The sequence below is a fragment of the Phocoena sinus genome, chromosome X, assembly GCF_008692025.1.
Source record: "Phocoena sinus isolate mPhoSin1 chromosome X, mPhoSin1.pri, whole genome shotgun sequence".
Taxonomy (NCBI): Eukaryota; Metazoa; Chordata; class Mammalia; order Artiodactyla; family Phocoenidae; genus Phocoena; species Phocoena sinus.
Genome location: NC_045784.1, coordinates 1885640 through 1957728, shown reverse-complemented (window position 1 = coordinate 1957728; position 72089 = coordinate 1885640). Strand labels below are relative to the sequence as shown.

The following is a 72089-nucleotide window of genomic DNA, read 5'->3' as shown; positions in this document are numbered from 1 at the left end:
TAAAAAAAAAAAAAAAAACTTATCACTGCCTAATCTTTGCAAAAGGGAAGAAATAGTTTACTTTATGGTCATTTGAACTGCAACCCTACCAGCCGTCTGTATACAGAATATGTGCTGACATTGCTGTGTGGTTTTGTGGATGATTAAACAACTGTATAAATTAACAAGAAACATTTGCACATTTCTCTTCTCTCTTTATTCCGGAAACAACCCGTCCACAATTGAAAAAGTATTTTGTGTCACAGGCCCACGGGATCTTTTTTGTTCAAACTGTGTCCACGAGAGGGCAGCTGATGCCACTTCAGGAGTCTTTCCCCTGGGATTTGAGAGGTATTTTTATTCGTCCAGTGGATTTCTGTCACTCGGCTTTAAAAGTCACTTCCTTCTGGCGAGCCAGGACCCTGATACACAGCTGGGTGACTCGGAAGGAGCAGATCGGTCTCAACCAACCTCATCTTCCAAGAGAAGACAGTTCACACCGAGGTCTACACCCTCTACATCGATCATCTGCACTCATCAAATCATTCATGCTTCGACGGCTGGCGCAGGGTAGGGAGTTCTGCATTTTAAACCCCAATAGACATTGGAAACACATCAGCCACTCCTGTTAACAGTGGCCGATGCAAAGCAGCTTTGCTTTGAGGCCCCCTGGCGGGCACCAGCCCCGCAGTCCGCAAGCCTGGCTCAGCCTCTAAGACCACGTTCTCCAAGGCTACACCTGGGCTCAGGTCCCCGCGGAGACAGTCACCTACTGAGCGGTGCTGTCCCACCCTGCCAGGTATGTAGGTGGCACCAGAATCTCCCTTCACATGCCGTTCTTACCTCTTAACTCGTAGGCTGAGCCCTGTAAACATTTCCAAACATGCCTCATCCCACCATTTTCTCTCTCAGAAGACAGGCTTACCACCTGTGTCTTGATGCACATTTCAGGCTGTCGGGACCAGGCGCTGCTTCCCCATGTGTCCCTGAGAGACACACGTATCCGCATCTTTCATCCCCATGCCCCGTCTCCCTTGGGATCCTACTGCATCTGTCAGTTCCCTCTGGTCCGAATCCCTACAGGACTCCTTGAATGATTGTAAAACTGTAAACGTGCGCGCATCATTCTCTTCAGTAAAATCCTTTCCATCGCTCCACGTCGTTCAGAGCAGGGATCGGCATATTTTAACTTTTTTTTTGGAACTGGTCGGGGAGTAATTGTATCTCAGGCTTTGCAGGGTATCTGGCTTCCATGGCAGCTCCTCGACTCTGCCGCTTTATTGCAAAAGCAGCCATAGAAAATATGTCAAGGAACCGGCGTAGCTCTGTGCCAATAAAACTTTTTCACGAGAAACAGATGGTGGCCCAGATTCGGCCCATGCGCTATAGTGGGTCGGCCTCTGATCTAGAGGATAAATCACAACGGTCAGGCGTCGCATGGAAAGTTCTTCATGACCTGAGCTTGCTGACCTGAACTGTCCCCTCTTTCCTGCCGTGTTGTCTGAAGCCCGTGGATGGTGCCTGCATCCCCGTGCTCCATAAAAAGATGCTGAGCAAAAACCAGTGACATACAGAGACTGTTGGCGGCACCAAGCACTTTGTCGGGACACTGTTATGGGCTAATTGTGCCCCATCAAGATCCACATGTTGAAGTTCTCACCCCCAGGACCTTGGAAGGGGGCTGTATTTGGAAACAGGGTCTTTAAAGACGTGAGGAAGGTAAAATGAGGTCATTGGGGTGGGTCCCGATCCCACAGGACTGGTGTCCTTACAAGAAGAGGAGTTCAGGACACAGACGCGCAGAGAGGGGCGACCCCGTGAGGACACAGGGAGGAGACGGCCGTCTACACGCCCAGGAGAGAGGCCTCGGGAGGGACCAGCCCTGCCCACACCTGGATCTCAGACTCCAGCCTCCAGGGCGGGGAGAAATGAATGTTGATGTTATTTAAGCCTCCTTTTCTGTGCTACTTTATTACGGCAGCTCTAGCAACTTATCTAGGCACCGTCTCAGTGCCCCAGAAACGATACTGCTTTTTGGCTTCTCAACTTACTTGGCTGTAAAGCCGTGCTTGAAATAATGTCTTTCAGGGATTTGGTGCTGTTGAGTTGGAAAGGCCCAACCTGTGGGAGATTCAGAGGTAGTCAGTCACCTCATTGCAGCTCAAACGAGGGCCAGAATTTGACACTCCTCGGAAATCTGAACTCCCACCTCCAACCCCTGGCCCGTTTCCTTTGCATTTGGGCATCACCTTAGGAGCACGGCTTGGTTCTGGTTTTTCCATTCTGCCTTAGTTCATGAGATGCTACAACGGATGGATGTATTTTTCTTGGTGCAAAAACCTTCACGGTTTTTTTTTTTTTTTTTTTTTTTAATGCAGTTTCTAGTCTGGCTGAGGAAAGTGGAAAATTTTAGGCAGTGGTCCCAGGGTTTCAGACCGTCTCCAAACTCTTGCTGTTGAATACAAATATCGTAAGTTCCTCTTTTCTGTGATCCACCCAGACTGGCTTTCTCTGTTCCTCACGTTCTCTGGGTTCTTTCTTCCATCTGTGCTGCGTTTTGCTACCTTTAAAACATATTCTCAGTGTGTTTATGTTAAATGGCATTTTACAGGCCTTTTGAGGAATCGCCGTGTCTGCATTTGCATGTTACACGTTCTCGGAAGGGTAAAGGTGTTTGCACCTGCCTGCTTCTTCTCACACCTGACGCGTGCTTGTGTTGGCTGAGGTGCACAGACCTTACCGCGACACGACGGCACAGTTTCGCCCAATTCTTTAAAAGCCACCCGTGTGTAGATTGCAGATGAGCGGTTTAAGATGCCTCGTCCAATCTCATTAAATACGAGAGAGGCGGAGAGAGCCATCCAGAGTGTGTAAGAGCATTGCTATGTTACCGCAAAAACGGGATACTCTTAAATCAGAAGGACTGTGCTCAGTTTGTTTTTCTCTAGCCCCAGTCTTACAGTATTTTCCTTCCGAGAACTTCATAACATCGGTTGCAATAAACACATCTTACTTTATTTGCTGCTCAGATGTGGCTCTTCATACCCACAGGCCATGTTCATCAAAGATACACACAGTCCGATGGAAATTCCACTGATAATTTAAACGCTGGACAATGAAAGTCGCTATCAAGGAACAGAAAAATCCCTGTTCCCCGCAGTCTGTGGGATTGTTAATAAGTTCCCCGCAGTCTGTGGGATTGTTAATAATAATTGTCCCACTGTCTTTGCCATATTATAGACCCCGTTCTTCTAAGGATGTCTCCACTTACTGCTTGTGGAAACTTGGCCTCGTTCCCCAATTTCTCTGGGCTTCTGTTCCCTTAGGCGTGAGTTGGAGATGAAAACGGTGCCCATCCCAGGACGCTGGTGACTTCACGGGTTCCCCTGTCTCTCAAGAGCTTAGGGATGTGTCTTTAAATATTAGGAAGAGCCAATGCCCGCTGTCTGTCTTTCTCTCTCATCGTTCTGCGTTTCAATGCCGTTATCTTGTTCATGTAAGAAAGCGAGATTTGGTCAAAATCCATACTAAAGTCATTTCATTTTTTAAAATTTTATTGGAGTATAGTTGGTTTACAATGTTGTTTTAGTTTCAGGTGTACAGCAAAGTGATTCAGTTATACATACATTCATTCCTTTTCAGATTGTTTTCCCATATGGGTTATTACAGAGTATTGAGTACTGAGTAGGGTTCCCTGTGCTATACAGTAGGTCCTCGCTGTTTACCTATTTTATATATAGTAGTGTGTGTATGTTAATCCCAAGCTCCTAATTTATCCCTGCCCCCCGCTTCCCCCTTTGGTAACCATAAGTTTGTTTTCAAAATCTGTGAGTCTGTTTCTGTTTTGTAAATAAGTTCATTTATAGCATTTTAAAAAAATCAGATTCCACGTATGAGTGATATCATATGATATTTGTCTTTGTCTGACTTACTTCAGTTGGTACGATAATCTCTAGGTCCATCTATGTTGCTGCAAATGGCATTATGTCATTCTTTTCCATGGCTGAGTAATATTCCATTACACACACACACACACACACACACACACACACACACACACACACCCCACATCTATTTTTCATGTTAAAAGTAATTTTTTACATCTTTATTGGAGTATAATTGCTTTACAATGGTGTGTTAGTTTCTGCTGTATAACAAAGTGAATCAGCTATACGTATACATATATCCCCATATCCCCTCCCTCTTGCGTCTCCCTCCCACCCTCCCTATCCCACCCCTCTAGGTGGTCACAAAGCACCGAGCTGATCTCCCTGTGCTATGTGGCTGCTTCCCACTAGCTATCTGTTTTACGTTTGGTAGTGTATGCATGTCCATGCCACTCTCTCACTTCGTCCCAGTTTACCCTTGCCCCTCCCCGTGTCCTCAAGTCCATTCTCTAGTAGGTCTGTGTCTTTATTCCTGTCCTGCCCCTAGGTTCTTCAGAACCATTTTTTTTTAGATTCCGTATGTATGTGTTAGCATACGGTATTTGTTTTTCTCTTTCTGACTTACTTCACTCTGTATGACAGACTCTAGGTCCATCCACCTCACTACAAATAACTGTTTCGTTCCTTTTTATGGCTGAGTAATATTCCATTGTATATACGTGCCACATCTTCTTTATCCATTCATCTGTCGATGGACACTTAGGTTGCTTCTGTGTCCTGGCTATTGTAAATAGTGCTGCAGTGAACATTGGGGCGCATGTGTCTTTTTGAGTTACGGTTTTCTCAGGGTATATGCCCAGGAGTGGGATTGCTGGATCGTATGGGAGCTCTATTTTTCGTTTTTTTGTTTGTTTTTTGGGTTTTTTTGCGGTACGCGTGCCTCTCGCTGCTGTGGCCTCTCCCGTTGCGGAGCACAGGCTCTGGACGCGCAGGCTCAGCGGCCATGGCTCACGGGCCCAGCCGCTCCGCGGCATGTGGGATCTTCCCGGACTGGGGCACGAACCCGTGTCCCCTGCATCGGCAGGTGGACTCTCAACCACTGCGCCACCAGGGAAGCCCTATTTTTCGTGTTTGAAGGAACCTCCATCCTGTTCTCCATAGTGGCTGCACTAGTTGACATTCCCACCAGCAGTGTAGGAGGTTCCCTGAGAAAAGTCTTTTTAGACTGAGCGGATGTCAGGTATTTGCTGAGACCAGGCGTCAGAGTTCGCAGGGTAGGCTGTGAAGTTCACAAAAGTTTCCTCTCTACGAAGTGCCCTCAATTTGAGCTCACGTGGACTCCCCAGATCAGCCGCCTTGCATCCTGCATCCTGCCTTGTCCACCCTCTGCAAGGCCCCCGTCTTAGTCTGTTCAGGCTGCCGTCACAGAATATCACAGACTGGGGGTCTCACAAACAGCAGACATTTCTTTCTCACAGTTCTGGAAGCTGAACATCCAAGATCCCGGTGAGGCAGGTTCTGTGTCTGGTGAGGACGCAGTTCCTGGTTCCTGGACGGCGTCTTCTCACTGTGTCCTCACCTGGAAAAGGGGCGAGGGCGCTCCCTGCATAGTTATCTTGCCAATTCGATCTGTATTAACGTAATGATCTATATCATGAGTGAAATAACTCGTTGCTGCGTTCATTACCGTGAATTTTAACCACAATCTAAGAGTCAGCCTGATACTTTCCGTACGCACAAGCTTTCTCAACTTCTGCTGTACTCAGCACCCATTTATGTCAAAAACAAATCTTCTCCGCTTGACTTTCTCTTTGAAGTGAAATGCAACTCAATCGTCAAACACGTGCCCTTGTGGAGGGTAAATAACGATTTTGATTTTTGCAGCGTGTGTTCACACGGTATCCTAAATCTTGATGCGAACGTGTGACGGCGGTGAATTCTTTGAACACGCAGCACGTTGAAACACTGTCCCGTGAATGTGTTCCCACATGTGATGGTGTCAAACGGAGGACAAGCCTAATGCTGTGAAATATCACGATGCTTTAAAATCCATCCGCTGAAACACTCAGGTAACAGTCACCAGAACAGCTGGTATCTCTTGGAAACAGCTGTTCTACTTCTGTTATTTTATTCAGAATCCTAAAGTGGGTGTGGTTGGCTGAATCAAGCCCCCATCTCCCCAGATGTCCGTTCTCGAATGCTCGGAACTCATGAGTATGTTAGCTTATGTGGCAAAAGGGACATTGCGGGAGTGATTAAGGGTCTTGAGATGGGGAACTGACCCTGGGGTACTCAGGTGGTCCCTGTATGTCTTGACAAGGGTCCTAGTAAGAGGCAAGCAGGAGGGTGGAGTTAGAGAAGGAGATGGGGGGAGAGATTGAGAGACAGAGAGACAGAGACAGAGAGAGATCGGAAGAGTGTGTGCTCCTGGTTTTGAAGATGGACAAAGGGGCCATGAGCCTGAACCAAGCCACGGAGGTGGCCCCTAAGAGTTGGAGGAGACAGGAGGACAGACTCTCCCCTGGAGCTTCCAGGGAAGCACCACCCTGCCCACCCATTTCAGAGTCTAACCTCCGGCGGACACGGGTCGCAGGGGTGTACTGTGTCATGACAAGGGAGAAGTGGCCAGGACCCCAAAGTGCAGAGCGAGCGCTTGGCTTGTTTGGGGCTACGAGTGGAGGGGAGCATGTTGGTCTTCCAGAAGCTGGCATTTGGGGCTCATAAATCTCAGTTGGCCCCATCTCTAACCTGCCCTGACGTGAGTTATTTTGTGACATTCTGAGCAGAAACCGCTGGTTGATAACTGAAGCCCATTCTCAGTTGAGCTCACGGTTTTTTGCCTTTTGAAGAGGGTGATAATGTCCCCAGATTAGTGTACAAATTACGTCTGCTAGCCTCTCATTCAACTAGGTGTGGCCATGTGACTGAGTTCATAGGATTTTAGGTAGGAGCATTGTGGGACATTTAGGAAGGCTGCTGAGAATATTGAGTTGGGAGGTAGGCCCTTTGGGCGTTGTTTTGTTTGGTTCGGTTTGTTTTTAATTTTTGGCAGGGCTGCACGGCACACAGCATCTTAGTTCCCTGACCAGGGATCGAACCCTGGCCCCCTGCCGTGGAAGTGCAGAGTCTTAACCACTGGGCAGCCAAGGAAGTCCCAGAAGGTAGGCCCTTTGATTCCACACTGCTCCCTCATTTCTGCTTCCAGGGATGTAGACACAATGGCTGGAGCTTCAGCATCCATCTTGAGCCACGTGGCAAGCTTGAGGATGGAAGTCAACATGTTGGAGTGTTAGAGCAGAAAGATCAAAGAAGTCCAGATTCCTGAGCATCTTGGAGTCACCACTGGGATCCTTATCCTTATTCCAAGTTGCCTGTAGTTTTCAGGTTTATTGTTTTTACTTTTGTCCTCTCTGAGCCTGATGCTCACCTGCTACTAATTCTCTTAAGATTAAGTACCTGGTGCATCTCACAGAGACATCTGGCTGTCGCCAAGCATCGTCCACTTTCACAACATCTTATTCCGTGGTGATTTCAATTTTAAACCCGCTCTGCATCTCTAGCTGATTTGCTCTAGATGTGAAGCTGCTGGTGAAGACTAATTATTTGAAGCAACCAAATGCTCCTATAGTTTAACCCAGAACGGGATTATGTAATTGTCAGTTTATTATGCCCCGTGGTCAGACTGGGAGCTGAAGACTACAAGTCGACCCTGGGAAGGTGAGAAATCTGTGTGTGTGCACATTTCAGGTGAACTTCTCTGGGGAGTGAAAGGAGAGAGACCCTCCTTTTCTCCCCAGAGCACCGCCCCCTCCTTCAAGGGGTACGTACTGAGCCCAGAGTGTGAGAAAATGAGCAGCCTTCCAGCTGACTCGAGAACGTACACTTGCCACATCCCTACTGGGGTCTTCATAGAGTGAGGTTCCCACGCCGTGAAAAGCATAAAGCACCCGGTCTGTTACCACTACAGATGCCTGCTTCACGACATCTGCTTTATGACATTCATTCTTTGATGACCGACCTTCACCTTTGGGGGTGGTGAAGGGTCAGAAAATGAGCTGCGAAAACCTGGAAAGCCCATTAAGGAAACCTCTTAAGGTCACAGCGACCACGGGTCGTCAGGCTGAGCTGTGCTTTTCGGCAAGAAACACCCCTGGAGGTGTCTCTGTACTTTGGATGCAAGCCTCCTAATGTGCGTGGAGGTCAAGGAAAGTGACGCTTCCTATTTGAGGAACGGCAATGGTCTTCAATTAGGAAACTTTGGCCAAATGAAAAAGGTGGAAGCGACAGGGAACATTTGGCCCATTTTATCAGTCAGGCTTTCCTTTCTTCCTGAATTTCACTGACCCACGCACCTTTTTGCACGATGGTGGCGTGTGAGGCTGGGATTAAAACGGACAGAAGTGAACACCGAATTGAGTTGTAAGCCACAGGTCCCTGAGGAAGGAAAGGATTTAGGCAGGCACCTGTCAGAGGCTGGTGGAGGTGTCCCACCCAGGTGTCCCAGAGGATGAGATTTAACGCAGGACCAGTTACAGAGCGTGGACTCAACACACGACACAGGAGGTCTGGGGACATTTCTCCAGGACACAGTTTCTAACTTTGGGCTGAAGGGCACAGGGAGGAGAAGAAAGTCGCTGGAGGCTTTTGAGATACAGGATTGTGGAGCGAGCTTGGAGGGACATGAAGGACCCCGTTAATTTGGGGGCATATGTAGGGACCACCGTGAGCTTCTCGTCGACGAGGTCCAGAACCACCTGTAGCCCTCGGGTGTCTGTCTGTCCTACCGAAGCCAGGGATCCGTGGACAGTGATTCTGAAGACATCCCTGTTTCAGAACACTGACCAAGGCTCACAAGGGAAGAGACAGGAGTTCGGACACACAATCAGTCAAGAAGCTCTGTCCATCACACACACACACACACACACACACACACACAGACACACACACACACAGGCACAGAGCAACTCAGGATGACAGACGGAAAAGCAACCCGTCCAAGTGCCGGCAAACAAAGGTGACCCAGCATCTCTCCGGACCCGCTGCGGACTTTCAGGGCAGAGTCTCAAGATGTCAGTCTACCTCTGCCAGAGCCCGACACGGACTCCCTTTGCATCCCGCTTGCCATTTTCCTCCTCCTGGAGCCTTGCTTCTGCTGCCACAGGTCGACGCCGGCACCAGAGCCTTCGTCTCCCGGATGCAGGGGAGGGTGTTTTCTCTTCCAGAGGTGGGTGCCCTGGGTGTTCTGTCTTGCAGTCACCTCTTCAGAGCTCCCTGACCTTCGGACCAACTCCGTTATTTAGCCTAGTCGGTGTCATAGCTTCTTGTAGCTGAACCGCTCAGGCGAGGCGGACTGCCTTCAGGGTGGGGGTGTGAGTTACCCCACCAGGACCATGGGGTCCCTCTTTTCTCTACGGGGTGGCTGGCTGTGCGGGGTAACTGCCTTATCCGTCCTTCTGCACATGCAGTGTGCTCTTCTCTCCCTTCTTTTTTAATCTTCAACTTGGTGTCTCTGGGTCCTCACCCACTTGGAGTTCCATGTGCTCTACCTCTGTTTTATTTCATCTCTGAATGCATGTTTTTAGGGGGCCTGGGTCGACGACTTTTCAGAGGTGTTAGAATTCTATTGTAAAGTGATAAACCTTGGTCACAGACTCAGATCTGAGATGCCCCGTGGATATGAACACAGGAAAGATGAGGGCGGGGTGACTGGACGCCTTTCCTTGGAGTCCAGCGTTTAACCTGGTGTTCATTTCAGAGGCTTTTCTTAATGTAATTTCAAACACTGTATATATAGACCACATCTTCTTTATCCATTCCTCTGTCGATGGACATTTAGGTTGCTTCCACGTCCTGGCTCTTGTAAATAGTGCTGCTATGAATATTGGGGTGCACGTATCTTTTCAAATTAGACTTTTCCCCGGATATGTGCCCAGGAGTGGGATTACTGGATCATATAGCAAAGGAGTTGCTGTCTTGAAGCCAGGAGAAAGGGATGACGTTTACAAGCTTGGGTCGTTTTCACCTTGGGTTTCCTAACTCTTTGGTGAGTATAATCTCATCGTAGAAGCACCATAGAACTTACGTTTGCTGCAAAAGCGCATCGGCAAGCTTGATACATTCATCCCGGTTGTACATACAGAGAACACCAAGACTGTTTCTCTTCAACCTTCTGGAACTGAGATGACCTCTTTAAAACCCCAAACAAGTTGACTGACAGCAAAATCAAACCATGTGAAGTACCACTTAAGGAACAGAACACATCTGCCACGGGGTAGTTCAGGTTGCTAAGGCAACAGGTTTTTAATTCACAGGTGAATAAACCCCACAGCTATCTTCCCTTCTAGATCTGAGGTTTCTAGAAACTAAAGTCTGCTTAAAAACACACATGGAGAAAGTAAACATTTCGTTATCTGTTAACAAAATCACACATAGTAAATTCTGATCAGCTGTAATTATCCGGATGTTTTAAACAAAACCCTCTTCTTTCTTTCAAAACAACCCAACCTCGTAAAAGCCAAGCATGCTCTATCCTCAGATGATCTCAGAATATCCCTAGTTTCCCACTTGACTGGTACTGTTTGAAGTGAATTACTCATACATAAAATGCTGGGTTTGGGATTTATCTTTCCAAGAGGTTTTTTTTTTTTTCCTCGCCTACCTCAGTGTGTTTGCATTTGCTTCTTGAAATATCGCATAGTCTATAATTTGTTAAAAGGAAATATTTAAAAATGAGTTGTAAATCTGAGTGCGTGAGCTGGGCCAAGGTTTTGCATGACATAGAAAACAGCCCAGCTCCCCTTAGCCGGTCACGCAGAGTTTCCTCCAAATGGATACCAACTCATGGTCCAAGCATCCCATGGTCAGTTTCCAAGGGTCAGAGCAAGGGCTGTCCAGCTCTGTGTGAAAATTTCCAGAATCACTTATTTCCAAGGCAGCCCATCTGATGTGATGATACAGCTGGTGAGACATTCTACTCTGGGCTTGGACTACGCTTGGGTTTGTTGTGAAGTTCACGTTTTGTAGACTTTGTTATAAATTCAGCTCCGTCCTAAAGAGCAGTCCAGACGAAGGTGGACTTCCCTGTCCCTAGAATGTGCTTCCTGTCTCTCTCTGGAGTTGTTTGGGTCACACTCTTTAGAGCACAACTTGGATTTTCTTGATAGCGATGGTCACTGTTTACATGGCACACTCTGGGCTCTCAACATCCCGTGTCAGGGCCACGCGACGGAACAGAGCCCTCCCCTAGATTCTGAACATCTGAGAGCATAAGGTGACAAAGCGTCCTTCCTTTCATGACTCTTATCTTTCTAGCAACATTGCTTCTGGTTATATTCGCTTGATAGCCTCCTGGTTAGGAATTGATCAGATGAGCCGTATGGGATTTAAGGATGGTTAGACCCTCTTGGGTTGGTTGGATCTAACCTTTTCTGTGTTTCTTCAGTTCGGGGGAGATTTTCAACTGTTAGTTGTCCAAATATTCTTTCTCCTTCTCTTCCATTCTTTCTCTTCTTTCTGTCTGGGGCAATCATTGGAGTTTTGCTGGACTTCTGTGATCTTCTAGATGCCTTTTGAAAGGCTTCTTGGAGGAGCGTCTTCTCAGTTGTATTATTAGTTCAACAATTCCCTAAGTAAAGAACACTGTATAGTTACCTCACATGTTGACTTATTTATCACAATTTTTAATTTATTTTTATTTATTTATTTATTTATTTTGCGGTACGCGGGCCTCTCACCGCTGTGGCCTCTCCCGCTGCGGAGCACAGGCTCCGGACGCGCAGGCTCAGCGGCCACGGCTCACGGGCCCAGCCGCTCCGCGGCATGTGGGATCTTCCCGGGCCGGGGCACGAACCCGCGTCCCCTGCGTCGGCAGGCGGACTCTCAACCACTGCGCCACCAGGGAAGCCCTGTCACAAGGTTTAAAATTTTCCACAAGCTGGGACCGTGGCAAAGGATGGTAGAAGTTATAATGTCCAGTTTCCAAATTCGGGTTTTCTTTCCCTTTCTTCCTCTTTTTGGCTTGTTAACCTCTCATGAACCCACATGTTAGGAGAGTGGTCTCCGTCTCCACCTGGATTTAGCTGTGTTGAAGAAATTCATGGGGGACTTACGTTACAGGGATATTGTGATATTTGTATTGACCGCCGTTGCGTTTGCAGGAGGACTCCCGGCAGTCATCGTGGCGGCATCCTGTACAGAACGACCTTCCCAAATTGGGTTCGGATCTCACTGTCTGCCATCCACTTGCAAGAGGGAGCCCTGATATCTGGAGAACTCAGAGTCCTTCTTCCCCACACCTCTGCCACACCAGACTCCCCCAGCAGCAATCCATGTGTCTCTTCCAGGACTTGACGCTTTATTTTTAAATCTCGCAACAAATACTGGTGACAGGTCTTATCTCCATTTTATAGAGGAAGAGGGAACGTTTTGAAAAGGCTTAATTAATGTACTCCAGAACCAACGGCAGAGCTGCAGTTTGCATGTTAGTCCGCACGCATAGCTGTGTACTGTGGTCTCCCCCGTGCACCAGTGTCTCTCCATGCACTCATGCACACGCCACATACATTTACACACGCACGCACACGTACACAACCACTGGCTCCTTCTGCTTCTCTGCTCTGGACACAGAAACGAGCTATTCCCAGTGTGCAAAGTAGGAACGGTTAAGTGGGAAACTTAACTTCCTGCTTAAGTTTCAGTCTCTCCCGAGGGTTTTTATTTATTTAAAAAATTTTTCTTGTCTGCATTGCTCAGCTTGCGGGATCTTGGTTTCCTGAGCACGGTTGGAACCTGAGCCTCGGCAGTGAAAGCCCAGAATCCTAACCTCTGGGCCACCAGGGAACTCCCCTCCCAAGGGCTTTTAAAAAGAATAAGGAGTAAAGAGAATGAGACAAAGCTGAAGGGAGATCTCCCGGTAGCATCTTAGGGTGTGAGGCGATCTTGCACGGAGGGGTCAGTCTGGGAAGAATGGAAGCACCCATGTTTTGTTTTGTTGTTTTTTTTTTTAGTGTATGTGCTGCCGAAGCGAGCACTGTTTTGTTGTTTTTTTTAAGGTTTAACTTTATTTATTTATGTTTGGCTGCATCGGGTCTTTGTTGCTGCGCGCAGGCTTTCTCTAGTTGCGGCGAGCGGGGGCTACTCCTGGTTGCAGTGCGCGGGCCTCTCATTGCGGTGGCTTCTCTTGTTGCAGAGCACGGGCTCTAGGCACGCGGGCTTCAGTAGTTGTGACACGTGGGCTCAGTAGTTGTGGCTCGCGGGCTCTAGAGCGCAGGCTCAGTAGTTGTGGCGCACGGGCTTAGTTGCTCCGCGGCGTGTGGGATCCTCCCAGACCAGGTCTCGAACCCGTGTCCCCCGCATCGGCAGACGGACTGTCAACCACCGCGCCACCAGGGAAGTCCCGTGACTTGTCATTTGATGCTGCTTCACCCATGACTGCCAACCGGACACCCAGGCATCGGTAGACATCAATGAAATAGATTGAAATGCGTGAATTGTCATCCATAGACAGCATGCAGAGTAGATGCTGGAGGCCCCAGAGCTCCCTGAAGCTGCGTCCCAAGACTTACCAAATGCTCTCACATCCTGTTTTCACAAACCACAGAGGAGCCAGTGTAATTTCCACCCAGTAGAGATAGTGCCGCTTAGATCAGCTGCAAGCAAGCCGCAGCCTCCCACTCCAGCTTCTACAAGAGTTGGCTGGGAGGACAGTTAAATGGTCCCAACCCGCTAATGGATATACAAAATGAAATTATCCTTTTTTCTGCTTGTCCATTGCTCCCCAGATGTGTCCTTTTCTCATTCACGGACTTGTTAGCCACGGTCAAGTGGAAATCTATGTTTTTGTTTAATTTTTAAAAAATGTTTAGCGGGATATATTTGTTTTACAATGTTGTACTAGTTTCCGGTGTACAGTAAAATAATTCACTTATACACATATATATTACATAGCTTCTTTTTTTACGTTCTCTTCTTCTTTCCATTGTGTCTTTTTAGGTCTTCTGCCCGTTTTTGGATTGGGTGGTTTGTTTTTTTGATATTGAGCTGCATGAGCTCTTTATATATTTTGGAGATTAATCCCTTATCAGTTGCTTCATTTGCAAATAACTGACATACACACACTACTACATATAAAACAGGTAACTAATGAGAGCCTACTGTAGAGCACAGGGAACTCTACTCAATACTCTGTAATGACCTATACGGGAAAAGAATCTGAAAAAGAATGAATATATGTGTATGTATAACTGATTCGCTTTGCTGTACCCCTGAAACTAACACAACATTGTAAATCAACTCTACTCCAATAAAAATTAACTTGAAAAGTCCATTTAAACTGTATTCTGAAGCACAGGAAACCCCATCACCGTGAAAAAAAAAAAAAAATGATACTGGTGAGGTTTGAGCTCTTACCCGTAGGGGAATATGGAGGAGAGGAAATTATCCAAAATGATGACTGATGAAGCGCCGTGAGAGAGGTACGGAGAGCAGAAGAGGATATGGTGTTGTGGAGATCAGAGAGGAATGGTTTCTGGGGAGAAACAGCAGTGAACAGCTCCAAGAAGATGGGTTCTTGAAAATGGGTTCTTGGGTTGGAAAGGAGGTCGTGCCGTATTTCCCGGGGCAGCATCACAGCAGTGGTGGCTTGGGCTGAGCAGTCAATGTTACGGGAGAGAAATGAGTGTGGTCCATGTTCGAGAACATTCGGTGGGGACAGGAAGGGGAAAGATGGGGACAGTAGCTTCAGGGAAGGAGGAGGGAGGTCTCGGGAATGTCTGAGGACGCCTGCCAGTTCTTTTTTCCTTTGAAAAATGCCCAGCCCCACCTGACATCTGGCATTTTTATGTCACGTTGGTGGAAGCAAAGGAGAAGAAAGGGCAGAAGAGAATGTCAGGAAAATGCCTCACGCAGAGAGGAGTGGGTGGACAGCTGTGGTGGGAGAGGCAGGAGATGTCTGCGGTGAAGACATGAGTTACGAAGGGGCCAGATGGGGAGACTGGAAAGAGTGGAGAGGATGGAGTTTGGGAGGGACAACTGGACACTCACGCTGGAGGTGCCGCTTCTCGTGAAGATACGCCACCAGCGCTGCATCTAAGATGGACGGAGTGCGCCTTGAGTGAAGCTGCTGGCATAAAGATGACAACGTCCCTGAAAGCTGTCCCCATTCTTATTGGCATTTCTTCACGTCCCTTGATAGAATGACAGGACATTCTCACTGATGGCTTTCTACCCTCTTCCATGCATTTCCCTTGGTGTGAAACGCAGTGCTGAGTAAGCTGTACGGCTTCTTCTCTTTTCTTTCTTTTTTTTTTTTTTTTAACTTCACAGAACTCCCGATGTCCCATCTTTTTACAGGCGTCAGATTGATGTCATCTAAACCTCAGCATATGCTTTTCGTTAATGATGGAAAGTTTCTTTCTCATCACCAAAGGAGTTTACGAGAGACCTAAGGGTATAAGTGAAACACTTTCTTACTAAAAAAAAAAAAAAAAAAAGAAAGAAAGAAAATTACCTGTGTCTTTGGGAAAATTATCTGGAGATATGAAAACATATAGGAAAGTTAATAAAAAGGGATTCTGCACTGTTTCCATTAAATGTTCCATCCTCTGTAATGTAATGTCTTTTGTCAAGTTACGAGAGCAAAGCATATGACGCTTAATCACAGCATCTTGAATTCATACGGAGAGGCTGCATGTGTGTCCAAATATGCTAACTGGACAGATTCTGGAAGTTCCCGATGTGAAAATTTAAAAAAAAAGAAAATGCAGTTCATCCCCTGAAGTTCTGTCAGAATCCCTTAGGACTTGTTCATATTTCTTACTTTAGTATGAATGTTTACTAACACTACTACGGGAGTAATACTACTTTGGGAGAAGCTAGTTATCTTGAAGGCATCTCCACCGCCGTGTTTCAGTGGCCGTGAAAGATTTTCTCTTCTTTCTGCGAGAGTTGATATTTGTTTGGCTTTTCTGACCAACTCACATTTTGGACCCATGCGCTTGTCCCAAGGTCCCTTTCATCTTGCCTTCCAGGAGAGAGCAGAGCGGAACAGAAATGGAAGAGGATGGATGCGCCAGGGCTCAGGATAATGTAGGCGAATCGTCCACTGTAAAAGATAACTTCATTTTCTCTTGGAGAGGCACCATGAATGGGGGAAACGTTGGCTGGGCGTCTGGCCCCAGTTTGTCCCTCTAACCTCTTGGGACCTCTCTGAGATATCTATAAACTCTGAAAGGGAAAACTCCCAAGGTTCGTTTTCATTCTAGCAAACACTGCTTGTTTCCTTTCCAGCAAAGAAATGGCATTCACCGGGTGGTCACGATGCATCCACATTCCCACTCTTCCAGAGTAGTCATTAAAAAAACGTCACCCCTCAAAATCGTAACAACTTCTTCCTGTCGTAGCCTGAATCAGTGTCTCCAGAGATAGCAGGTCTCTGTCTCTAGAACTGGGGAATGTGACCTGATTTGGAGAAGAAATCTTCGCAGACTGTCACCTTCAGAACTCAGCCTTGTCTGAAAATCCATCCAGTCAAGGTTAGATTTTTTTTTTTTTTTGCTTTTATTTATTTATTATTTAATTTTTTTATTGAGGTATAGTTGATTTACAATATCATATTCATTTTGGGTGCACGGCACAGTCATTCACTATTTTAAAGGTTTGTAGTTATTTTAGAATATTGGCTGTATTCCCCATGTTCTACAATATATCCTCATGGCTTATCTGTTGTATACATAGTAGTTTGTACCTCTTAATCCCCTACCCCTCTATTGCCCCTCCTCCCATTCTCTCTCTGCACTGGGAACCACTAGTTTGTTCTCCGTATCTGTGAGTCTGCTTCTGTTTTGTTATAGTCATTCATTTGTTTTATTTTCTTTTTAGATTCCACATGTAAGTGGTAACATGGAATATTTGTCTTTCTGTGTCTGACTTATTTCACCTAGTATGATCATCTCTGGGTCCATCCATGTTGCTGCAAATGGCATGATTTCATTCCTTTTCATGACTGAGTAATATTCCATTGTATATATGCACCACATCTTCTTTATCCGTTCCTCTGTCGATGGACCCTTAGCTTGCTTCCAAATCTTGGCTACTGTAAATAGCGCTGCTGTGAACATGGGGGTGCATGGATCTTTTTGAATTAGTGTTTTCATTTTCTTCAGATACACAGCAGGTTTGAAGAGGGGGGACGAAGGTCCACAGCAGAGCATGAAGCGGGAAATCCTTTCCTAACACGTGCTGGGGGTAGAGCCCTGAGGTTGCCCCTGGGGTTCCCGAATCCTGGCCATCCAGGCAATGCTTGCCTATCCGGACCCCCGCCCTGCCTGGACCCTGCCTCGGAACCAGAAAGCTCTAAAAAGCCTGAGAGATCGAAGCAGGTCACCAGCAGAAACTGGAAACAAATGCTCCATCTTTAGATGTAGGTCACTGCTTCTCCCCGTGGTGGAAAGCACACCGTTCATCATCCATCTGGCGTATCAGTTGAGCAATGACTGGCACCTAACCACAGCCTCCGCCAAAGCTGTCAGCCGTGGGGGAGGTCAGCCTTGAAAATAATTTTCCAAACACGTTGGACCTCCAGATGCTTTCAGTGTGGAAAGCTGGAGTTCATTTATTAACAGCCTAAGTGCATTTCCCCTGAAGAGCAAATGAGAAGAACGTGGTCATCTGCTCTAGGCAAGCGCGACGCAAAAGGAGGTGGAATGAAGTACCCTCTCGCAGAGGGGCTGTGGGTTCCTTGCAAAGGTGTTGTTACTATTTATGGGGAAGGTCATCAGTTTTTCTGAAGTGAGTGTGCTAGCAAACCGAGAATTTTTAAAGAATAAGGTTTTCTTAATTTGATATATGACACTTACATGTAGAAATTGCAATTTTTCTTTAATTGATTGATTTATTTTTGGCTGCGTTGGGTCTTCATTGCTGCACGCGGGCTTTCTCTAGTTGCGGCAAGCGGGGGCTACTCTTCGTTGCGGTGTGCGGGCTTCTCATTGCGGTGGCTTCTTTTGTTGCGGAACGTGGGCTGTAGGCACGCGGGCTTCAGTAGTTGTGGCGCACGGGCTCAGTAGTTGTGGCTCGCGGGCTCTAGAGCGCAGGCTCAGTAGTTGTGGCTCACGGGCTCAGTAGTTGTGGCTCGCGGGCCTAGTTGCTGCGCGGCATGTGGGATCTTCCCGGACCAGGGCTCGAACCCGTGTCCCCTGCGTTGGCAGGCGGATTCTTAACCACCGTGCCACCAGGGAAGCCCAGAAATTGCAATTTTTAACTCACTTGAAATGGCTATCCTCTAATTGCTGGGTTACTCTACATGAGAAATTCAACTGCATGGGTGTGGGTATCAGCGTAAATTCATATAATATGTAATACATATTATTGTAGCTATCTATCATCTACCAGTGTTTCCTATCTATCAATCATCTATCTACTGTCATCTATCAAATCTATCAATCTTTCCTCTATCCATATCTATGTATCTGTTATCTGTCCATCCACCAGTCATTTATCTGTTCTATCATCTATCTACCATCTATCGAATCTGTAAATCTTTCATCTGTTCATATCTATCGCTCCACCTATCACCTGTCATTTATCTGATGTATCTATCTTTCCATCCATCCATCCATGTATCTGTCTATGTATCTATCTATCCATCCATCCTCTATTTGTCTGTCTCTCTCTCCATCCATCCTTCTGTCTGTTTATCTATCCATCCATCCATGTATCTATCCATCCATCCTTCTGTATGTCTGATTGTCTGTCTGTCTGTCTACCTATCTATCCAACCATCCTCTATATGTCTGTGTCTGTCTGTCTACCTATCTATCCATCCATCCTTCTATATGTCTGTCTGTCTGTCTACCTACCTATCTCTCTATCCATCCTTCTATATGTCTGTCTATCTTTCTATCTGTCTATCATCTCCCCAGTAAATCATTCACACATAATACCCTCAATGATTCTGCCATTATTCTCATTCTTCAGGTGAAAAAGCACCTGTTGGAGTCACCATTTACCTGAGGAAGGGGGACACAGCCATAGGAGATGGAGCTGAGATGTGGCCTCACCTACCCTTCTCATTAAAGGTGTGTGATTTGCAATCACACTTACATTTGACCTGCTCCAGGGTCATGGTTACCCGTATTCATTTGTGTACACAACTATATTCAATTTTGTTATTGTTCTGTAGACTATCTTGCAGGAATTCAGTCAGCATTATAAATACCCACTGGGTATTTAATTTTATCCCACCTTACTATTACTGTTCAGAGTCCCTGGAATACATCTTTTAACCCAGTTTTTTGAGTTTGTGAAAGAGTTCTCTCTGATAGGGGACAGAAGGTGAATTTCACTCGTGTGAGCTTCTCAATCACAAGGATTCAAAGGGAGTGGGAATTTACAATACAGTCGGCTTCTAGAGAAGCCCATGGGAGCCCATGTAAGTGCCCTGCTACCTTTGACCAGCGCTTATGGTCATGGCTAAATTTGGTTCTTTGTTTTACTGTTGATGTAATAGTCAGTTACTATCTGATTACTATGAAGCTATCTGACCTATTCCGGATGTAGTTTAAAAACATCTCACTTAATGTTCTCACCCCGCCCCCAGGAGATAGAACTCAAAGGGATCAGTTTTACCGTGGGAAGCAGCCCAGGCACCAGAGCCCTGTTTCCACGGCAGGTAGAGGTAAGTAAGGAAGTGCCATACAGCGGTTCTCATTGCTTCAAATTATCTTTGCATGAAATACGTCTTGATACTTCACAAAGAGAGTGCATTGCTCAAATCCAGATGTTTTATGCGAGAGTGATGGAAATATTTGTATGGCTGAATTCTAAGTCTGAATTTGAAGCATTTCCTTCGCTCAAATGTTTGAGGACTTCTTAAAATTGAACTTTATTATTTTATTGAAGTGTAGTTAATGTACAATATTATATAAGTTACAGGTTGTACAATGTAGTCATTCACCATTTTTCAAGGTTATACTCCATTTATAGTTATTGTAGAATAGTGGGTATATTCCCTGTGCCGTACGATATATCCCTGTAGCTTATTTTCTACATCATAGTTTGTACCTCTTAATCCCCTCCCCCTATCCTGCCCCTCCCCTCTTCCCTCTCCCCACTGGGAACCACTAGTTCATTCTCTGTATCTGTGAGTCTGCTTCTGTTTCTGTTTTATTCACTAATACTAGTTGTATTTTTTAGATTCCACATATAAGTGATACCATACAGTATTTGTCTCTGTCTGTCTTATTTCGCTTAGCATAACGTGGAGAGAACTTTCATTTAAAGGGACGATATCAGCTATACTGAGGGACGCTCACCACCCGGTCTGCCATGAGCCCCCATGACAGATGTATAACCATCCTGTTTCCATGGTCAGTTATTGGGGTTTATGCATCGGCCCTTACCCAGGCACAGAAAATGTGGATTTTTCCATGCCTTTGCCAGACGATACGACGTTAAAATGCCATTCATTTGGGTCAGCCAACCACCCGAAAGATGCGATGTTTGGGGAGGTTGGCTTGAAGGACCATGGCTCGTAGATAGCATAGGTGTTACTTTCAACTCACCCTGGACCACCCCAAAGCTGAGTTCTTAGACCACTGCTGTTGTAGTTCTCCACAGAATTGCTACCTCTGCACGGCACTTTGTTAGTACGCGCTGGGTGTTAAAATGAAAATATTTATAGCAGAGTGCCTTTCCAAGTTATGTCACTGTGTTCCCTGTGGGGGAACTATTGAAAACATTTTGGGGATTAATGACTCAGAGATGCGACTGGAACAGCTTTTCTTCCCAGGGAGAATTGTTGGGCAATGGTTATTCACAGAACAGAAGAGGTATCACTTTTTCCTTTGGCTGCCAAGAAGCTCAGAACTCAATTATTTTAAAAAATCTTGTGTGAGCTTCTCAATCACAAGGATTCAAAGGGAGTGGGAATTTACAATACAGTCGGCTTTGTCATTGTGGTGGACAGGGACATAAAGACATTGCAGGTGAAGGGGTTGAGGGAAGAGTACATTTTTAAATATTCTGGCTTCTGAGGGACAGGGATAAGTTGGGAGATTGGGACTGACACATACACAGTACTATCTACCAAATAGACAACTAATAAGGACCTACTGTAGAGCACAGGGAACTCCACTCAGTACTCTGTAATGACCTCTATGGGGAAAGACTCTGAAAAAGAAAAGGTACATGTGTGCGTATAAGTGATCCACTTTGCGGTACACCTGAACCTGACAGAACATTGTAAATCAACTACACGCCAACAAACCGTTTAAAAATTAAATAAATAAATACTCTGCCTTCTAAAATCTTTGTGATGGTCAGATTAAATGTATATTTGTTTGGAGAATTGCAAACATATACAAAAGCAGGGAGAAGAGTATATTGTATCCCTCAAATACCCATTGCCCTGAGCGATTACCACCCCCTGGGTAATCTTGCTGAATCTATAGCCGCACCCACTCCCCTCCTTGGACCTCCAGACTCTCCTTGAGGCTAGTCACAGGCGTCAGACAATTGCATTCAGTTATCTAACGTTATCTTATTTTGTCCTGCGTATTCTTAAGCAATAGACACAGTACGTGTAAGGCATGTGGTGGGGAGGCAGGCAGACACGTGCATATTTGCACAAACGCATGTGTTTTTCCCATGAGTCACTCAACTTCTGCAGCTGTGCTTGGGTTTGCACTCACTCTCAGCCTTGGAAACTGGCCCAAGACCATCCCTTGCTGGTGAGAGGGTGTCCAGTTGCCAGGTCTGTATGGTGTTGATGGCTCTTACCCGAAATTGTTCCTTTCCTTGGACCCCAATGGCATCTTCCAGAGTGGAAAGATGCAATAGAAAAATAAAAGTATATCTCCCGTTGGAGTTGGAGGGAACCAATAATTCTTTTCTTCCCTCACCCTCTCGTATCTGGAATCACTCCCAAGGGCTGCATTTACCAAGGAGACGATGCTGTCATCCTCGGGATTCTGGGAGGAGAACCCATCCTATCCTAGCATGAGATGACACTACGTATGTGCCACCTGCTAAGATCAAGAGGTGACGTGAGTCCAATGCTTCTCAGTACTTCTCCCCTCGTCTGGGAGCCGAGAAGCCCAAAAGCCAGAGAGACGACACTTGCTCTCGATCTTTTCTTTTCTTCAAAACGCCACGACTGCTTCCATGATCCCGCCTGCCTACATCCCTTCAGCTCACTTCTCGGAGTTGTTTCCACATAAATCACCACCTAATGCACTATGAAATCACCCACGACGCCGTCCTCTGGAATGCGCTTCGGGGTAACAGCTGCTGTTGGGTTTCTGCTCTTGCAAAACTGGTATTTATGGTAATCCATTTAGCAATTATGATTATCTCAGTTTGTGGGAGCTTGGCAGGGAGTTGACATGGCCTGGCTGCTTTGCAGAAGGAAAGATAATGGACTGAGTTTTCCAGAAGGAGATGACTCAGCGCCTTGAAAGCTGTGCGGAGCAGGGCCGTGCGGGGCTCGTTAGAGGGGAAATGGGATCTCTTTAGGGACACACCCATTACTGGAGACAGCTGGGGCTGTCAAGGGTGGCGTGGGCCTTACAGACAAGGTGTCCTCAAAGGTGGAAAACCCTCAGAAAAGCATCGGGAGATGATGTCTGCGGAATCTTCCATAGGAGACTTCAGAATAAGGTGTCATCGCAACGTCACAGAGACTGCACAGCTAATGGTTTCTTAAGGTTTTTGCTTGGCTTCTCCTCAGAGACGTAGGGCGCGGCTTGGCACCCCCGTCGTCTGTACAGAGCCAGGGAGGAAATATTGGGGGCTTTCTCGGCCCTACACGTCGTCTCAACTACTCGGCTCGGCCTTGCAACGGGTACACAGATACACGCGGTGCCTAAACGGATGCTCTTGGTTGTGTTCCAGTAAAGCTTTATTGATGTGAACTTCACGTCATTTTCAAGTCTCACAGAATATTGACTTTTTTCATGTCTTTTGACTTTTTCCCCCAACCATTTAAAAAGTACATACTTACTCTTAGCTCGTACACAGAAACAGGCAGCTGGCATGATCTGCTGGGTTATTTGATGGGTTATTAATCTACGGGTTATGGTTTGCCATCTGCTAGTATAGATGGCCTGTTTTAGCATTCTGCAGGGAAACAGAACCCATCGGATATCTATCCATATCTATATATCTATATCTATCACCTGTCATCTATCTGTCTAGTCTGTATGTCTGTCTCTTATCTACCCATCTCAGTCTATGTAATATTATCTATCTAATCCAATGCTCTGTCAATCATCTATTGACCTATCTATCTATCATCTATCTACTTATCCTACGGATCCTATCTAGCTAGCTAGCTATCCATCTATCTATCTGTTTAGCTATCAACCTCTCTCTCTGTCTATTATCTATCAATATCTATTCATCTATGTATGTCTGTATCTATCATCTATCTACTTATCATATGTATTATCTGTGTATCTATCTATCTACAGAGAGAGAGAGAGAATTGTTTACGAGTAATTGGCTCCCATGATAATGGAGACCCAGAAGTCCCACCATCTGCCATCTACAAGCTGGAAACCCCTTCCTACTTGCTCACCTGCAGAAGAGAGGACTGAAAGTGACTGATCCGTGTCCCAGGATACTTCGCAGCTGGGGTTGTCCCCTGAGCCAGATTCCTCCAGGTGCATCCACCGTCATTGCAGGAGTCCCAGAGATGAGCTAGAAAGGCTCACCATGAAGTACACATCTCCTGGCTAGCACCATGCGGTGGGGTCCTCTGGAGATGCTGGGGCAGGGTCCACTCTGCAGCCTTGGTGTCACGGAGACTGCAGAGTGGGGTGACAGTGTGCTGCTTCCACGCAAAGGTCTGAGGGGCTCTGGGTGCTTCTCTTAACTCCATGGAGCCTGGTGCTGGCGTTCCTGTCTGTGAGCCATCCAGCCTGGTCCTCCAGTATCCCAGACGTTGTTCTAAAAGCAGAACATTTGAAGCTCTAAGTGCTTCTATGTGTGGGGGCTGATAGAATCCTCATTTTCCACATGAGGAAGTTAAGATTTAGGGAGGTGAAGAGGTTTGAGAAGCTGGTGGCTAAAGGTGGTGCCGTTAATAAAATGAATCCCAAGGCAATTCACCCATTCAGTCTGATTCCCCTGCTAGTACAGCTACTGTGGCCTTGCGGACAAGGAAGGGGGCAGATGGAGAAAACAGATGCCGATTCTGTCCTCGTAATGTCCAAACAGCAAGGACTTGCTTTTATCTGTCTGCAGCTGGACTTAATTAGAACGTTAGATTGGTGAGCTGAAATCACCTGCTGGAGTTGGGTCAGACCATCCGACATGCCTGCGTTAAGTGGCTTTGTTTAAATACAGCCTGCAATGGATAATTTTATCTGTCAACTTGGCCAGGCCACAGTGACCAGTCAAACGGTTTAGATGTTTCTGGGAAGATACTTTATACCTGGAATGAACATTTGCATCAGTAGCCTTCGAGTAAAGCAGATGACCTGCTGTAATGTGGTGGGCCTTATCTAATCAGGTGAAGACCATAAGAGAAAACAGAATTTGAGGTTCCCCAGAGAAGAAGGAATTCTGCCTGAGTTTCCAGTTTGCTGCCCTGATGACACTTGAACGTACGACTGAAACATCAACTCTTACTGAATTTTCAGGCTGCTGGCCTGCCCTGGGGATTTTGGACTTGCCAGCCCTAGAATCATGTGAGCCAATTCCTTAAAATAACTTCTCTCCCTCTCTCGATGGATAGATAGATAGGTAGATAGGTAGATAGATAGATAGATAGAGATAGATAGATAGATGTGTTGGATGGATGGATGGATAGTTAGATAGATAGATAGGTAGGTAGGTAGATGGATAGATAGATAGATAGAAGTGATGGATGGATGGATGGATAGATAGGTAGGTAGATAGATAGATAGAAGTGATGGATGGGTGGATAGATAGGTAGGTAGGTAGGTAGATAGGTAGATAGAAGTGATGGATGGATGGATGGATAGATAGGTAGATAGATAGATAGATAGATAGAAGTGATGGATGGATGGGTGGATAGTTAGATAGGTAGGTAGGTAGGTAGATAGATAGAAGTGATGGATGGATGGATAGATAGATAGGTAGATAGATAGAAGTGATGGATGGATGGGTGGATAGATAGATAGATAGATAGATAGATAGATAGAAGTGATGGATGGATGGATAGATAGATGATAGATAGATAGATAGATAGATAGATAGATAGATAGATGTGATGGATGTACCCAGTGGTACATTTGTAAAATTAAAATAGATGTATGAACCCATTGACACGTTATCACCCCAAGTCTGCAGTTTACATTAGGGTTTGCTCCTGGTGGTGTACATTCTGTGGCTTTGGGCAAATGTATACTGACATGTATCCATCATTTTATCATCATACAGAGTAGTTTCACTGCCCTAAAAAATCTTCTGTGCTCTGTCTGTTCATTTCCCTTTTTCCCCTAGACCCTGGCAACCACTGATCTTTTTTTCTGTCTCCATATTTTGTCTCTTTTTTTTTATCATGTCATAGAGCTGGAATCACACAGTAGGTAGTCTTTTCAGATTAGCTTCTTTCGTTTAGTCATATGCATTTAAGTTTCCTTTCCCAGGTACTCTTTTTTTTCTTTTCTGTACTTTTTTTTTTTTTTTATAAATTTATTTTTGGCTGCGTTGGGTCTTCGTTGCTGTGCGCGGGCTTTCTCTAGTTGTGGCGAGCAGGGGCTACTCTTCATTGCGGTGCATGGGCTTCTCATTGCGGCAGCTTCTCTTGTTGTGGAGCACGGGCTCTAGGCACGCGGGCTTCAGTAGTTGTGGCACGTGGGCTCAGTAGTTGTGGCTCACGGGCTCTAGAGCACAGGCTCAGTAGTTGTGGCACACGGGCTTAGTTGCTCCGTGGCATGTGGGATCCTCCCAGACCAGGGCTCGAACCCGTATCCTCTACATTGGCAGGCGGACTCCCAACCACTGCGCCACCAGGGAAGCCCTGTACTTATTTTTTGAATATGTATTTTTTCATTGGGGTACAGTTGCTTTACAATGTTGTGCTAGCTCCTGCTACACAGCCAAGTGGCCCCACCGTATGTATGTACACACGTGTCCCCTCCCTTTCGGATTTCCCTCCCATCCAGGTCACCACAGAGGACCAAGTAGAGTTCCCTGTGCTATACAGCAGGTTCTCACTAGATACCTATTTCATACCCAGCGGCGTATATAGAGTTCAGAAAAAAAAACTGTCTATGTGCCTATTTATAGTAATATCTATAAGCCTTTCAGGATCCATCAGGGGGATTTCTCTTCCCCCAGCATCACCTCCCCCTCTGCTGTCATCAACTGACAATCACTTTTCTGGTTGTATTCCTCACCAGTCCTATATTCCAGATGTGGCAGCTGGGCAGGCATGCACGTGGACCACTATCTCTGTACATTTGCCACCCATAAACACTCACCTCATTCTACAGCCATTTCTTAATGTCTAGCCTCTTCACAAAACACATAGGAGTGAGGACTCACCCGATCTACCATTTTGGAAATGGTCTATAAATGTTAGAATGTGTCCTGCCGACATCCATCCCGCAATGCTCAGCTCACAAAAACCCATCTCCTCTTCCAGGATCCTGCCCTAGACTCGCCCCGCCGGCATACATCGCTTCTCTAGGCCTCCACGGTACCCAGGGTGACCCACCCCCAACCCCCAATGGAATGAAACGATGCCCACGGGCAATGAGCCAACCCAGTGAGGCATGAGGAAGATTGGAACCATCTGGAGAGGAAATCTCCATGAGGCTCTCTCTCTCTTGTGTTTTTTGGGTTTTTTTTTAATTTTTATGGGAGTAGAGTTGCTTTACCATACTGTGTTAGCTTCTGCTGTACAGCAAAGTGAATCCGCTCTACGTATACCTATATCCCATCTTTTTTGGATCCCCTTCCCATTTAAGTCACCACACAGCGGTGAGTAGAGTTCCCTGTGCTACACAGTAGGTTCTCATTCGTGATCTATTTTATACATAGTGCCAATGGTGGATATATGGGAGACTGGGGTTGACATATATACCCTGTGATTCTCTCTAAATAGCCTGGGTTCGGAAGAAATGGAAGCTTGGCTAGCGGGTGGCAGGACCCCAGTGGTAGCATGGCCGTGGGGCATGCAAACTGGACAGCCAACACCTGTAGCCATCTGATGACACCTAGTGGATACATCAAACATGGTGGGTTGTCCATGGCTTAGACGTCTCCTGCTACCAGAAGCTCCCAGGTGTGTCTGATTGGAGCTGAATCATGACAAGCCAGAGTTGAACTTGCTGGGATAAGAGCCAGGAGCCAGACATCACTGTCTCTGTGGAGATTTAGGGGAGCAGCAGGGACCACCCTCCTTGGCCGCTAGTTCTGGCATCATGGAACCCAACTTGTCTTCTGAGAACAGATGGGCTCCATGGGGAACAGGTGAACCACTGAGAAATGCATGAAAGATTCTCACAGCCGTTGACAGAGAGGAGAAATCCAGGACGAAAATGGTGGTCGACCTCTCTCTAAAAGAGAACACCCGACCTGGGCACATTACCTTATTTGTGGTATTTTCCACCTTCTGACCATTGAGAGCAGCTCGGGGGTAGGACGGCTTTGTTCTAATCATTTGAGAACTTGGGCTTACACTCTCCACCCCCCCACCCCGGTTCTAAAAAAAAAAAATCCTCCAAATCTCTTCTTACCCCCCAGTTTTCCCCTTCTGAGAATGGTCCCACGGTAGTTGAACCTTGAACCACGTGGAGGTTCAGAGCACCAAAAATTCGAGTATAACTTAGAGTCAGCACTCTGTGTCCATGGTGCCTCCATATACGAGGGTTCAGCTAACTTGGATCGTGTGGTACTGTCGTACATACTTAGTGGAAGAAACGTCCTTAGAAGTGGACCCACGCCGTTCAAACCTGTGTTGCTCAAGGGTCAACTGTATATATACATAATTATTCAAGTCAAAATCTGGAAGTGGGTGCTTATTGATTCCTTTCTTTCTGTCCTGATCTGAATAATGGTAAACCTTAGAGAATCTACCAACAAAGCAATACCCAGCCCAGCCACTTCTCCCCAAACCCACTGTGACACTTGGGTTTCTCCCTCCTGGTACTGAATCCGCTGGTCATGCTGGATCCAAGGTGTTAATGCACGTCAGACTTTTAGTCCGATGCCGGCACGCAGTAGGTGCTACAGAATTGTTGCCCGTGATTATTCTGAGAGTAATTGCCCACCCTGCCTCCCAGTTATTCTTCCATTGAATGGTTTTCCTCCAAATTGCTACTGACGTAAAAGCAACCTGGCCTGTAGAGCGATCAAACATCACGTATTAAAGGCCTTTCTGGGCAGAAGGATAATTCCATGTCAGGTGCAGTCAGGTTTAACCGTGTGTGACTATGAAAACCGTGATAAGGTGGGTGGTGGAATTTTTATAGGAGGTGATTGTGCCTTACGCATCAGATGCACGCCGTCACGGGAGAAGGCGCGGCAAGGGTTCATCTGAGAGGACCACGCCGCGATGTGTTTGTTTTCATAAACAGTGTGCTTGGTGTTGGAAATCTGTAGCATATGGGTGCTCGCTTAAACCAGTTATTCACTGGGTGTCATTTTCTCATAGAAACAATACTAAGCGTCTCCCCGTTCTATGTCAGGTACCACGTGGTGCTATACAGCGGTGCAAAAATCGTGCAGCCGGTTCTGCTTTCATTTTAGAAACAAAATGAGGAAGAGAGCTTGATTATCTTGGGCACTGACGAGCTGAATTTGAAGGAGTTGCAGGTGGAGGCGTGGGTGGTGTCATTGTCATTGGGTGATGGGAGGACACCACCGTGCTTTGTTCGGGACAGATCCGGGAAGGAGAAGAAAGATGGGATATCTGTGTGAAACAGCTCTGACGTGGTGTTCTCAGACTTTAACGTGCTCACGTGTGAGTCTGACATGGTGGGTCCGAGGCGAGACTTGAGAACATCCATTCGTGGCTGGCGCCCAGGCGATACAGATGCCCGGTGGCCCATGCGTTGAGTGGGAAGGGTCTAGAGACGTATTCCAGTGGCCCAACATAGTAGCCAGTAGTCCTCCCTGCCTAACTAAATGTAAATGATTTAAAATAAAAGACAACTTAAAAACCTCACTTCCTTGGTCATACCAGCTATGTTTCAAGCAAGTGCTGGGTAGCCGCCATGTTGGATGGCACAGCGTAGAACGTTATTCCAGCACTGCAGAAACTTCTGCAGGACTGTGTTCGTCTAGAGGCTGGCTATCACCAAGGAACATGTAGTTACAATAAGGCTAATGGGTTTTTAATCTTTGGAATTTTTTTTTGATTTTAAGATTCGAAGGGGCATGAATGAATACCCACATGAAATTCTGTATACCAGCGTAAAGCCCTTCATAATCAGGGCACAAATATATGTCCCTCAGAACATGGGGCTCCCTAGATATTCTAAAAAGCCCTGATATGAAAGTGCTAAATCCTGAAAAGTGTCCCAGATGCCACATTTCTAAATATGTTTGTTACACATACTCCTATGCCCCCTATGTAGGGTAGCTGTAGAAGTCTACAGCTATTTATATACACGTATCTGCATATTCTCATATTTTCTTACAGTTATTTTACATCCTCTAGGTGAGCAAAAGACAAGAAGATTCGGGCTTCCCGGAAGCGGAATCACGCAGGTGAGTAAACAGCTGAAAAGTCAACCAATCGCGTTTGAAAATGAGAAACTCACACTGGCTGCACTGTCACTGGAGATGCAGGAGGCTGATCCCGTTGAGACGTCGCGGGCTGTGTTGCTGAGAGTAAGGCGAACTGCCTTGACAAAGACCCCGGAGGATTTCGTAGACTTAACGCAACCACAGTTTGTTTATTTTAAATGACTCGTCCTCTGCAGGTGAGAAGATTTCTTCCCGGCGGTGAGTGAGAGATCCAGGTTCCTGGCCAAACTGGTCCTCTGCCATCAGCAACACCTGCCTCCCAAGGTACCCCTGCTTTCATTTGTTGGTTTGTTGCTGTTGGTGTCTTTTGTTGCCGTCGCTTCAGTGCCGCACGGCTGGAAGAGAGAAAACACGTACACGCGTACCCATGGGAGGTTTCCATGGTGTACATCCTTCTATTCACATTCCTTTAGCCAGAGCTCAACCACACAGACACATCAAATGCTGAGACCAGCTGGGAGGTGATGCCAAGCTGAGAAGAGGGATAATTTGGTTTGGGATCAGTTAGTAGCCTCTGCCCATGGATAAAACCCTCTTGATGCGTGTGCAAGCAGTGACAAGACTCATCCCTTGCTGCCGGGACTGTACGTTGGTACAATCGCTTTGGAAATCCATTTGGCGCCATCTTGAAAAGCTGAAGGTGACTCAGAAGTTCCCCTCATTGGTAGAAACTCTAGAGAATGTCTTGCACGTGTGTCCGTGTATAAGCGTGCTCTCAGGAGTAATGCCTCTCATACCGCAACCTGCAGACAACCCACGTGTCTGCTGGCAGGAGAGCAGATGTATAGAGTGTGAAGTGATCGACAGTGGAATATTGCACAAAAGGGAAGCAAGTTGACGTCCTCATGCATTTTAGAAATGCATTTTAGAAATGCACAGTTGAGAGAATAGAGTACAGGAGACCAGACAGTGTGCTATCAATGCATAAAGCAAGCAGAATGGAATACTAATACGTTATTGAGAAATGCAGAGACCTTCGGCGAAGTCATTACTATTTTCTTATTGCGCATAAAATTTGGGGAAATACTTAACTCTGGGGGGAGTGGTTCTTGAGGAGCATTGAAAGGAAAGGGGATGCCAGAGAGTAATAATGATTCGGAAATGTTCCCGACGTTTGAAGCGGCTCGTGGATCCGTGCTTGTTTTGTTCGTTCCTTTGTCTATTCGTTACGTTCACATCACTGCAAATCTTCTTTTGAAGATCGGCAACAGTTCACACAAAGGATAAGTTCGTTTTAGGCGCAGTAAACTAGTCTTAGCCAGTCCTGGGTGGCTTCCCACCCCCTGGTTAATTCCCCATCGTTGAAAGGATCTTTTTGATTCACGAGTAGCTTCTCTACGACCGTCTTCTGCTGTCACCATCATTTGCGGGGCTTTTTGATCATAGAGGTGGTGACCCAACCCAAACCAGGTCCATACGATTGATCCCGGAGGGAGGAAGCTCCTGGAACACTTCCAGATTCAGGGCAGAAGACAAACAGACTTGGCTGTTTTGTCTTTAGTTTGTAGAAGATCTTTTCTGGAAGGTTCCGGTCTTTTTCGTCAATGGCTGTTCTGCAGGGTTGTGATTTTGGTGTGTATTCCGCGAGGTGAGGTGACCTCGGGGTCTTTGCTCCGCCGTCTTTGCTGCTTGGCCCCCGACTGGGCTGTTTGGAGCCTGAACTCAATTCCTCTGCTTCCCATTGCTACATCCTGCCACCCCGAGTCTCCTTGCCTCTCTCTTGAGGAGACTAAGGGTGTTCGAATAGATAACTTGGGGAAGACCCTGACACAGGGTGCGTTAGAGGCTTGTTCAGTTCCCAAAGATCAGTCCCTTATGAGAGAGTTGCCCAGGAAGCCTGCAAGTTCCCGGCGCCCTGTGTCACCTCTGTCTCTGTCCGTGGCCCCGAATCAGCAGCTATGTGTCTCTCCCCCGCACTGCAGGACCCATTGCCACATCTGCACCGTGGATGTTACCCTGCCCTGAATCTCATTTACAGCATCCCTCTGCGGCTTTCTGCCCCGAGAAATGCTCCCCAGACATCTCCCCCTGAGACACACATGCCTCTGCTTTTGGAATCAGCCCCAGAGATTCACCCCCTCCCTCCCTACTACTTCCCTGGCATCCCCCCCCAACAGAGCCTGGCACGCTCCCTAGATGGTCTCTTTGCACTGTCTGTCATTTCATGATAGCCCTGGTCTCACTTCCCTACTCATCCCCCATTTGCCCGGTGGTCTCTGAGCAATGTGAAGGTAGGGGGTGCAGCTTCTCATTTTTATCAGTCCTGCCCCAGCACCGTGCCTGCTTTCGCCAATTACCACTGAGCATTTTCGAGAAATACTAGGCATGAGAAGTGCAGCTCAGGGATGAACCGTGCATACCGGTGCCTCATTGAGCTCAAGGGTCCGTGTCTTAGGTGGGATCCCCCAGAAAGCAGGGAGAAAGCAATAAGGCTGTGCTGGTCCAAGGAAGTGGCAGAGAGGGAACAGGGGCCGGGGCAGGGAAGCGGGGAGAGACAGCGCAAGGCAGGGTTACCGCTTCCGGGTATGAGCCCGGCTGACTGCTCCATCTTAGGCGCCCTCTTCCCGGTGGACAGAAGGAACTGACCCTCAAACAGAGGGAGGGAGAAGAAATTACCGGCTGGTAGATGCCCGTCTGCCGTTGTTCACAGACTCCAGCCTTCCACGTGGGGTCTTAACCTGCCCATGCTTTGGGGTTGTAATATATCAGCTGGAAATGGAAATGAATATATGTTTGCATCTGTATATGCATATAGATCTATGTGTGTGAATCTGTGAATATATATATATATATTCCCCAGAGAACATATATTATAGTCAATATTAGATTTAAGATGGACATATTATATGTGATAATATATAAGGCATATATATAACATATATTATATATACGTCTATATATAAGTATATATATTAACATACATAAAATAATATTATATATAATATTATATATTATTGCATATTTGATACATATATGTATAGCCCATTTGGGCTGTTATAACAAAGTACCACAGACTGGGTGGTTTAGGAACAACAGACACTTATTCTTCCAGTTCTGGAGGGTGAGATTTCAAGATCTGCTGGCAGATCTGGTGTCTGCTGAAAGCCTGATTCCTGGTTCCTAGACGGACATCTTCTTGCTATGTCCTCACACGGAGGAAGGGGTGAGAGAGCTCTCTGGGGTCTCTTTTATAAGGACACTAATCCCATTCGTGGGGGCACCGCTCTCCTAACCTCATCACCTCTTCATACCATCACCTTGGGGGTTAGGGCTCCAACATACGGATTTTGGAGAACATAAACATGCAGACCCTAGTGATGTATCTATAAGGAGATTTGCTGTAGGGAAGTGGTTCATGCAGTTATGGAAACTGAGAAGCCACAAGATCTATAGTCAGCAAGGTGCAGGCTCAGAAGGGTTGATAGTGTCAACTCCGCTCTGGGTCTGAAGGCGAAAGACAGATGTCCCTGTTTGAAGACAGACAGAGAGAAGTTCCTTCCTTTTTGTGGGAGAGTAGATCCTTATGTTCTACTCAGGCCTTCAGTCGACTGGATGAGGCCCACCCACATGGTGAAGGGCAAGCTGCTTTATTCCGTCTCCTGATTCAAATGTTCACCTCATCCAACAAGGTCCTACTGCATACAGCCTGGGGAACTATATTCAGTACCTTGTAATAAACCATAATGGAAAAGAATCCGAAAAAGAACCTATATATATGTGTAACTGGATCACTTCGCTTTACACCTAAAACTAACACAACATGGTAAATCAAATGTACTTCAGTTTTTAAAAAATGTTAATCTCATCAAGAAACGCCCTCCCAGACACACCCAGAATCATCTCTGACCAAATATCTGGGCACTTTGTGGCTCAATCAAGACACTAAAAATTAACCATCATAATGTCTATGTATATGTGTGTGTGTGTGTGTGTGTGTGTGTGTGTGTGTGTGTATGTGTGTGTGTGTGCATACATCTTAGGATGCATTCAGCACCGGGCCGAATAAAGGATAGAATTTTTGCTGGAACATATGGGCGCTGTAACAGTATTCTAAAGTCATTCTGAAACATCATTTGCAACGTCCAAATACAAATTAAGGGAAGGATCTGAAAAAATAAAAGATAGAACGTAGCCAGTTGGCCAGGCATACAGCATTCAGACAGCTGTGATGCCACATAAAAATTCCAGTAACTCCAGAAAGTTTCCATGTGTTCTGCGCTCCCCACTGCTGAGGAAAAGATACCCATCCGGTCACCCTGTCATGGTCACGGCATTTGAAGGAACTGGCTTCTGGCAGCCCTGCAGCTATGAGGTCTGCAGGGTGTTTCTTTCTCCCTTACATTCCTCTCTAGAAAATCTGTGTTCCCAGTTCATTTAAAGAAGGCAGGGCGTTATTTCATTCTTTGTTATGGAGGAGTAATATTCCATTGTATCTATAGACCACGTCTTCTTTATCCTTTCGTATATGGATGGACACTTAGGTTGCTTCTCAGCCATAAAAAAGAGTGAAATATTGCCATTTGCAGCAACATGGATGGACCTAGAGATGATCATACTCAGTGAAGTAAGTCAGAGAAAGACAAATATCATATGATATCACTTATGTGTGGAATCTAAAAAAGTAATACAAAGCAACTTACTTACAAAACAGGAACAGACTCACAGACATAGAAAACAAACTTAGAGTTACCAAAGGGGAAAGTGGGGGGACAGATAAATTAGCAGTATGGGATTAAGCAGATACAAACCACTATGCATAAAATAAACAACAAGGACCTACTATAGCACAGGGAACTATATTCAATATTTGTAATAACCTATAATGGAAGAGAGTATGAAAAAGAGTAGATATATGTTATATATAGGAATATATATTATATGTAAGAATATATATTATATATAAGAATATATATAATATATATATATAATATATATATATATATATATACACATAAGTGAACCACTTTGCTGTACACCTGAAACTAACGCAACGTTGTAAATCGACTCTACTCAATTAAAAAATAAAATAATAAAAAACATTGCAGGGCAGGTTCAAACTCAGTTTAATTTTAAAATGACAAAGGCAGCCACCCTGGGACGAAAGTGAATTACTCACTTCTTTACTCTGCATCAGAAACAAAACTTCCAGCCTCACAATCTGGTACCGCGACCTAAATGTGGAGAAGGATGTGGTCTCATTTTGTTTCATGAAGCAGCTGTTGTAACCGTCCCTCGCATCCCGGGCTTATTACGCTTTACCCAGAAGTTCTTTTCACTTTGGAAGGCGGACGGTTTGTAATTGCGTATAAAGTAATAAAAACGACCAGATAACCTGTTTTTGCAGAAGATGCCAGAAATAGTTCAGACAAAAGGCACACATGCCCAAGAATCTTTAAGCAATATATAAGAAAACGCAAAGATTGCGACAGTCTCTTAAGCTATGCCTTAGGACTGTGTCTATTTATGAGAAGCTAGCTTCGCCATGACAAATATTTCAAACCACGGCAGACAGTGTGTCTGGTGGGGTCACCCAGGCATCTTATCAGCCAGAATTCCACGCAGCAGGCATACAGGGACTGCCTCATTGTCTGGAAACCCTAAGGATGCATATTTACCCTTGATAAACGCCTAATTAGAGCTAATGTAACGTTATCCTTGTAAGCAATTCTGTAGTAAGATAGACCATTGGATGAATCACCACAGATGTCTCATCTCTCCTGTTAGGCAACCAACATTTAACATCTCTTTGTGGCATTTCATACTTAAAACTTGGCAGTGAAGATTCAGGACCGGAGTGCAATTTTTAAACAAAGCGTGAGGCATACCATTTGGGCTTTTTCTTGAACACTAGACTTCGGGATAATGAGCTAGATTCTCTCATCCTACAAGACCTTTCGGTAACCAGTCCAGTTCTGAGGAAGAATTGGCCCCAGTGTTTCAGAAGATGGTAACTCACTAATCCACTAATATTGATGAGTATTCATATATTAGTCTTCGTGGGCAAGACCTTTCCTAACAGAGGTCACTTCTTGAATTTGATGACGCTCTGCGTTTTCTAAACTCACATTTTCCGTGAGTCTCAGTGCATATGGGTGGTGCCAAGATAGCAGAACACCATGGCGGACGGCATGGGGCAGGGCTGGCCCAAGGGGGTTATGAGCAGTTTAACAGGCATTTGTGTGTAAGGGTCTGAGCATCTGTTGGATTATTTGTGTACTTTCTGCTTCATCTTGCACTCTCTCGGATGGAAAGAAGTGTTGCCAAGTGACACGGAGAAAGCCAGTGAGCATTTCTGGTTTTCATTTCTCCATAGTCCTTTTTATACGGGTTCTCCCTGTCCCCTTGCAGTGCATTGTATGTGTCTTTTTTTTTTTTTTTTTAACAGAGTGCCCTGAGCTGAAAGGATTTCTTTCCTCCAAACTACACGGGAAACCTCTTCTTCAAGATAAGAATGAAGCCTATTTACCTTGTGTGGATAAAGCCTCATGCACTACTGGTCCTATTTCAGCCGCTCGGTGAATGTCTGTCTAATACAAAGCCGTGAAATTCCTAGGAAACACGGGCGAGTGAGTCACAGGGGATACGTGTTTTTGACATCTACTGTCGTTGTTTCTGAAACATAAAGAGATTCTGCAGTGCCTCCATTTTCCCCAATTTCAGCCATGGCAGCTGCACCCTAGCTTCCCACAGATAAGAAAAAGGGGGGGGCTTCCCTGGTGGCGCAGTGGTTGAGAGTCCGCCTGCCGATGCAGGGGACGCGGGTTCGTGCCCCGGTGTGGGAGGATCCCACGTGCCGCGGAGCGGCTGGGCCCGTGGGCCATGGCCGCTGGGCCTGCGCGTCCGGAGCCTGTTGCTCCGCAACGGGAGAGGCCACAGCAGTGAGAGGCCCGCGTACCGCAAAAAAAAAAAAAAAAAAAAAAAAAAAAAGAAAAAGGGGGGAAGACAATAAGGTCCTTGAATACCTCAATCTGAATATGTAGCCTGTCCTCACAGCCTGACTACCCAAGGCGTCCGTAGATGGTTCGATTTCCGTTCCGTGCAGGTCAGGAGCTTCTCCAGCAACAATAGGGAGCTACTGCTTCCAAAACCCAGAGGCAGAGAGACAGCGTCTTTTCCAGCAAAGACGAGGGCTTGACACACAGAGAAGTATTTGTGTGGGGGGCAAAGAAGAGTGTAGCTCCAAAGAGGCCTTTGCAGACACGCGTGTGCAAAAGGAAATCTCTTGGAAGGGCCATCTGTGAATATCAAGGGAACAGTAGCACTGGCTTTTCAGCGTTTTCCAATTCAGGCAACCCTGCTCCTTGTGCGACTCAGAATTTAGAATCGATTCTCGTTCCTGAGCATAACTGACGTCGCTTTGATCTTCATATATTTGTCACGGAAGCCAAGAACCTCCTAGGATACCCCCCTTCCTCTTCACGTCGGGATTATCCACAACAAATCTCAAAAGTTAGGTCGGCAAGGGAGCTCTCGGTCACTTCCCGTTACACCTCCTCCGTCAGTCTTGGTTCCACGGCCAAGAGCAAAACCCACGGTCCGTTCCTGACCTCTCTCCTCCCCTCCACATCCCCTAGAACAGCATCCAGTTCATAGGATGGTGTTTCTGCCCCCAGAGCCTGTCCCGAACCGGTCCCTTTCCTTCATCTCTAAGAGAGCTACTCCTTAAATCCATCCCCCTCTCTTACCTGCACGCCTGCGATAGCCCCACGGCTGAGCGTCTGCATACAACGTCACCCCACGTAGTCTTTTCTGCGCCCCAGCCAAAGCATGTTCAGAAGCGTAAACCTTCCACCATCTTCCTTACCCCAAACTGTCCGCTGACTTCCCGTCACACTGAGGACGACATTCACACTCCTTCACATACAGTACCTGCCCATGCATTTTTTGGACCCATCTGTCTCTCCAGCCTGTTTTCCCGTCTCTCTTCCCTACACCCCCTCCTCTTCCCTTGTCTGGGTGGAATTAGGTCACTTAAAAGGCAGGCACTTCAGTGTGATCAGCACAGCTGCCTCGTAAGTCTGCGCACAAGCTACGTTGTCAATGACCTATTGACCGTTGATAAATGCCAGTTCATTGCCATTTTTATATTATTTTTACTGAACGATAGTTGATTTATAATACTGGAATAGTTTCAGGTGTACAACAAAGTGATTCAGTTATATATATATATTCAGTTATAGATAGATGGATAGATATTCTTTTCCATTATAGGTGACGACAAGATATTGAACAGTTTCTTGTGCTCTACAGTAAATCCTTGTTGTCTATGTGTTTTGTATATAGGAGTTTGTATCTGCTAATCCCAAACTCCTAGTTTATGCTTCCCCTCCCTTTCCCCTTTGGTACCCATAAGTTTACTTTCTGCGTCTGTGAGTCTGTTTCTGTTTTGTCAATAAATTCACTTGTATTATTTTTTTAGATTCCACATACAAGTGATATCCTATGATAGTTGTCTTTGTCTGACTTACTTCACTCAGTCTCAATCTCTAGGTCCATCCATGTTACTGCAAATGGCAATATTTTACTCTTTTTTATGGCTGAGAAGCAACCTAAGTATCCATCAATAGATGAGTGGGAAAAGAAGATGCGGTGTGTGTGTGTGTGTGTGTATATATATATATATATATATATATATATATATATATATATATATATGGCAATATCACTCAGCCGTTGTTAATCGGTAGGTTATGTAGATGTTGCCCGTCCAGAGATCTCCTTTCACTGCAGTCAATAAACATCGAAGGATTTAAACTGTTTGACGTGGAGCTTGTCTTGGGGCCACCCTGGCGCCAGGGAGAAGGGAAACAGCTATAAAGCCCAGAGACGTAAATCGCTCTTTGGATATCCTTAAATTGCAGGCTTAGTGAAAACTGACAAGGTATGAATATGAGTAGTGCAAAGATGGTTGCAGTCAAGCCGACCTTTTCTATGTATGGGGGAAAGTTTTTTAAACTTCTTTCAGAGTGAATGTGTGTATAGGCCAAGACCCAAGACCCATCAACACCGTTGTGATGTTTGCACAGATCTCATTTGAAAATGCGATCAAATATTTTGGAGAGGCTTTCCTTGAAACCTATAGTTGAGAAGTAACGGTCCCCTCCAGTCCCTCTGGGCTGGGCTTTGGCACACAGGTTTTCCAATGCAAAAGAAACATTTATTTTTCTGTGGAAGGATGAAAAGGAGAAACTCGAGGCCCACATCATCTGTTTAAGGAAAGAGAAGGAGCCTCGAATAGGGTGAACAGCGTCTCCCCAGATTTATGTTCACGTTGAATCTCTGAATGTGATTGTCTTTGGAAAGAGGGTCTTTGCAGGTGTAACTAGTTAACGATGAGGTCATCCTGCAGCAGGCCGAACACGAAATCCCATGAGGGTGTCCTTAAAAATGAGGAAGGCTCAGGGATGGGGTGTAACTCTGGAAACAGAGATGGGAGTGATGCGTCTACAAACCAAAGAACACCAAGGATTACCCACAGCCGCCGTCAGCTGGTGAGGGACGGTGGGTGGAGCAGATTCTCCCCAGGAGCCTCGAGAAGAAACCAAGCCCGCTGACACCTTGGTCTCAGACTTCTGACCTCCAGAGCTGGAAGAGAATAACTTCCATTGTCTTGCCAACCCAAGACATGGTGTTTTGTTATGGCAGCCGCAGGAAACTAACACGCCTAGCTTTGTTGACAGCCTGGGTTCTGGAGAGAGTATAAGCTTTAGACGTTTTACAGCCTTTCCGACACATTCTGTACTGGAGCCTCCCAAGGGGAGCTCGTAGGTGTCACAAAGAGTGTGAGAAGCACCCCCAAATCACAGATGCTCCAGGATTGCCATCATTGGAACGAGTCTGGAATTGCTTTCTCTAAGTGACCCCTTCACGTTCCTCTGAGCCTCATACTTCCACGTCCATGGTAATCCTAAGCTCAAAAAGAAAGCTAAACGTCCCTCCAGAGCCTCTCCGTACGGTGCGGTTGCACAAACTCCAAAGCATGTAAACAACAGGCTCAGCCTCCTCAAATTTGCTGCCAAGTGTCAGAGATAAATCATCCGTCTTCGGGGCCCACATGCAATCACCAGCAAATTAAACTTTATCTTTCACATCCTGCATTGCCAAATGCTTTTTTTGTTTTGGGGGGGTTTTTCGGTAGCAATTAAAGATGCGTTCCCCCAGTGACCGTTCTCGGGAGGAGACTTCAAGGACGCTTTCCAGACCGAGAGCAGAGGATACCACTTCATGCTTTCGATGGAGAGGAGCTCTGCTGGAACAGGGCATTCTTTGTGACGTGGCCAGGAGGGATTTCAACGTGTAGATTAATGGACTTTCTGAAGAAAGAGATCACCGTGGAGTTTCATTGTTTTCTTGTTTTTAACTGAAGTACAGTTGATTTGCAGTGTTTCAGGTGTACAGCAGTGATTCCGTTTCATATTTTTTTTCAGATTCTTTTCGATTTCAGGTTATTATAGATATTGAATAGAGTTCCCTGTGTTATACAGTAGGTCCTTGCTGTTTATCTATTTTATATATAGTTGTGTGTATACGTGAATCCCAAACTCCTAATTTATCCCTCCCTTTCCTCTTTGGTAACCGTAAGTTTTTTTTTTTTTCTGTCTGTCAGTCTATTTCTGTTTTGTAAATAAACTCATTTGTTTCATTTTCTTAGATTCCACATATAAGCAACATCACACGGTATTTGTCTTTGACGTACTTCACTCAGTGTGATCATCTCCAGGTCCGTCCATGTTGCTGCAAATGGCATTGTTTCGTTCTTTTTTATGGCTGAGTAGTATTCCATTGTATATCTGTAGCACATCTTCTTTATCCATTTATCCGGTTTTTTTTTTTTTTTTTTTTTTTTTTTTGTCTGACCCTGCTTGTATACCTCTTCCACTGGAACCCTTCTCTCTAGTGCTTGTCAAGGTTACTATTCAGGGGTTGTAATCTGGGACGAGACTTCAGGACATGTGCACCCAGGAAGGTCATGGCACAGTTACCACAGGTAAGAAGAGAACAGCTGGAGGCTCCACCCACTCGCAGTTTGGTTGTTGGCAGAGTCTGAGAAATCAGCCTCCTAGCAGCTCATCAAGGGAAAGGTCAGGTGTCCGAGCTGCGGAGACGCAGGCAGTGACTCCAGCCCACAACGTTCTCCACCTGCCCGACTGCCCTGGTGTTGGCTTCCATCCATGCAGTGCGTCCTCTTACTGCATTCAGCGGGGAACGTTCTCATACCGTCCTGCAACCAATGCACGTGCACATCTGCTTTCCCTTCAGGTACAGCGTGGTCCTGAGAAAAGACAGGGCAGTGTGACCCTGACAAATCCGGCCATCTCACCTCGGGGAGGAGTCTACCAAACACGGATGCTAGGACACTCAAATTAAACAATGCACGTTTTTAAAAATTACTTTTTTTATTAAAGTAGAGTTGACTTACAATGTTGTGTTGGTTTCTGCTGTCCAGCAAGGGGACTCAGTTATCCATATATATACATTCTTCTTCATATCCTTTTCCATTGTGGTTTATCACAGGATACTGAATATGGTTCCCTGTGCTCTACAGTAGGGCCTTGTTGTTTATCCGTCCTGTACATAATAGTTTGCATCTGCGAATCCCAAACTCCCAGTCCTTCCCTCCCCCCCATCCCTCCCCCTTGGCTACCAGAAGTCTGTTTTCTATGTCTGCAAGTCTGTATCTGTTTCATAGGTAAGCTCACTTGTGCCATAATTTTAGATTCCACATATAAGTGATATCATATGGTATTTGTCTTTCTCTGTCTGACTTACTTCTCTTAGTACGATCATCTCTAGGTCCATCCATGTTGCTGCAAACGGCATTGTTTCCTTCTTTTTTATGGCTGAGTAGTATTCCCCTGTATATATGCACCACATCTTCTTTATGCATTCCTCTGTTGATGGACACTTAGGTTGCTTCCGTGTCTTGGCTATTGTAAATAGTGCTGCTGTGAACATTGGGGTGCATGGATCTTTTTGAATTAGGCTTTTGTCTGGACGTACGCGCAGGAGTGGGATTGCTGGATCGTATGGCAGCTCTATACTGATTTTGTTAAGGAACCTCCATACTGTTCTCATAGTGGCTGCACCGGTTCGCATTCCCGCCAACAGTGGAGGAGGATGAGGAAATCGTATTTTTAAAGAGACAAGGAGCCTAAGACTATCTTCATGTCCTGGATTAGATTGTTCAGAACGTCCCATGAAGTGTAAACTCAGAAACCACAACCTGCCTTCATTTTCACTTTTACAGATGTAAGGGGAAGTAGGAAGACCATTGAAATAACAGTATGTGTATTCATGCAGTAAAAAAAAGAAATTAACCTTTCATAGAATGTGAGTGTGGTTTTGCTCTCATGAAACTTCTTTTGACTTTTGTGACAGCCAAACTCCAAGGCTTGGCTGCAGGCATGTCCCCTTGGTTATTTATGTGGAGCAAAGGCAGGGACCAGGTCAGTAAAGCTGTAACCTGACATCCAGGAAGGACACACATCATAGGAACACTTTTCTTTCCGAAGGCTCAGATTTGTCACCTTGAAGCTCCCACTTGAGAGTTTCAGAAAGGAATCTGGTGCAGGGCGGCTTGTGCTAAGAGTAGTAAAAACAATCTCCAAATCTCAGTGGGTTAGGACAGAAATATTTATGTCTAGTTCCTGCAAAGCCCAACGGGGTTGTTCCCCATTGGGGGATTCTCTTGGGCCATTCTTTGGGGTGAGCAGCCCCTAGAAGAGATCCCCGTGGCCTACCACTCCTAACACTCACACTCTTGTGTAGACCTTTTCCACAATGGACCAGCTTTGTTCGGTGCAACCGATGTGACAAAGGCGATGGTTATGTCACTTCTACAAGTACATTAGAAAAGAGATTAGTCTTACTGTTACGTTTAAGTTTCCTACAGATACGTGTTCTCTTCTTTCTTGTATGTAGAATAGACTGATCCCTTGGGACGCTGCTGGTTGGGAGATTTTTGTTTTTAACGGGACCCGTCTTCTGCCCAGTTGCCGTTGGTCAGAATCAGTTAACATTGTCCAGTGTACCGGTATTGGGGCGGGGTGCAGGTAGGGTGTGGTCTTGCTGTGTTCCCTGGGGGATAAAGGATCATTTCTGTAAACTTCCCCCAAATTCCTGGTCATCTCTACCTTCATAGCCCTGCAAGATTTCGTGTTTTGATCAACAAGCTCTATTTTCAGATTATGTGCATAACCGTCTTCCTTCTTATTAAAAAAAATCACAGCGGTTCTAAATATTACATTAGACTGGGATTCAAAGTCAGTGCTGTACCCAGATAGTCTATGTCTGCTTTTTCATCAGGGTCAGTGTATTGCTAGAACAGTCAGAATAAATCTCCTGTTTTTTAGAACTATATAGCCTATCTTTCAAAATTCAGATTCACATTCCCTGATGCATCTGATCATTTAGATGACGTTGAATTCTGGAGAACTATTTCAGGTTGGTCAAACGTATGAATTTACAGTTCCAGGAACATGTGACATATGGAAAAATAAGGAATGACTCTAGCATTTAGGTGAACACTGCGTGTTTCGTGTCTTTGCCCCTTTGCGTAGCATTTAGAAATTTCCGTCATAAAAAAAGTGCAGAGGAACAGTTGCTTCGGAAGATGCGAAGTTTCATAACCCACGTTACCTGCAACGGAGAAGATAAGTAAGTCTGGTAATGCCGTTGCTGTGTTTGCTAGCAGACTTTCTGATACATGAGAATATGGGCAAATGGAAAAAAACAGTGAATTCCTTTATCATCCTTTCTCCGTAAAATAACCTTTTTCGCTGCTCCGGAAGCGCATTTATACAGCAAGTGACGTATTCCATGAAGTTAAATATTTGGGTTGGTGTGTTAGTAAATTTGCCACTAGAAATACAGACAGCATTTTAAATTCCACGTTGCTTCCTGGGCACAAACTTTTCACTGCGGTCTTCAGATCGTATTTCTTGGACTTCCTCATGAATTGGCTTGAGGACGGCTGCCACAAATGCTAATGAGGTGATAGGAAGCATTTAAACCCAGCTTCTGTGAGATTTGACACAAGACATTATTTCTGGATATTTTCCCAGCTCCCTCGACTCTTTCCCCCCTAAGCAAGGCTTCTGTCTATCCGCTAGACTGCATCACAGTGACAAAACACTACACTGCGTTTGTGTGATCAATCTTTAAGCAATAAAATTGCTGATTTATCTGTTTGGTGGGTCTCTCGTTTATTGTTCTCATTTACTCCATGGGAAAACCACTTCCGGAATCTGCTGCGGAGAAGGTGGAAGGCAAAAAGAATGTTTTGCCGGCAACCTCTGGCTCCGCACGAAAAGCCAGCCCCCAGGACCTGAGCCAAGTGCATTCTGATCGGAAACGTCGACGGGTTTCCAGCTTTCCACTCACACACGAAACGAGGTGTGCTGTCCCGGTTTTCCTTTCTATTCAGATGTAGTCGCTTTGGAGATGGTTCTCCCGAGAGGCGATGGGATGCCAGGTGTGCACGGCTCGGAACGCAGAGTTCATTGCTCAAGATAAAGGGAAACACCCACAGAGGCCCCCATCACCCCCGTGGATGGAATGATCCTCCGAGAGTTGGCGCCTGGTGAGAAGTTCGGGAGGCTGCGCAGCCAACAACGGGGCTGCGGAAAGCAGACGTGATTGCGAGATGCAAATCTCCAATGAAGTACAAAATCTGCAAGGCTCAACCGCCTCCGCGGGCCTCGCGATTGATGGAGAGGACGTGAATGAGCGGCTGCTGTCCAGAGAGACCGCGGGAAGGTGCTGCCCTAGAGGAGGGAGGGGAACACATTCTGCTGTCGCTGAGAAGCTGAATAAGTAAATATCATTAGAGCAGAATGGAAAGGATTCATACGCTGTCAAAGCAGAACGAAGGTGGGACTTGTGTCAAGCAAAGAGTGAGGGATACTTGATCCAGCAATCCCACTCCTGGGCATGGATCCAGATGAGACTCTAATTAGAAAAGATGCATGCACCCCAGTGTTCACAGCAGCACTGTTTACAGTAGCCAGGACGTGGAAGCAACCTAAGTGTCCATCAGCAGGTGATTGCTTTAGGAGGATCTGGTATATACACAATGGAATACTACTCAGCCGTAAAAAAGAATGAAATTATGTCATTTGCAGCAACACGGATGGACCTAGAGGTTATCATACTAAGGGAAGTCAGTCAGACGGAGAAAGACAAATACTGTATGATAGCACTTATATGTGGAATCTAAACAAAAGTACAACAAACTAGTGAATATAGCAAAACAGAAGCAGACTCACAGATACAGAGAAGAAACTAGTGGTTCCCAGTGGGGAGAGGGAAGCGGGGAGGGGCAAGATAGGGGGAGGGGATTAAGAGGAACAAACTACTGGGTATAAAATAAATAAGCTATGAGGATATATTGTACAACACAGGGAGTATTGCCAGTATTTTGTAATAACTATAACTGGAGTATAATCTATAAGAATTTGGAATCACTACTTTGTACACTTTAAACTAATATAATATTGTAAATCAACTAGACCTCAATTTTTTAAAAATTGGTTTTAATGTAGCAGGAATAAGGAAGATAGATGAATAATACAGAAGTACTCTTTGGTGCTTTTGTGTATACAACAAAAAAGAAATAGACTCTCTCGTATAGAGAACAAACTAGTGGTTCCCAGTGGGGAGAGGGAAGTGGGGAGAGGCAACATAGGGGGAGGGGAGTAAGAGATATAAACTACTGTGTATAAAACAAAGGCTACATTGTACAGCACAGGGAATATAGCCAATATTTTGTAATGACTGGAAATGGAGTACAGACTATAAAAGTTTTGAATCATTTTGTTTATACCTGAAGCTAATATAATATTTTAAATCAACTATACTTTAATTTTAAAAAAAACAGTTATAGGAATTTGGGAGAAAAAAATATAAAGGAAACAATGAAATGATTCCAAGGACATTTAAACTGCAAAGTCAGCTAATCTGAATAATTTGTGTATTAGTAAGTGTTTCCCTTGTAAATATTAAAAATATACAAGAGAGAGACCTCCCTGTCCTATTTTTGCAACACCTTTTGAATCTATAATCACATAAGCATTAAAAGTTTAAAATTTTTTAAAGGGGAGGGCTTCCCTGGTGGCGCAGTGGTTGAGAGTCAGCCTGCTGATGCAGGGGACGCGGGTTCGTGCCCCGATCCGGGAAGATCCCACATGCCGCGGAGCGGCTGGGCCCGTGAGCCATAGCCGCTGAGCCTGTGCGTCCAGAGCTTGTGCTCCGCAACGGGAGAGGCCACAACAGTGAGAGGCCCGCGTACCGCCAAAAAAAAAAAAAAAAAAAAAAAGTTTTTTAAAGGGGAGAAAAACAAGGAGACAAAGAAAATGTGTCCATTTAGAGTTTCTGTCATGTTCTCCTCTTAAGTGATAGAATTTTAGTCTTGTGTCTCTAAAGTTGGAAGGATCTTTGGATATTATCTGACTCAGAGGAGAAAATTAAGAACCAGAATAGTTGTGGACTTTTTTATTAATTTTAAGGTCACACAATTGGTAAGAAAATTTTTTAAAAACAGAAAGAAGGGGCCGAGTCATACTTGAAGAAACAGTGGTTGCTCATTTTAGCAGATCTGCGAATGACTTCTTTTTTAACTTTTTATTTTATATTGGAGTATAGGTGATTACCAGTGTTGCGTTAGTTTCAGGTGTACAGTAAAGTGATTCAGTTATACGTATACACGTACCTCTTCTTTTTCAGATTCTTTTCCCATTTAGGTTATTACAGAATATTGAGTAGAGTTCCCTGTGCTGTACAGTAGGTCCTCCTTGGTTATCCATTTTATTTATTTACTTTTTCTTGAGGAAACTTTATTGAGAACAATACTTGAGTTTCAAAATCACAGTAAAAATGGAGACTTTGTTGTAATGTTCCCATTTTGATTTTTTCAAATATTTTATTAGGAAAATTTTTAAACATATAATTTGAAAAGATTTTACACTGAACACTCATGTACTCATCACCTAGAGTGAAGCATTAACATGTTACTAGACTTGCTTTGTAGGCCTGTCTGTCCATTTATCTATCCCAATTTCCATCCATTATTCTACGCTTCTTTTTGAGACATTTTACAATACGTACAGACATCCACACAGGCTACCCTGAAAATTTCAGTATACGTATCATTAACTAGGTTTTACTATTTGTTTAAAATAATTTCTAGGTAAGGTTTCCATACAATGAAATGCATAAATGTTAAGTGTACCATATGATAAGTTTTGACAAATAAATATGTCTATGCAACCAACCCTATCGAGGTAGACGTTACCATTAGCCCAGAACATCCTCTCATCCTCCTTTCTTAAAATTAGCAAAGCCTGAAGGTCTGCGGGACAAAGTCCAGGAGAAGCAAGGCACATAATTCCAGGTGTCCTCTTCCGGTGGAGTTACGTGGATATGGCTAATTGTCCCAGCAGTGGTATGTGACGACACATCTGAACTCTGGCCAGCCAGATTAGCCCACCCAAGCCTTGGTGTCCAGGAATTTTACTGGGGATATGTCATGAAGGCTGAAGTACCTACATCACAATTTCAGCTCTTCAGATTCCAGACCCCTAGAGCAAAGACATGCATTCATCAAATAGCACAATTTAAGAAGAAACTATTTAATCAGGTTTGTACCACTTGGCCCAAAATGTCAAGCATACAGAAATGTTCTTCTCAGACAGACTGTTCTAATGGCTCAGAGCTCATTATTTCCCAGGTGCCAGTCTGAGGCCGTTCCTGAAGAGAAGCATTTGTAATAAATATGGAGGGAAACCCTACAGAAATGAGAGTACATGATTAAACTGTATAATCAAGCACAAAGAGAAAGGGAGACAGCAGAAAACAGTTTGCAACACAATTCTGAAAAATAGGAAGCTGATGGTTAAGGTAACAAAAAAAACTAAAGACGCCTACGTATTGGGATGTTATTGGTTATCCATTTTATTTATTTATTTTTTTTGCGGTACGCGGGCCTCTCACTGTTGGGGCCTCTCCCGTTGCGGAGCACAGGCTCCGGACGCGCAGGCTCAGCGGCCGTGGCTCACGGGCCCAGCCGCTCCGCGGCACGTGGGATCTTCCCGGACCGGGGCACGAACCCGCGTCCCCTGCATCGGCAGGCGGACTCTCAACCACTGCGCCACCAGGGAAGCCCTGGTTATCCATTTTAAATATAGCATTGTCGGGACTTCCCTGGTGGCGCATTGGTTAAGAATCTAACCGCCAGTTCAGGGGACACAGGTTCGAGCCCTGGTCCGGGAAGATCCCACATGCCGCGGAGCAGCTAAGCCCGTGCTCCACAACTACTGCGCCTGAGCTCTAGAGCCCGTGAGTCACAACTACTGAGCCCACGTGCCACAGCTACTGAAGCCTGCACCCCTAAAGCCCTTGCTCCGCAACAAGAGAAGCCACCGCAATGAGAAGCCCACGCACGGCAACAAAGAGTAGCCCCCGCTCACGGCAACTAGAGAAAGCCCACGCGCAGCAATGAAGACCAAACGCAGCCAAAAATAAAAATAAATTTAAAAAAATTTTTAAATGAGATATGACCATAATTTAAAAATAAATAAATAAATAAATAATAAATACAGCAGTGTGTACATGTGTGAACAAGTTTAATTCCCCCGTTGAAAAATCATGGTATGGAAAAATAAACACACCATCAAACACATAGCAGGAACATGGCGGACATTCCAAAACAGAGGGGAAAACTTAAAATAGCCAGGTGACCTCAAAGTATCCGGTAAGACCCAGAGAAGACATCTCTACACCATTAGGAGGGCTGGAAGCTAGAAGTATGTCTTTTAAACATGAAAGAGAAATTTCTGGATGTCTAAAATTCTACGCTGAGTCGAGTCTATTCTGAGTACCGAGGAAATAAAGACATAGTGCAAAGCCAGAGTGTTTCCCCAAAGCCAGAGTGTTTCCCTCTCACGGACCCTCATTGTTGGGACTTCAAAAGGAAACTCACAGGAAGGACAATGTTGGAGTCAGATGAAGGAAAAGGATGCAAGAAACATTGTGAGCAAAAGGAGAAAAGGACCAGAGTGTGAAACCGATCTAACGCTGACCCCATCAAAGCCAGCACCAATAATAAAATTACGACTACATGAGGGCATACAAGCAAAGGGGGGGCCAAAGTTAGCAGTGATATAAGTTGCAGAATAAAAATGGAACAGAGTTAAAGCCAGTCATCTCTTTGAGAAGACAGTAAACGTGAGCTTTATTATTTTTCTGCTGAAGTTATTAGGTGTATTAAATTTAATCACTAAATAATGAAGACGGGAAACAGCTTCCTTTTAAAAACATGGGAGAAATATTTTTTTTTTATTTAGGTATCATAGAAGAGAAATAATAGAAGCGAAGAAAGGAAACGGTTCCTAGAAATTGTAAAATAAGCACCCAAAATGAAATTGAGGAATATTCGCAATTGCAGTACATATAGACGGATGAGAATCTCCCTTGACAGATATGAACTGTCGGATCGGGTTTAAAAAAAGAAAATCTAGGTTCTTGCTAGTTTGAAAGGGTCTGAAACCAATAGCCGAGAAAGACTAAGATAAAGATATGAAAACACTAAAATGGTGAGTAACTATGAAGAAGAACTTTCTGGAGCCCTGTTCAAATCAAGTAAAAAAGACTTTAGGAAGTTAAAAAAAAAAAAGAAAACCATGGATAAAGAAGGCTAGTATGAAGCGATACATTTTCGCCAAAAAGTTATAAACGTGCTAATCTTCTTTGGACGTGGTAGCAAAGCACTTAAATACACAAAGCAAGATTTGGGGGAATTAGAAGGATAAGCTGTCCAACCTACAGCCCAGCCATCTACAAGTCTTTGCTTAGAGAGAATCCTGCTTTCAAAGGAAAGAGAGATATACCAAGTCTGATTCATGTAAAAATTAATGATCAGAGATAAAGTATAAACTGAATAAAGCTCGCCTTTATTTCTACTTAATTGGCCTTTTGACCGCTCCACGGAATCCAAGGGACTTGATATACTGAGTAGGTGGTAGAGGGGGAAATGGGATTCCTCCAAGCCTATTCTCACTCCTGGGAGAGCCTGATACCTTAGCCACCCTAGAACATGTGTGATCCATTAAGAAGGATTTTTGCAAGGGTCTGAATAAACTCGGAGGCGGAGGTTTTCTGTCGTCAATGTATTTTCATGGAACCATGGGACACAGTCTCGGGATGACAGCCAGAAAGTTGCCAGTTGGAAAAAGAGTTGCATCAGTTAAAACCTTTTACCCGCCAGCCACTTGGAAAATGAAAGTTACACGACGAAAATAAACATACAGCCCAAATGAAAACCAGATGCATGCAGCTTTGAGGATCTCTCCATGTTTGCTTTCCTCTCCATCTTATGTTACATTCCTTCTAAAATGGATGCAACTTCTGGAAATTACTTTGCACAGTGAGATCTCCCATTTGTTTGGGGCAACATTTTTAGATAGACAAATAGAGAGATTCCCCAGTTCTGACTCAGCTAAGGGAGATAGAAGTCTATTGTGCATCCGAGGACACGTCTGGAACAAATCAGGCCGATTTACTTGTTTCTAAATACCAATCCAGACAGTAGCTTAAAAGTAATTTATATATCCCCTCTCCCCGCAATCCTCCTGTTTAGGATGGCCACACCCAGTGCAAATTTTTCATCCTGTCGACAAGACCTTGACTTTTATGCATTTGACACTCTTTTGAGATACTGCACATCTTGTCCTTCTGCTTTTCTAAAAAGATGGCTTACTGGACAAAAAAGAATACGTTCACTTTGTGAAATGCACGAGTAGGACTGGAAATGTACAAGGGACTTTTCATGCTCCCTTGGTTTTGACACACGCTTCAGGGTATGGCTACACGTATGACATTTTTTTGAAAACCAAGTTGAATAACGGCATTCCACAGTGTCTGGAGGCAGTGGGCAAACCCTGACGTTATAACCAGGCACATCAGATTCAACTCTGGGCTTTCACACTGGGCTTTCAGAGCTGTCTGAATTTGAGCTTTCTCACCTGTAAGAGCAAAAGCAAGAAAGAGAGCGCACAGAAGAAAACACGGTGAGGTTACCACGAGAAAGCGTGAGATAGAAATCCCCCAGTTTTGTACAGCACGAGGAATATAGCCAATATCTTTTAAATTAATTTTTATTGGAGTATAGTTGATTCACAATGTTGTGTTCGTTTCTGCTGTACAGCAAAGTGAATCAGTTATATATACACATATATCCACTCTTTTTCAGAGTCTTTCCCCATATAGGTCATTACAGAGTATTGAGTAGAGTTCCCTGTGCTCTATGGTAGGTCCTTATTATCTATTTTATATATAGTAGTGTGTATATGTCAACCCCAATCTCCCAATTTATCCCTCCCCCCCTTTCCCCATTGATAACCATAACTTTGTTTTGTACCAACATTTTGTAATAGCTGTAAATGGAAAGTAACCTTTTAAAATTGTATAATTTAAAAAAAATTTTTTTTCACATCTTTATTGGAGTATAATTGCTTTACAATGGTGTGTTAGTTTCTGCTTCATAACAAAGTGAATCAGCTATACGTAGACATGTATCCCCGTATCTCCTCCCTCTTGCGTCTCCCTCCCACCCTCCCTATCCCACCCCTCTAGGTGGTCACAGAGCACCGAGCTGATCTCCCTGTGCTATGTGGCTGCTTCCCACTAGCTACCTATTTTACGTTTGGTAGTGTATATATGTCATGCCACTCTCTCACTTTGTCACAGCTTACCCTTCCCCCTCCCCATATCAGGTCCATGCTCTAGTAGGTCTGTGTCTTTATTCCCGTCTTACCCCTAGGTTCTTCATGACCCTTTTTTTTTTCCTTAGATTCCATATATATGTGTTAGCATACGGTGTTTGTTTTTCTCTTTCTGACTTACTTCACTCTGTATGACAGACTCTAGGTCCATCCACCTCACTACAAATAACTCAATTTTGTTTCTTTTTATGGCTGAGTAATATTCCATTGTATATATGTACCGCATCTCCTTTATCCATTCATCTGTTGATGGACACTTAGGTTGCTTCCATGTTCTGGCTATTGTAAATAGAGCTGCAATGAACATTTTGGTACATGACTCCTTTTGAATTATGGTTTTCTCAGGGTATATGCCCAGGTGGTCTACTCACACACTCTCTTTTTTAATATAAATTGATTGATTGATTGATTTTTGGCTGCGTTGGGTCTTCGTTGCTGCGCGCGGGCTTTCTCTAGTTGCGGCGAGCGGGGGTGGGGGGCTACTCTTCGTTGTGGTGCGCGGGCTTCTCATTGCGGTGGCTTCTCTTGTTGCGGAGCACGGGCTCTAGGCGCGCGGGCTTCAGTAGTTGTGGCCCGCGGGCTCTAGAGCGCAGGCGCAGTAGTTGTGGTGCACGGGCTCAGCTGCTCCACGGCATGTGGGATCTTCCCTGACCAGGGCTCGAACCCGTGTCCCCAGCATTGGCAGGTGGATTCTTAACCACTGTGCCACCAGGGAAGTCCCTTCACACACTCTGCATATTACTATATGCCTTATGCTCTCAAATTGTCTTAGCTCAAAAAAGAAAAGGTTGACGTGTGATTTATAAGACATTTTCTGTTAAAAAACAAAGCAAGTCCATCAAACGATGCATTCACACAGCTACTGCGTTTTAGCATTGCTTCACAGAAAAGGCAGCTGTGAGGAGAATAGGACTTGTTTTAATGGCATTTCTTGGAATTTTTTTTTTTAACTCTTGGTAAAAATCTATTGTCCAGGGTGGTCCTCTTTTCAGGACAATGAAAAATATTTTAAGTGTATCATAAAGTGATGAAGAGAAACTACAGATGCTAAATGGATGCATGATAGCGTTGGTTTTGCCTGTCTCTGGAGAAAGATTTCATGTAGCCACAGCCCTTGTAAAATAGAAACATTTCTTGGTTGGTTACGCTAGAAGACTCCGACCCCCGTATTTATTTTACCCCATGTGACCTTACCAGTTGTTCTTCCATTTATGAAGGGAAAGAAAATCACGTTGAAAGAAAACGATGATGAAGGACAGACATGGTAAACTTGCAGCCAAACAGTTTGTTTCAACAGCCTGACCAGACTTTGTCAGTGAACCTAACGTAGAAAGAGATCAGTTAATAGTCCCAAATCACGGATTACCTTGTTCAGAGCGTTTCAAACACTGGCTGTCTTCCAGCTGTTCTCATTCACTGGATGAAAAGGACACTAGGTTTACAGAAATGGAGTTTAATTTTACACGCTACCATCCAAATATACATCTATTTTTAAATTTAAAGCAAATCGTAAAGGGGAACATCTATTCGGGTAATTCTGTGGCTTCTTTTATGAGTAGAAGTCTGTTGTACAAGAACTTGTCCTTGAAAGCGATCTAAGATGATTTTATCGTCATCCATTTTTTTTCCTATTGTATTTTAACATCTGCGGTGTGTTGTTCCACTGTTCTGTTTATAGAAGCTTAGATGTTCCCTTGAGCTGTGTGACCGCAGCAGCCTGACACGAGGCTGAGCAAAGCTGAGCTTCCCCAAAGCATGGCCATGGGGTTGTCACAACCTTGAGGATGTTGCTTTGATCCTAGCTACCCGACCTTCCCTGTGCCTCCCATCTAGCAGTTCCTCCATAAATGCTATTTCCGGTTCCCGTGCTGTGCAACCCATCGATGTAAACCAAAACACAAAATAAATCCCATGATCTCCTCTCAGAACTCGCTGACCTTTGCATGTCCATCTGATTCCATCGGCAGCTCCAACGCTGAGAAAACCAAAACAAAACCAAACACCAGTGTTCTTGCCATGAACCGCAGCAACAAAAGAGAAGAAAGTAATAGAAAAATGAACTCCTCCTTCGCACAGCTTCCCAGTTTTCATTTGGCGCTCAGGGAAATCCAATGCTTGTGTTTGTTGGGTATGTATATAGTCTCATAGCATAATGTAAGGCATATTTTGAGGTCATGATGAAATGTTTTGGAATCTAAAGGTTTTGGGGAAATGGCCAGTCTTATCTAGTCTGACATGTTTTGTTGAGTTTATTTGCTCACTGGACACACGTGTCGGAGCCTGCTAAGTGATGTCAAAAACTGAGCTTGTCTGTACCGGCGCCAGATCGAATCTGAGACAGAGTTTGGGGCGAAGTAGGAAAGGAGAGTGTTATTGCTTTGCCAGGCAGAGGGGGGGCACAGCGGGCTCCTGCCCTCGAAAAACTGTGTATCCCAAGTTGGGAGGATTTGATGAGTTTATAGCAATAGTTCAAGGGTGGGGTTGCTGATAAGATCAGGGCGTGTGCAGGGTCTCCGGTTCGCAGGGACTTGATTAGCAACTGTTCCGCATCCGCCCTTGGGAACTCAGGGAACGTCTCGGAGGCTGGAGTCTTGCCTACAAGAAACGGGGGGACAAGAAAAGGCTTCGGGAACCCACTGGGCGTGCTACCCCGCCCCAGTCTCCCTAGGACTCAGGATTCCAAACAAGACTGACACACCAGCCACCTCGCCACTTTATCTGCCCGCAAGAGCAGGGCAGACAGTTACAAATGACAATCTTGCCATTTCAGTTTTGCGAACACTCAGACCAACCCTGACTTTCACCCACCCTCCGGCCATATCTTTTTTTTTCTTTCCTCCCTGACCTGATCACCCTGGGGCTTTTTATTCTTACTTTGCCACGCCTGAGCCTCATCTCTGTTTCTAGATACGGTAATCTCGTTCTTTTCAAGGGAGTGAGTTGGCTTTTCTTCAGCTGGTTTTAATCGTGGGAGCTTAAAAGGCCTGCTCTTGGAATGGGGTTATCCGAATCACTGGTGAAAAATATTGCCTGATCCAGGGGTGAGGTCATGTAAGTTCTCCTGTGCCCCCGTCTGCAGACAGAACCAGAGAGAGCGTGCCGTTCCAAACGCCACAAGGCATCTGAACTCTTCTAGGTAAGATGGGGCTTCCGTTCGTCGTATTTAGAAATGCCCGTGTTAGCCAGTGTTTAAACACGGGACAGAAAACAGATTAGTGTTTGCCAGGGGCCACTGGGGAGTGACTGCTTTCACGGGTACAGAGTTTCCCCTTGGGGTGATGAAAACCGTTGGGAGCTACATAAAGGGGGTGATCATACAACATTGTGAGTGTGCTAAATGCCACCCAGTCGGGTATTTTTAAATGCTTACGACGGCGTTATGAGTTGAACTGTGTGCCCCTCGGATTCATATGTTAAAGTCCCGACTCTGTCCCTCCGAATGTGACCTTATTTGGAATTAGGGTCATTGTGAGATAATGAAGTCGTGCCGGAGGAGGGAGGGACCCTAATCCAACAGGACTGGAAATCTGGACACAGATCCACACAGGCGGCGAGAACAGCGTAGGAACGTAGAGACAGAAGTTGGGATGATGCCTCTGTAAACCAAGGAACGCAAGGATTGTGAGCAGCTACCAGAAGCTGGGAGAGACGCGTGAATTTCCCCCAGAACCTCCGGAAGAAATCAGTCGTGCCTACACCTCGACTTGACGCTCTGCTCTTCAAAGAGTGATTTTTCTGTTGTGTGGAGCCCCCCAGCGGGGGGCACTTTGTTATGGCAGCCCTAGGAAATTAATACAGGTGGTGCAATGTATATTAGGGGTATTTTAACCACAATAAGAAGGACAGGTTATCAGGATGTAAGATATGCCTCAGAATGACAGGCTTGGAAAGTAGTTGTGACCTAAAAGCACAGAGACATAAAGTAAATAAAAGAAAATTCACACGTGCAGATGAATTTCCAAGGAATCAGGCTCTTGTGATGAGCGATTTACGGAACTGTCCCAAACCCTCCAGTCGGTACAGCAGAAAGATCCCTTTGGCCCCAGAGTTCACGGATGTTGCGTGGTTCTTGAGTCAGGAAGGGTTTTTTTTTTCCCCCCCAGGGAAATCACAGGAGTGCTCTCCACATCTATGAAGAACTCACGGTGAGCTCCCGGGGGAGGGTCCTTCCAGGTGGATGACTTTCCACCTGAGCGAGGATGCTCAGTGTACCTGTCAGCATCTCTGATGCAAAGAAAACCAGCTGGGCAGAGCAGAGTCCTGACCTCCAGGAGGGTTTTGGGCAAGCGTGGAGCTGACGGACAGGCGCCCTCTTGGAGGACGTAGGAGGACGTGGCAGTAGGCAAACTGGAGAAACCTGGACCGAAAAATGACCAAGAGAAAGAGAAAGCCTGGAGTTCGAATGGACAGACCTCACAATCCCTGGCATTGTGCCTCTCAGCACCCCTGTTTTCCCTTCTTAGACATTCACTTCAGCTCCTTAGTATTCAAACAACTTCCTCTAAAAGATCGACACTTCCCGAAAAGTAGGAGCCACATCTATTTTTGTCCCCATTCGTCCTCTAGGTGTTAAGACAGAGACTAGCCCAAATCAGCACCCAACAAAAATTCTTGAATAATTAAGCGAACGAATGAGTGAATAAATATACGGTTACCAGGGGGGAAATGGGAGGAGGGATAGTTCGGGAGGTTTGGGTGGACATGTCCACACTGCTATATTTAAAATGGATAACCAACAAGGACCTACTGTAGAGCACAGGGAACTCTGCTCAATATTATGTAACAACCTAAATGGGGAAAGCATTTGAAAAAGAATAGATACATGTCTATGTATAACTGAGTCACTTTGCTGTTCCCCTGAAACTATCACAACATTGTTAATCAACTATACCCCAATATAAACTAAAAAGTTAAAAAATAAAAAATTTTAAGGCTTTACGTTCTGTCAAAAAAAAAAAAAAAAAGAAACTCACCCAATGCCCTAGAATTAAGAAGCATCCAACAAATGTTTGGTAAGTGATTGAATCCCTGAAGATGACATGACATTTTCTCCCCTAAATTTTCCTTTAAGGATGGTACACCCCAAACCATTTATGCTTAAAATAGGAGTGACTCAAAGAGGCAAGACACAAGTGTTGGAGAGGCTGTGGAGGAAAGGAGACCCTCATGCACTGTTGCTGGGAATGTAAATTGGTGCAGCCACTATGGAGAATAATATGGAGATTGCTTACATAAAAATAGGACTCCCGGGCTTCCCTGGTGGCGCAGTGGTTGAGAGTCCTCCTGCCGATGCAGGGGACACGGGTTCGTGTCCCGGTCCAGGAAGATCCCACATGCCGCGGAGCGGCTGGGCCCGTGAGCCATGGCCGATGAGCCTGCGCTACGCAACGGGAGAGGCCACAACAGTGAGAGGCCCGTGTACCGCAAAAAATAATAATAATAAATTAATAAATAAAATAAAATAAAAATAAAGTAGTAGTGACTTACGAATTGGAATGACAACCCTTGCTGGGAGGTATAATTGTGTTTTGGAACCATTCTCCAGAATGAAAATATTTACTTATTGAGAAAATAATAAGGAAATGAGTATAGCTGAATTGGATTAGCATCAAGACTACGTTCTAGTTCTCGGAAGCAGTTTAGGACGATAGAACAACAAACAATCCACTATAAACAGCAAAGCAAGAATTGGCATTGCAGTTGAGGGGAATGAAGTGTTTTTAGAAAACCCAATTTATGCTCTACTCCCTCCTCAGCAGTATTAAAAGCATGCAACTGCTTTGTTGTGGAATTGAGTCCGACTTTTTGTTTCCTCAATAATTTGTTTTTGCCTTGATGGTATAATTTGTCTATTTCTCCTGAGGTTTGTTGACATTATTTGGTTTTCCCTTGTACTGCAAGAAAGAAAATGAGACTGTATTTATACTAAAATGTGAGCGGGGCCATTTTAACCTATTACAGCTCCAGGAATTTCCATAGGGTCAGTCTCAGCTGATTCAGTTAAAATTGTCCTGATGGAAATTTGTATGCTGTAAGCAGATAATGAAACGTTTAGGGGTACTTCAGGGTCATGTTTTGTTTCCCTTTTATCCTCCAAATATCATTATATAGAGTATTTTAACACGAGTCTTAACGGTTTTTCCTTATGGTTACATCTTGAACATGGGCTAGTAGCCATGAGTGAATGTATTTCTACTAGGTTTTGCTGTTGTGGAAAGAAGGTTGGATTCCACATGGAAATGTGAGTTTGAGCCCTGTTTCTGATTCTTATTAGTGAGCTCTCGGGAGAGGCATTTCACTTTCATTCATTCGGTAGGCATCTACCGAGTCTCACCTTTGTTCAGAGGGACTCATGCAGCTACTGGGCTATGTCAGGGAAGAAAACATGTCTTGCATTCTGCTGAAGCCTCTATTATAGCATAAACATAAGGCATCTGTGAATCACAGAAAATGCTAGAAGGTGGTAAATGCTATGGGAAGTTTAAAAAGCAGAAGAGTATATGGGGAATTGGAGCCCTCAGCTGAGAGCAGAAGGGAAGTTGAAATTTTCTGTGCAGGACTGTCAAGCTTGCTTTCATGGAGAAGGTGGCATTTCAGCTAAGGCATGGGGGCCGTGAGGGCTGATCTCAAGCAGATGGCCGGAGGGAGAGTTTCCCAGGTAGTGGGAACAGGTTGTGCAAAGGCCCTGTGGTGAGGGTCACCTAGTATATTCATGGAACAGCGTGGGTGGGGAAGAGTGAGTGAGGAGCAGGTTGTACAGACAAGATGCTAAGGGGTGAAGCGAGTCCTGTAGAATAATGAAACCACATGTGCCTTTGGGAACATCCCTAATAATCCAGGGCACTCTGATTGTTTGCTGGAAAAGAGTTGGTGGTATTTTGGATCAGGGTGATTGCAGTGAAGATGGTGAGAAGTGCTCAGAGAGCTGATACACTTGAATGGTGCTAGGGGTTGAATTGGTCCCCCACCAAAAAAAAATGATGTTTGACATCTCAACTGCGAGCACCTGTGAATGTGACCTTCTTTGGAAATAAGTTCTTTGCAGACACGATCAAATTAACATGAGGTCATTTGGGTGGGCCCTCACAAAACGTGACTGGTGTCCTTAATTAGGAGCTTGGGATTAACATATACACACTACTATCTCTAAAATGATAACCACCAAGGACCTCCTCAGAGAACTATACTCAATATTTTGTAACAACCTATAGGGAAAAGAAGCCGAAAAAGAATACATGTGTATAACTGAATCACTTTGCTGTACACCTGAAACCAACACAACGCTGTACATCCACTATACTTCAATAAAAAATAAATAATATTTACAAATTATTTTAATTTAAAAATATTTTTAAAATCCAAAAAATAAAAAGAACAGGGAAATTTGGACACAGACAGACACAGGTGGAGAAGGCCATATGAGATCAAAGGCAGATACAATACTCCCCCCCTTATCTGTGGTTTCACTTTCCATGCTTTCCGTTACCCATGGTCCACCTCAGTCAGAAAATATTAAATGGAAAAATTGAAGAAATAAACACTTCGTAAGTTTTAAATTGTGTAGCATCGTGTGAGAAAATCTTGCGCCGTCAGCTCTGTCCTGCCCGTGACGTGAATCCTCCCTTTGTCCAGCAAATTTCACCCTTTCCTCACTTCGCAGCCATCTTGGTTATCAGATCAACTCTCTCCGGTATCTCAGTGCTTGAGTTCAGAGAACCCTTATGTTACTTAATAATGACCCCAAAGCACAGGAGTAGTCATGCTGGCAACTCGGGCATCCTTTTACTGTACCTAATTTATAAATTAAGCTTTATCCTAGGTATATATATATAGAAAAATACAGAGTGTATATAAGGTTTGGTGTTATTCGCGGTTCCAGGGGTCTTGGAATGTATCCCCCGAGGATAAGGAGATTGGAGTGATACATTACAAATCAAGGGACACCTGGAGCTGTCAGAAGCTGGAAGACGGAAGGAGGGACCCTCATATAGAGCCTCTGAAGGGAACCTGGTCCTGCTCACACCTTGACCTCGGATGTCTGGCCTTTAGAAATGTGAGAGTATACATTTCGGCAGTCTTAGGAAAGTCGTACAGACAGGACAGCGAATGAGATTTCTTGATGGATGCGGGACACACAAGAGAATAGTAAGTATGGACTCAAAAACATTTGGGCAGAGATGGAGAAGGCTGGCAGCGAGAAGGTTTCAAAGGAGGGTCAAACATACAGCATTGGACTTGCTGAATCGGAAATCTCAGGAATGTGGGTATGAATCTCGTATCCATTAAGCATCCCAGTAGCCAGTTGGATAATGTGAGTCTGGAGCAAAGGTACTGAGATAAATTTGAGGGTTGTTGGCAGATGACGGTGTTTTAAGATAGAAGGCTTCATTGGTCACCCAGGAGATCGAAAAGGTAGGAAAGGTGGCTCGAGCAAGGCGCCTGAGAGTCTTCAGTAGTAGGATGCTTGTGACGTAGTGATTTATTTTTTAATTAATTAATTTAATTGAAGTATAGTTGACTTACAATATGTTCCAATCTCTGCTGTACAGCAAAGTTTTGTCACCTCACCAAGAGTCGAAAAGGAAATGAAATATACATTGGAATACATATACACATACACACATATACATTGGAATATCATTCAGCCATAACGTGGAATGAAATTCTGATACCAGCTACAATGTGGATGAACCTCAGAAACAAGACGTTGGGCTTCCCTGGTGGCGCAGTGGTTGAGAGTCCGCCTGCCGATGCAGGGGACACGGGTTCGTGCCCCGGTCCAGGAAGATCCCATATGCCGCGGAGTGGCTGGGCCCGTGAGCCATGGCCACTGAGCCTGCGCGTCCGGAGCCTGTGCTCCGCAACGGGAGAGGCCACAACAGTGAGAGGCCTGCGTACCGCGAAAAAAAAAAAAAAAGAAACAAGACGTTAAGTGAAAGAAACCAGACACAAAAGACCACACATTATAGGATTCCATTTGTAGGAAATGTCCTGAATCGTTCATTCCAAAGAAGCAGAAAGATACCTGGCTGCCTAGGGCTGGGGAGAGTGGGAATTGACTGGGGATGCGTATAGGGTTTCCCTTTGGGGTGATGAAAATGTTATGGAACACCATCATGGTGATGGTTGAACAACATGGTGAATGTCCCAAATGCCATCGAATTGTTCTCTTTGGTTGATTGATTTGGGGTTATGTGAATTTCACCTCCATAAAAATAAAAAGGAAATGAAGCCATGGCGAGATTCTCTTGCCGGCCGTCATCAGTTCAAAAATGCAGTATCACTTTAACGTGATACTGCAGCTCAAACGATACATACAGTTCAAATAACGATACATCAGTTCAAAAATGCAGTATCACTTTAATCATTGCACACGTCAGCGCGGCTCCTTTCTTCCCATTATATCTTCCGAGGGGATCTGTGTGCACCCAGAAGTGATTTTTGCCTCATTTCACCTCTGCTGGCAACATCCCACCCATCACCATCACCCAGCAGAAACACCCATCCCTCTGTAAATGCTGCAGCTCAAGGAGACCCTCCCCATCCCGAACGCCTGTTCCTTCCTTTCCACCCCCCTATCGGGCTCAAGCTCTTTAGAGCTGCCAGCCCAGGGGGGTCTCACACAGCGGGGGTCTCACACAGCAGGGGCTCATGACACATGTGCTCGCTTGAATTGAACTGAAATGAGGAAATCCTGACGTTGACCCCAAAAATGTAAAATTTGCATACAATCCCTGGTAGTGATACCAAGCAAGACCCTGTGGGGCTCCTGGGCACAAAAGCTTTTCTGTGTCCCGCACTTCTCGATTACAGGAAATAGGCTTCCTTCAACCCCCATGACCTTCCCTGAGTTCCAACGGGCAGGTTCAAACAGTTGCTAATCAGGGAAGGGAGGGGATGCAGAGACAAGGGAGGAACAGTGAAGAAACAGCAGTGCAGCCTGGGGGCAGGGTTCTGGTTCCCCCTCAAGAGATACACATGATAATATCTTTGAGTTCTTCTGCAGATACTGAAACCCCAGCAGGTGGGAGAAGTTAACTGCCTGCTGCCCACCAGCATGCAAAGACCCCAGACCCGCTGGAACCAGAAGGTCGATGATACTGACGTCCGATGACCTCACCACCAGCCAATGAGAAGAATGCCCACGAGCTGACCACGCCCTCTTCGAACCATCGCTGTAAAACTCCTCACTGCCACCTCCAGGTTGGGACACACAGTTTTCTGTGTTTTGTTCAATATTTATTTATTTATTTTTGGCTGCGTTGGGTCTTTGTTGCTGCGCGCGGGCTTTATCTAGCTGTGGCAAGCTGTGGCTACTCTTCGTTGCGGTGTGCGGGCTTCTCATTGCGGTGGCTTCTCTTGTTGCGGCGCACGGGCTCTAGGCATGCGGGCTTCAGTAGTTGTGGCTCACGGGCTCAGTAGTTGTGGTGCATGGGCTCAGTAGTTGCGTCTTGCAGGCTCTAGAGCGCAGGCTCGGTAGTTGTGGCACGTGGGCTTCAGTAGTTGTGGCTCACAGGCTCTACAGCGCAGGCTCAGTAGTTGCGCATGGGCTTAGTGGCTCCGTGGCATGTGGGATCTTCCCGGACCAGGGCTCGAACCCGTGTCCCCTGGATTGGCAGGCGGATTCTTAACCGCTGCACCCCCAGGGAAGTCCCCGGGACACAGTTTTGAGGACATTAGCCTCCTGTGGCCCCCTTTGCCTGGCAAAGCAATAAAGCTATTCTCTTCTGCTTCACCCCAAACTTGGTCTCCAAAAATTAATTTGGTGTCAGGGCACGGAGGCCAGATTCAGCTTCAGTAGGAAACGTCACATCCACCAGCAATGATGTCCTCTTGCGCCAACCAGTGGGAAATGAAATACAGGCTGTTGGAAGTCGGATGTTTTCTCTCTCACCACCTCTGTGGACCAGAAGGATCGGCTGAGAGATCTTAGGAGCCAAAAGGTGCAACTCAATCTTTCCGCCATAAGATGGGTGCGTGCGTCATTTTATCAGAGGTAGAGATCCATCTCTAAGGCAATCACAGCTTTGCAAATGTTCAGCTCCATGCTGCTGGCTAAAGAAGAGGTCGCTCATCCTCTTCCATGAAATCAGCCACTGCAATCAGGTTAACGGAAAGGCTGCAGTGGAAAGAATCTTTGATTGGGCTGCTATGGCATTTCTGGGATGCCAGCCCTCCTGTGTGTATTGCATATTTTGCAGGGATGCCTGTGGCTCCCTTTGGAAAAGGGAGAGACAGAATTCCCTTCAGTTAGCTGGGAAATCTGCGTGTCCACAGAAAACACAGACGTTTGTGCGAAAGACAGAAACCATCCCACGACATTCAGGCAATATTTCCTCCCCAAAGACTTTATTTTCAGAACCAGATCTTTTATCGGGGGGCTGGGATGGGGGGCGGAGGGCGCCGTTTAGCTTGCGGGATCTTAATTCCCTGACCAAACCTGGGCCCACGGCAGTGAATGTGCTGAGTCCTAACCACTGGACCACCGGGAATTCCCTAGGACCGAATCTTCTATAATTTCCTTGTTGCAGTCAGAAGTTCAGTGTCAAAGTGGTATCAGCTGCTTTACCTCACAGAGCAGTGGAGAGAAGGGAAGTCTTATTTAAATAACAGATGTGGTCAGGGACGTGACCTGGCTTGGCTGAAACTCTTACCAGATGCCACAGTGTTATACGATACAGGAAACACAGGGTCCTTTTTTGGTTTTGTCCTAAACTGTATGCGTGGATTTAATATGATATGTGTTAGAAGGTGTATATATATATAAACATATTGGCTCGTACATACTAGAATAATCCTGGCAGTGTGCTCACGTTCACATCAGGACTTGTTAAAATGCGTTAGTGCTCCTCCAGTAATACACCGCACTCTCACAGAGCCAACAAGATTAGGATGGTCTGTAGTTTATGGTCATGAATATGGCGTTGCCTCAATATTTAACCAAGGCAAATGCGTGCAAAACCCTGTGCCTAAAGGACATTTCAGTTACAAAATAAACGAGTCAAGAGTGTGAAAAGTGCAGTGTGGCGAATATAGTCAATGACTATGTAATAACTTTGTATGGTGACATCGTAACAAGACTTACCATGGTGACCATTTTGAAATGTTTAGAAATATCGAATCACTGTGTTGTGTACCAGGAATAACATAGTGTCGTAAGTCAATTATACTTCAAAAAACCGTAGAAAAGGGGCTTCCCTGGTGGCGCAGTGGTTGAGAGTCCGCCTGCCGATGCAGGGGAACACGGGTTCGTGCCCCGGTCCGGGAGGATCCCACATGCCGCGGAGCGGCTGGGCCCGTGAGCCATGGCCGCTGAGCCTGCGCGTCCGGAGCCTGTCCTCCGCAACGGGAGAGGCCACAGCAGTGAGAGGCCCGCGTAACGCATAAAAAAAAAAAAAAAACCGTAGAAAAAAATCGGATGGAGGCAGTCAAAAGGTACAGTTATAAGATAAATAAGTTATCAGGTAAGATAAATAAGTACTATGGTTGTGATGTACAACATGAAAAATAGAATGAACACCTGCTGGGTCTTCTGTATGAAAGGTGTAAAGGTAGTTGATCCTAAGAGTTCTCATCACAAAACAGAATTTTTTTCTATGTCTTTAATTTCGTATCTATATGAGATGATGGGTGTTCACTAAACTTGTGATAATTATTTCATGATGTATGTAAGTGAAATCATCGTGCTGTACACCTTATACAGTGCCGTGTGTCAGTTATATCTCAATAAAACAGGAAGAAGAAAAAAATGCTAATTGGAGTAGATTTTTCTTACAGGGAAATGTAAATCATTAAACTGCTTCCCCAAGAAAAGTGATATGAAAATAGAATTTCAGAGACAAAAAAAAATGAAGAACTTCCGACCTGTTAAAATGAGCTTGTTCAAGTATTTTTATATGGATTATGGTGGGAATCCAAATGGATCCATTTCAGAGACTGATGAAATTTTCATGTCAATGTTCACAATTTTCTGTAAACTGTATATTTTACAACTATTGAGACATGATGAGGAATTTTAGAGGTCAACAAAAATTTCTGAGAAGGGATATAAGTTTTCAAAATTTACTTAAGACCACTGATTTAGAATCAACCAAAATAATATGAAACTTGGTCCTAATTTAACAGCATGAATTTTACATAAGAGATACTTTTGTTTTCAGCTAAAAGAAGGAGCTTCTGAGCATTCTCATATCCTATTCAACTACAGTTGTTTTTGTTTTTGTTTTTTTTGCGGTACGGGGGCCTCTCACTGTTGTGGCCTCTCCCGTTGCGGAGCGCAGGCTCCGGACGCGCAGGCTCAGCGGCCACGGCTCACGGGCACAGCCGCCCTGCGGCACGTGGGATCCTCCAGGACCGGGGCACGAACCCGTGTCCCCTGCATCGGCAGGCGGACCCTCAACCACTGCACCACCAGGGAAGCCCCAGTTGTTTTTTAAATTGTACATTATGTTTGTAACTGTGAGACAATTTAGCAGAATAGTAAAAGAAGGAAACCTTGTTTTCCTAAACTTAGCAGAAAATGGATATGGTTTAACTTTATTATTATGTCTAAGGCTAATTAATTAGAACTGAAAAAAAAATTGCTTCCCCAAGAAGGGGCAGGGTTACGGAACAGAAGAAACAGAGAGGAGAAAAAAGGTGGAAGAAAAACTTCACTTGACTTACAAGGGTTTAAGGCAAGAAAACTGGGGGAGTCCCATAATGGACTAGAGAGATTGCATCTTGCCAGTGGCTGGTTAGAAGCCACCTTGGCTTGAATCACCTGTCCTTTTGTCAAAGGTGAGGATGAAACAGCTCAGGGAGCGAACCATTCTGCTTGAGTGTGTCTAATGTTATTTTCAGCTCAGCAGACTCAGCCTGCATGGAGAGACCGTGAGCTGGATTTCAGGAAAACCCCAAGAAGAGTCCACATTTCTCTTAGGATATGCCCGGGAGAGCCTCCACAAGCCTGGAAACACTTAACCATCCCTTCTTACTTGAGAAAAGTCAGAAAGGATTATTGAAACAGATTGGAATGTTGAACCAAACCTATAAGTGTTCCTAAGCTGTGTTCATTAACCAAAAAGGATGCTGAAACAGGAAAAACAATGAACCTGGGAACGTAGCTATGATTATACCCCTCCACCCCCAAAGGGGAAAGGAGTTGTGAATATTTAAGAGAATAGAATATGTTGGTCATTGACAACGAAGAAAATAAGAGAGAAACTGTCCAAGGAAAATACTTTAAAGGTAATTTTCTTGGAGGGCTGAAAGAAAAGATGCCAAAAAAAATAATAATCAAACCAAGAACTCTTATCAGTTATGATGTCAGGTCTTTGGGTGACTGTGAAATGCATTTCTTCATCAGATGAAGACAGGGCTTGGAATTCAGCACATCTATTGCACAAACACGGTTTGACCACCTAGTGCATATACGTCAGTGTGGGCAGAAGTTTAGTAAAAATGGAAATGTGACCTGTAGGATCGGGAAGGATTCCATGGATGCTTAAATCATATTGAGAGTGTGACGCTTCCTACTTCCTACTTCGAGAAAGGAGATAGCTGTAAGGTGAGATAGTGATTCATTTTTGCAGGCAAAATCCTGCAAGGACTCATAAAAGTTAGGTGGTAGGCCAGATATCCCAGTTGGTTCTGCCCATGGAGACTGTACAAATTATGATTTTTGAGTAGGAACAGCTCCTTGCCTGTTATCAGTGCCATCAGGGAAAGGAAGAGAATAGGGAATCTGATGAATGTAAAGGGAAAACTCTAGAGGTGGAAGATTTGAATTCCAGTTGCAGCCAAGTGCATCACAACTCTTTGGATGCAACTGGACAGAGAGAAAGTAGGAAGTCAATTGCTGTGATGATCTCACATTCAGAGGTTACTCAAATTACCCAAAATGACATGATAGGGACAAAATTGGGAGTAGATCTAGAGTTAAGGTCTGGCAGAGAGGTTTTTCTCATGAAAGCCTGGAGACTCCTATGCATTGGGAGCCCAAGATCCCCACACCAACCCCAATAGCTCAGTGTAAATGCAGAGATTTTCAAGTATCAGATGAGGAACTTGCAAGAAAAGTTTCCGGTGGGGAAAGAAAATGAACATTGGAGGAGATGGATTTCCCTGGAAATGTTTCTGTTAGGAGGGCAGTCAGATGTTGATTCATCAACGTCAAACTAGGTCCTTTTGTGTATCCTGAGTCAGAAGCATGCCCCATGATTTTCCTAGAGAGTAAAAGGCATGGTTTTTAACTCAGCCCCGTGGGAGGAGTTTAAAGCACTTTTATTTGAAAGTCACTCCTCTGGTCCCAGGGAAATTCTGAAGCTGAGTTTCCTTCCTCTGATTGTTAGAGAAATTATATTTGGTGGGTATAAACTGGAAGTCATGACAATTCAGGCATTGTTTCTCTGGAACCGTTAGATGTATATTTTAACATGTACTTTTTTCCCCTCCATGTGTTGGTTTAAATATAGTTGTCTGTTCTAAAGTTGGTGGTAGCTTGAAGGTAAATCACAGACTTGCTGCATCCGGCATGGGAAGCAGTCCTCGCCTGCACACACAGAGAAGGTCATCCTTTTCCTGGCACTCAGTCCTGAATGGTACTCCAGGTGTGTGTCAGGGACAGAGCCGATGTAACAGAGAAAACAGTTGGAGATTCAGGGAGGCATCTGCTCCTCAGATACGTTGGGTCATAATCAGCTTGATGCACACCAGTGACCAGAGGGTTCAAGGGGGCATTACCGTGAACGTCAGTTACTGCACTTTCAGAAAGCTCGTAGGACACATCCTGGGGGGCATAGCCATTTAGTGTCCCCCTTCAGAAAAGTAGGGCTGTGGGCTGGAGTGTCCAGCCCTCTTCCCGTACACCTGGGAGATGCTTTAGGGTTGACCCCCACCATTCTTTGAAATCATCCATAACTCACACTTCAGAGTGCTTAACCAAAATGAAATCTGTGCACGTGGAAGCTCTAATTGACTACACACTGAAGCAGTTTCCATAGTAGGTGTGAATAGATGTATGACTGATAGATGACAGCTAGATGGATAGATGATAGATAAGTAACTGATAAATGATTGATGACAGATAATGAAAAGATGATAGAGATAGATGATAGATAAACAAGTAGATGATAGATGATAGATGAAATAGAGAGATAGGTATAGATAGATTGTTTGTAGATACATGACAGGGATAGATAAATAGAAGATGATAGGGATGATAACTAGATAGATGGTAGGTACGGATGGATAGATGGATGAATAGGTAGATGAAGAGATGGGTGGATGAATGGGTGGAGAGAGAGAGATGATGTATGGAAAGATATATAGATACATAGATATGGATGGATGGACGGATAGACAAATGGATGAAAAGACAGATGGATAGATGGATGGATGGATGTATAGATAGATTATATAGAGAGATAGAGGATAGATAGGTAGATAGATAGAGGATAGATAGATACTTAGGTAATAGATGGAGGGATGGATGATAGATAAATGATAGGTAGATAGAAAGATGATAGATGATAAAAAGATAATAGAGATAGATAATAGATAGATGATAGATACAGATAATGATAGATGAAATAGAAAAATAGGTGGAGATAGATAGTTTATAGAGACATGATAGGGATAGCTAAACAGATAAATAGAAAGATGATAGAGATAAGTAAATAGATGATAGATAGATAGATAGAGATTTTCTAGGTCTCCACTGTGCTGTTGTGTTAATTACTTTGGAACCATGCTCGCACTTATATTCAAACCATGCTTATTAAAACTCGAGACATGAGAGCACGAAGGGTCATGCAGAGTCCTAGGAGGTACATTATATGTAGGGTTACTTTCGTCCAGAACTAAAAGTTCACCACAAAATGGCAGCACCCAAGTGTCCCCCAACCCCTCTGTCTGTGACTCTGTCCTCCTGCATCATTAATCTGTCAATGTCAATTCAAGGAGCATTTTATTAGAGAACCACCCAGCACCATGAACAAAGCACAGCCCTCCCACCCGTGAGAGCAGCAAGTCAAGGGCTGCCAGGGTCCAGGCAGGTGTAATTAATTAGAGAATGTTACCCACCCCAGCACCCACCCAGAGGAAACCAGTGAGAAACAAATTCACGGGTCATCTGGGCAAAAACAAATGCTGAAGAATGTAAAACACAGCCTACACGTGTCCATATGTGCCTTCCCTTGCTCCTGAGGGCGGGGGCAGAAACCCACTCCAAGCACCATAGTCAGGGACAATCGGGGTCTTTGCAAAGCCTCCGTGTCCAGCCAATGCTCACTCAGTTTTTTGAGGGGCCTATAACACAAGCATATGGTGGGCTACAAAATCCATTTGCCCCAGTGATAGAAAATTATAGCGCTAAACACCCAGAGATGGTATGTTACTCAGCTCAGGCTGCCATAATGTAGTACCACATACGGGGGGCCCTTAAACAGCAGACATGTACTTACTCAGTCTTAGAGGCTGGAAGTCTGAGATCAAAGGGCCAGAGTGGTTGGTTTCCGGTGGGGACTCTGTCCTCGGTTTGTAGATGGCTGCCTTCCTGTTGTGTCTTCATATTGTGGAGAAAGAGAGAGAGTGAAGGTATCTCTTCTTCTAAGGACACTAATCCTATCGGATCAGGGCCTCACCCTCATGACTTCATTTCACCTTAATTGCTTCCTTTCTCCAGATACACCTGTGCTGGGGGTTAGGGCTTCAACCTATGAATTTCGGAGGAACTCAAACACTCAGTCCATAGTAGATGGAAATATCGCATGGTACACATTCTGTGTGTTGAAAGTGAGATCCCCCCCCACCCCTTCATTAGCCTAACAAAACAGTTCGTAAAGTATTTGTCAGAAGTAAAAAAAAGAAAAATCATCCACATCAGGTCGCCCACCTCAAATTTCTTTTGCAAATTTTATTTTCAGTTTCTTTTGTATGTGGGTTCAATGCAGAAGGCAGTCCTGTACATGGTTTTATTTTCTTTTCAGCTCTTAGTGTCTTTCCAGGCATGGCATGTGGGTCAGTGTAGCAGTTTGAACCCAGTAGGAGTTCAAATTTAAAAAATGGTTGCTGGGACTTCCGTGGTTAAGACTCTGCGCTTCCACTGCAGGGGGCATGGGTTCTATCCCTGGTCGGGGAACTAAGATCCAAAACAATTGGTGCCCATTTGATTGGGTTTTAACATGAATGTTCACGTGGTGTATGTGCCTGACTGTGGGATAAAAGTTGAGTTTGCACATGTGCTGGACAGAGGTATCCATGGTAACCATCGGTCACCAATAAGTAGTGGACACTAGTGTTCTTTCCAGGACCGCAGTCGGAGCTCAGTTATGATGGAGTCAGATGCCCAGATTACCAGACTCACTTTTAGACATACTCAGCGCCACTTGTGCTGTGTTTTTATCTGTCAGCTACTCCGATGGGCTTGCCAGCCTCCTGCCAAGCTGGGAGGATGGTAGGTGTAAATCTAGGGTAAACAGGTGATTCTCTTCAGGGGCTCCTGGGTGCCTTTTGAATACATGCATGGTGGTCCTTTATCCATCTCCAAGAGTTCTCCAAGCTGATGTGTGGCCAAGAGATTCGGTGCATAGAGCTGTCCTTCCGACCACAGGATGAAGCCTTGAATCTGGGGCTGGGGCTTGGTTGAGGAGTGGCTGCTCTGAGCTCCTGTTGGAGCCGAGGCCAGCCTCGTCCACCTGCACGTGGCTAGCACTGGGGGCTGCATCCTGCAGTCTGCCTGCCTCCTGGATGTCCTGGTCAGGGCCGAAAGGCCAGCCACGAGAACCCTCCCCTGTCTCAGCCACATCCCACATGTGGCTCTGGCCTGGGTTATCGTCTTTAACCTTTGTGTGTCTGGGTGTCTGAACGTGTATGTTTCTGCATGAGTCTATCTGTGTGTTTGTGTATGCACATGTATTTGTGTGCATATGTGTTCGTATGCAGGCATGTGTTTAGGTTTGCATGTACGCATCTGTGTTTGTACATGCGTTTGGGTGTATGTGTACGCATGCGTTTCTGCGTGACTTTATGTATGCATGTAGGTACGCATGGGCGGGTGTATTTACCTGTCTGTGTGTATCATCAAAAGCAGTCTTCTCCTTCCCAACTCCATTTTTTCCTGCATTCTGTCTCACTCCCTAAATGCCGTTCCAAATAACAAGGAAAAGCACAAGCTCATTAAAATGTCCCTCGTTTGTGGAGTGAACTGCACATCTAAATGGCATTTGTTGTTAGGTTGGGAACAGAGACTTTTGAATCCATCTCCCAGGACAGTTTGAGAGGTTTATGTTAAGATAAATCCTGAGTTCCACCACACCTTCAAACATATTTCCAACAGGAAAAAAAAATGTTTACCCAAAGAAATGTCTGACAGATAAATGAGAACTTACTTCAATGCCTAGAGACCGTATCTCAAACTTCATGTAACAAACACACCCACAGTAATGTGTTCATGTATAAATATTACGGATGGGTGTTGGTAATGGATTTCCCTGCAGGACATTAATATTCCGTTGGATATCTCCATGTGCACCCTGGTTAATCTAGTCTAAAGTGTACACTGTCTCATAAACACACACACACACACAAACACACACACACACACACACACACACACGCGTCCTGAAGCCCAAATTCATCACTTCTATCCATCATCCAGCTCATGGTGACCTCTGAGAAAGATAAGAAACACATACTAGGCACTTCCAAATTTTACATATGGTTAAACTCAGAGCCAGGAGATACGTGGATAGCTTTGTCCCATGGATAATATAACTTTGAATCATGCTCTCCTTGCGGAGATAGATTTTGGGGTAATGCAAGTCAGGTCTACAGGAGCAGAAGAAAGAGAAAAAAAAAAAAAAACGCATCATGGTGACAATTATTGTGAGCGTAGCACCTAGTCAGTGAGAGCTACAGAGGATGTGGGAACAGAAAAACGATCCCTAAAAATCACAAGACAGGGATGCGCCCTTGCCCGGGGTGGGTGGTAGAGGCAGACAGCTCAGGTATTAGACACAGCAGGCGCCAAGATTTATCATCTTGGAGGAGGTTTATGCTGAGCTCCGTACCTCTGGGCAGATAGCTGCGCCTTAGCCCTTCCAGGGGAGGTGATGTAATGGGTCCTGGAAAAGGCAGGTGAAGGCTGAGTGGTGTCTGCAGAAAGTGGGGAGGAGACCTTAGCCCCTTTTTCGGCTTTATCTATCACCTTCCTTTCCAAAAGCCCTCCCCCGGGGCGTTTGCACTGCCCTTGTAAAATCTCCAAATGTCGCAGCTTCTCCAGGGGAGAAGATGTAGCCTGTTGGAGAATGTTGTTTTTGCAAATGCATCCTTTTTTAAGATAACCTCTTGGGGCCACAAAGAGGGTCTCGTCAGCAGTCCAGACTTACTCATCCCTCTGGAGGAAAAAAAAAAAAAACCACTCAGGGAACTTTCCCAAAGTGACCCTTGGAGCATTTGGCCTGCTTGGCCGATGGTAACTGCAGTGGGGCTGTCGTTAAACCATCTCCTGTCAAGTCACTTCCTGATGGTAAAGGAAGAGCCCACAGTGACCATTTGCACAGTAGCCAAAGCCGGCTTCTCTTGCCGCCTCCTGGGGAATCTGCCATCTTCTGGGCTGTGACAGGCAGCAGAGGTAAAGAAGGGACAAAAGTGCCCCTCAACTCAGAAGTCTGGACAGCTGGTCGCACCCAGGAATTCCTGGGGAGAGAGACGTCCAGCTAGATCTCACTTTTTCCACTCTGGA

At 45.1% G+C, this 72089-nt stretch overlaps 1 long non-coding RNA gene across 1 annotated transcript; it reads left to right on the top strand.

Moving 5' to 3' along the window:
* The first annotated feature begins 16196 nt into the window (after positions 1 to 16196).
* Positions 16197 to 61610, top strand: LOC116748150. Its single transcript, XR_004348171.1, has 6 exons — positions 16197 to 16396; positions 18840 to 18940; positions 19462 to 19539; positions 29500 to 29549; positions 29765 to 29852; positions 61371 to 61610. It is a non-coding gene; the product is annotated as an uncharacterized LOC116748150 (long non-coding RNA).
* The last annotated feature ends 10479 nt before the right edge of the window (positions 61611 to 72089 follow it).